This window comes from Paramisgurnus dabryanus, chromosome 24 (assembly GCF_030506205.2).
Source record: "Paramisgurnus dabryanus chromosome 24, PD_genome_1.1, whole genome shotgun sequence".
Classification (NCBI taxonomy): domain Eukaryota; kingdom Metazoa; phylum Chordata; class Actinopteri; order Cypriniformes; family Cobitidae; genus Paramisgurnus; species Paramisgurnus dabryanus.
Window position 1 is genome coordinate 17495077 of NC_133360.1, and position 72089 is coordinate 17567165.

Sequence of the window (72089 nt, forward strand, 5' to 3'; positions counted from 1 at the left end):
CGTTTGATAGTTTGATGTTGTTGAAATGTTCGTTTGATAGTTTGATGTTGTTGAATTTGTCAGGAAAGACTTCGGAGTCAAGTGCAAGTTAACAATATTTATTTAGAAAATAGAATGAGAGATCTGGAGAGCAAAGTCACTGGTAGATCCACACATGGCAAACACCCGTTGACTCACTCCGGATGATAACACTACTGTGGGAATGAAGCACTCCCACAGTAGGAGAGAGTGAGTCGGCGCTACACGATAGTCCAGTACAGATCCGAAGGGAGAGAGAGATCCACCCACGCACCCCGTCGAGAACACCAGCACAGTCACCACACGCAACAGAAGGATGAGACACGCCGCCCTGAAGGTGGATGACAGGCGGAGATGGAAGTTCTCAGACGGGTAATCCACTTTGAAATCCTGATGTAGATGAAGCCACCCGGAAGCCACTGGTCACCGCCTAAAAACGAAGCGAACCAGCGGTTCCGAGAAACAACAGTCATTAGAGTCAAAGTAATCCACAATGGTAAAAGGTGTACTCCACTCACGGGCGATGATGCAAACCGATGAAACAGAGACAGCTGGTATACCGCCTAAAAACAAAGCAACCAGCTGTTCCGAGAGACAAACAAAGTCAATGAGTTCCAGTAATCCACAAGCGAGCGGTCCGGGCGAAGACGAGTCCCCGAACGCCGAAAACCAAACCTGGGGTAACAAGAGGAAGAGACAGAGAGCGACTGACAAGACAAGGCAGGGCAGCAGGACTGTGATAAAACAATGAGCGCGCAACGAAGGACAGGACTACGTGCAATATGAAGGAAAAGGTAAACGAGACACCACCGGTGAACAATTACCGAAACAAGGGGGCGGAGTTAGTGAACACACGAGGAACCGGCACCACAGGTAAACAATGTTCGTTCGATACCGCTAAAATGTTCGTTTGATATCGTTAAAATGTTCGTTTGATATTGTTGAAATGTTCGTTTGATATTGTTAAAATGTTCGTTTGATATCGTTAAAATGTTCGTTTGATATTGTTGAAATGTTCGTTTGATATTGTTGAAATGTTTTTAACGTTATTGAACGTATGGCATTTCAGACTGAAACTGCGCCTGATGCTGCTTTGCTATCGTCGTCGTCGGAAGATGATGAACAACCTGTTACAACATCAACACCAGTCAAGCAACCTACCCCTGTCCAAGCAGCACAGTTTGTAAGTTTTGTACACCATATTTGCTCTAATGGAATTCTCAAACAAATGTATGGTTGAAATTAAAGAAATTTAACACTGAAAATAAACCTCTTTTTGATTGTACAGTTGCCAAGTACACCTGGTGCCCTCGACACAAGTGCCAGCAGCATCGAAGTTGGTTTCATCGAAGAAAGCTATCAGCTTGAGTCGACCATTACCCCCACATCAACATCTTCGTCATCAGAAGATGAAGGTGGAAAAGACTGGCATGAGAAGAAGGTTATTGTCAATGAATCTAGCCTAATGTCACTATTTAAATTCTGCCAGATGTGTGGGAAACCTATTTCTTCGAAGGACATCTTTGATAATGGGGCACAGAGAAAAGTAAAATGGACTTGTCTTGGGGGCCATTCGGGGACTTGGACATCTTCAACTGATGTTAGAGCAATGGCACAGGTGAATCTCCTTTCTGCAGCAGCTGTTTTGTTCAAGGGTGGAACATACACGGAACTGTCAGACTGGTGCACAACCATGAGCATCCAAATGATTTCACAAACGACATTTTACACCATTCAGAACGCATACTTGCATCCCGCTATTGAGAACTTGTATGAGGAGAGAAGAAATGAAGTTTTGGCAAGAATTTATTTGGAAGAGGAAGACGGGAAGCGCCCACACTTGGCGGGCGATGGCCGATGTGACTCGCCAGGTTTCAACGCAAAATATTGTCACTACACATTTATGCAAGACGATACAAAGGAGATAATCCACACGGAGCTGCTGCAGGTAAAATGCATATAAATGTATACAGAATCACAATAATTCAAAATCTTTTGAAAACTTTGATAACATCAAACTTGAATCTTTAGTGTACAGAGGCCACCAGCTCTGGAGCCATGGAACCATTAGGTTTTAGAAGGGGAATGACAGAGCTTCTATTCAATTCAATTCAATTTTATTTATATAGCGCTTTTCACAATTTGGTAATTGTATCAAAGCAGCTTTACATAATAGATGTAGTGAAAAGCACAGAAAATCGACAGATAGCATAACATAATACACGATAGCACAAGCTGCTAAATTTGCTGCGGCTATAAATCAACATTATAAGCAAACGTATTACTAATGTAACGTATAGAAGTTAAGCCCAAAAAGGCTGCCTCCCTGGGTTGAAAAACCCCCTAGGAGAAAAAAACCCCCGGAATTTTAGCTGGGGAAGTAAAAAAAAGTCCTAGGAGGAAAAAACCCTTGGGAGATATATATATATATATACATTGAAACGGAAGGGGATTAAGCGGAGATTAAGCGGGTTCTGCCGGTGGTCTTTGGTCAGGCATCAGCTGGACATCACGTTGAAGAACAGCCAGTAGATCAGAGGTGTGCTGACTTTCACATTTACCGGAACTGGATCTGGATCTGTTTGCCTTATTGTCCTCGTGATCGAGGACGAGACAGGGAGAGAGAAACAAAATCTTATTAGCGTAGGGGCCGTTCACATAAAAAGCAGGTGTCACACAGTAATGTGGTTTTAGTCAGCTCGGTTCCGGGCAGGCTTAACTATTGCTGGTTAAGTGTATTACATATAGTTGATGATTTTAGAAACAGAAACAGAACTCGTTTGACTAAGGCCAGAGGCCCCACTGCCGTCGTTAATACTAACGTACAGTGGCAAGCTGTTCTGTATACTATTTTTAAGGCCATGGGAAAAGGCCAATATTGCAAACCGACCATATCTGGCAATTAAGACTCAATCGACAACCAATGCAAAGTTTCAGCATATTACTAAAGCGTATTAATGACATTTACCATGTTTTGGGATGTTGACGAAAAAAAAGGTTTTAGTTTATTCATTAATTTATTTATTTATTAGGTTGTACAAGCTAGCTATTGGGAGATAAGTGTATTACATATAGTTGATGATTTTAGAAACAGAACTCGTTTGACTAAGGCCATAGGCCCCACTGCCGTCGTTAATACTAACGTACAGTGGCAAACGGTTCTGTATGACATACTATTTTTTAAGGCCATGGGAAAAGGCCAAAATTGCAAACCGACCATATTTTGCAATTAAGACTCAATCGACAACCAATTCAAAGTTTAATAACATTTTAAATATGGATATTTCTACAACAACATCGCACGGATTACCCTCAGAAGACCTTTGTTTATCATCCTGGAGCCGTTTGGATTTAATTTGTGAAGGATGGACGCACTTTTTTTGGACTTGAAGGTCGTGGACTATTGCTGGACCCCGTAACATTACATTTAATCAACAGAAAGATCTAAAATATTTTCTAAAATATCCGAAAATGTGTTTGTCTGAAAAACGATGGACATATGCTACTCGGACAGCTTGGGGGTGCGTAAATCATGGGTTTAATATCGTTTTTGGCCGAACTATCCCTTTAACTGGTAGCCAGTGTAAAGATGCCAGAATTGGGCTTAAGCGGTCATACTTCTTAGATTGAGTAAGAACTCTTGCAGAAGCGTTTTGAACTAGCTGAAGCTTGTTTACCTGATTTGCATGGCATCCTCCGAGTAACGAGTTACAATAGTCTATTCTAGAGGTCATAAAAGCGTGGATAAGCTTCTCTGCATCTGATGCAGACAACATATGGCGTATTTTTGAGATATTTCTAAGGTGGAAGAACGCTGTGCGGTAGACATTGGAGATATGGCTGTCGAAAGACAAATTTCTGTCGAACATCACACCTAAATTCTTAACCGTGGAGGTTGGCACCACAGTGCAGCCATATATGGGCAACTTGTAGTCTGTCATATTATATTTGTAGCGATTCGGTTCAATAACAAGTATCTCTGTCTTATTGGAGTTTAGCATAAGAAAGTTATGTGCCATCCAATCACTTATATCGCTGATGCAGTCTGATAGCTTAGAAAAATTGTGTGTTTCGCTAGGATGTGAGGAGATGTAAAGCTGTGTGTCATCTGCGTAGCAGTGAAACTGTATGTTATGATTCCTGATAATATCTCCCAGAGGTAACATATATAACGAGAACAGGATAGGACCTAAAACTGATCCCTGCGGTACGCCGTATTTAACCAGGGAGTGATGTGACTCCTCCTCATTTACATAAACAAAGTGATAGCGATTGGTTAGATACGATCTGAACCAGGCTAGCGCCTGACCACTGATGCCAACATAGTTTTCTAGCCTATTAAGTAAGATTGTGTGATCTATTGTGTCAAAGGCTGCACTAAGGTCTAATAATATAAGGAGTGATATTTCGCCACGATCGGATGTTAGGAGAAGGTCATTTGTAACTCTAAGCAGCGCTGTCTCTGTGCTATGGTGGGGCCTGAATCCTGATTGGAACTTTTCATACGTACTATTATTTGCTAAGAATGTACGTAGCTGGCTTGCCACTACTTTTTCTAATATTTTGGAAAGAAAAGGGAGATTTGAGATTGGTCTAAAGTTATTTAGATCTCCCTGGTCAAGGTTTGTTTTTTTAATGAGCGGTCTAATAACTGCTAGTTTGAAAGCTGTTGGAACGTAGCCTAATTCTAGTGATGAGTTAAATACATTTAGTACTGGGTTAGACACTATAGGGATTACCTCTTTGAGTAATTTTGTGGAAACAGGGTCCAATATACAGGATGATGATTTGGATGACGATACTAATTTAGATAGCTCTTCTATTGTAGTAGGTTTAAATGACTCAAGATGTTCGTATGGTAAGCTAGCGTTAAATATATTACTGGGTAGAGTGGTGGCTGCTTGGGTACCTACAATGTTTTCCCTAATAATCATAATTTTCTTAGTAAAGAAGTTCATGAAGTCGTTACTATTGTGTGGGAGTTTATTAGTGGGTTCTGTTTGTTCTTTATTTCTAGTCAGTTTCGCAACTTTGCTAAAGAGGAAGCGAGGGTTATTATGATTTTCTTTAATAAGATTGCTGAGATACGTAGATCTGGCAATTTTTATAGCCTGTCTGTAGTGTTTAACACTCTCTTTCCATGCTGCACGCCATACCTCTAACTTTGTGCTTCTATAGTTTCTTTCCATTTTTCTAGCAGCCTTTTTAAGGGCTGCGGTATGATGGTCGTACCATGGAGCTGGCGTTTTTTCTTTGATTCTCTTTTTTCGAATTGGAGCTACGGCATCCAATGTGTTAGAACAAATACTGTTCAGGTTTTCATTTGGGACAGGTCTGGAAGAGTGCTAATAAAGTTATCTTTAGTGGTAGAAATTATTGTTCTGGCTAGTCGGTAGCATATTGTGGATCGAGTGATCCTATCTAGAAGTACCGTGTATGAGACAAGGCAATGGTCTGAAACTGCATCGCTCTGAGGTGATATCTCGATTTCATTAAAGGAACAGTATGTAGGATTGTGGCCAAAACTGGTATTGCAATCACAAAACGTGTGGCTAAAACTGGTACTGCAATCACACAGCTGGTGGCCAATATACAAAACGACAACATAAACATTAGTTGAGGGCTGCAACTCCAGTTTTTAAATGACAATATCCTGGCCGGACCGCTGTTGTGAGTGATATAAGTATTTGAAATGAAAATGATTTCTTAATGTCTAGTGACATTTCAGGGCCATTTAATGATTAATTTATATAAATTTCTTACATACTGTTCCTTTAATATTGAGCCCGAGTGACATAATTAAGTCTAATGTGTGCATACGAGTATGCGTGGGCCCTGTCACGTTTTGTCTAATATCGAGAGAATTTAGAATATCTATAAACGCTAATCCTAATGTATCTGTTGGGTTATCAACGTGTATATTAAAGTCACCAACGATAAGAGCTTTATCTACAGTGACTACAAGGTCAGACAGGAAATTTGATATTTCTTTAAGAAAATCTGCATGATGGCCCGGAGGTCTATAGATTGTAGCAAGGACAAAAGAGAGCTGTTTATGGTTACGATCAGTTATTTCCATATTTAATAGCATTATTTCAAATGAATTAAATTTTAATTCAGATTTTTGGTTAACTTTAAAAATTTTGTTGTATATTGTAGCTACACCACCCCCTCTCCCCGTTAAACGAGGTTCATGTTTATAATAGTAGTCTTGTGGGGTGGATTCGTTTAAACTAATGTAATCGTCTGCTTTAAGCCAGGTTTCTGTTAAAGAGAGCGCATCTAAGTTTTGGTCAGTAATTATTTCATTGACAATGGGTTCCTTATTGGTAAGCGATCTAATGTTAAGAAGGCCGAATTTTAACATTCGAGGTTCATCTGTAAACGTATTGTTTTCTAATTTTATGTTAGTAAGATTTGTACGAGACGAGGTAAACGGTACTCTGTATTCGTTTGTTCGAGGAACGCACACAGTTGAAATGTGTTGATACTCTGGTAAGATAGACTCTAAGTTCTGGGATACATGTTATCTTGACATGTCAGAGCAGCTAACAGATGGACGGGTAGGCCGATCTATCTGTTTCCTGACCTGGGCCCTGGGTAGTCAGACTGTATTAGAATTAAGAGTATTGGTCAGATTTCTAGAGAGTATAGCATTTCCTTCCGATGACGGATGAAGGTCAGGTCTCCCCCTGAAGTGCTTCCAATTGTCTATAAACCCTACGTTATGCTGAGGGCACCATTTTTTGACATCCAGTGGTGAAGAGACACTAATCTGCTATAAGTTTCATCACCCCGGTAGGCGGGGAGGGGACCAGAGCATATTACATTATCTGACATTGTTTTTGCAATTTCACACACCTCTTTAATAGTATCTTTGGTGATCTACGACTGGCGGAGTCTGGTGTCATTAGCGCCGGCATGAATAACAATTTTTGAAAACTTACGCTTAGCATTAGCCAGCACTTTAAGTTTGGATCTAATGTCTGACGATCTGGCTCCCGGTATACAGTCAACTGTGGTGGCTGGTGCCTCAATGTTCACATTCTTAAGTATCGAGTCTCCAATAACAAGGGCACCTTTAACAGATGTCTCAGCCGGTGTATTGCTTAGGATGTCGAATCTGTTAGAAATTACTAGGGGGGACTTCGATGGGCATCGAATATGACTACGCCGCCTGATAGTCACCCAGTTAGTCGGCCGTGTTAACTCAGTTGCCGAAACCGAGCTATGTGTACTACGCGTTACCGTAGGCGCACCCGAAACAGTGTTTGAAACATTAACATTAGCGGTTTTACTGTCCTCAACAAGCGTTCGGATGTGCGCTTCTAGTTCTGCAACCTTCTCCGTTAGCCTTACTACTTCAATACATTTAACACATGTAAACCCCTCTGTGCTGACAGAAGAAGCTAAACTGTACATGTGGCAAGTAGTGCAGGTTACAATGACAAGCGGAGTCTTACCGTTTTCATGCTGGGCGATAGCGTCTCCGTTCGCCCGAACACGGTCCGTGAAGCTGCATCGAGATGGGTTATCGCTCGTTGCATGCCTCGGTCGTCTCCGGGTGCCTGGAGCCAGGGTGGTGTGGGGCACACTGTACCGCCTGGTGCGAATGCCGGGCAACAACTCCTCCACAGCTTCCCGCTCTGGTGAGGAAAGGTCTGAAAAACATACATCGGATGTGTCCGCCATTAGATCGAAAAGGAAGGCAGATTTACAGTAAACAGACAGTGAGCAAGTGCTAGCGGGCTATATGCTAACACTAGGTGTTTACTAGTGATAGATCGTTTTACTTATTAATACTGTTCAATAATCGTCAAGGTAAAGTATTCCTAAGATAAATTTGTACGTTATATTATATAGATAGTAAGAAAAAAGGATTTAGATGATGAACTCGACGGAGCTCCAATGCACGGAGCAGCGTTTCCCCGTTTGTTTACGCTAGCGGGCTATATGCTAATACTGGGTGTTTACCAGCGATAAATCGTTTCAGTTATTGATACTGTTGAATAATCGTCACGGAAAGGTATTCCTAAGATGAACTAGTGAGTTATATTATATAGATAGGAACAAGATAGTAGAAAAATAGGATTTAGATGATGAACTCGACGGAGCTCCGACAACAGTGTTGCCACTCTCTTGCGTCTCTCTCTCTTGCGTCTCTCTCTCTTGCGTCTCTCTTCTAGACTTGGGCCTTGACGTGGAGGTGATGACAATGGACCACTTGTCATCAATAAGGAAGATAATGAGGGAACAATATCCTAATATCCAGCACGAATTCGACATCTGGCACACAGCCAAAGGTATGTTTTTTTTTTGCCACTCTTGTAAACACACACGCTACTGTCCACATTTTTCATTTTATTTTTCATCTCATTGTGTTACTCCCCACCCCACTCACAAATCTGTGCAGCCTTGCTGAACTTATTGTAGAGGTAAATCCCAGTGACAAGCCACACACTGTGCAATAGACAACATGTTCTCACAAAGTTCCGTGGGATAGTCACAGAATTTTTTGCTAATTTTTCCGTGGCATTCTCACGGATCTCCGCATATTTCCGTGGCCCTGCCACGGACTTTCTTTTCCGTGGCATTCTCACGGATTGGTTACTCAACTGCTTTTTCCTATTTTCAAACCATTGTCGCTTCGGTTTAGGGTTAGATTTGGTGTTTGCATAAGTTTGTCACTTTAAGTATTGGTTTATACTATTTTTTCTGATGTATTCTTTTATATTTTCTAAACTTTAATCAATTGTTGCCTGGCGTTGGGGTTCGAGTTGGGTTTGGGTAGGGATGTAATTTATGTAAATCTAACCCTAAACCGAAGCAACAATGGTAAGAAAATAGGACAAAACAGTTGAGTTACCAATCCGTGAGAATGCCACGGAAAAGAAAGTCCGTGGCAGGGCCACGGAAATATGCGGAGATCCGTGAGAATGCCACGGAAAAATGAGCAAAAAATTCTGTGACTATGCCACGGAAATTCGTGAGATCAGGTTGGCAATAGAGCACCATGTGGGTAAAATAAGTAATAGCTAAATAAACCTAAAATAAACAGTGAATATAAATGTCTTGGACAGGGTTAATAGGGACAATACAAAAATAAATGAACAATGTTGTTTTTTTTATCAAAATTATTCTGCATTTACGGCCACAGGTTTCCGGAATAAAATACTGACGAAAGGGGAAAAAAAGGACACTGCAATCCTTCTCGCATGGACCAGGTCAGTGTTGGTTTGTAGTCTTGGAAAATTTACATTACTTTACAAGGTTGGAAAATACTAATTTCAATATCATTCACAGGTCTATCATAAACCACATGTGGTATACCTGTGCCACAAGTAAGGGGAACATAGAGGTAAGGAATCAAAAGCTGCAATGGCACAATGTCTGTCTGATTTGTGTATTTTATAGCATTAGTATTATTGAAAACCTTTTCTTTCACAAAGGCACTGCAAAACCGTTGGAAATCAATTATACATCATGTTTGCAATGAACACGAGTGGAGAGATGATGACAAAACACTGCATCAGTGTGATCATCCTCCTCTTACTCCCCAGGACCAGAGGGTGCGAATGTGGATTGGCAAGGACTCGGTGGCATTGCAGGCCCTGTCGTCACTGGTCCTAGACAAAAAACTGTTGAAAGACCTCAACCAGATGGCACTCTTCAAACATACTGGTGAGAATATATGCACTTTTACTATTGCATTTTTTTTATATCCTAAATGAACATGTTTCAATTAATCCTATCCATCCTCTTTTCCTCTATTTAATTGTACACAGGGCCACTGGAGAACTTTCATAGTGCCATGCTGAAATACCTCCCCAAGCGGCAGGCCTTCTCATACCATGGGATGAGGGAGAGGTGCCACCTTGCCATCTTGGACCACAATGAAAACATTGTGAAAAGGAGGCAAGCCACCACAGTGACAGGTTTGTTACCATGTGCTCTTTTGATAGTTTAATCAAAATAAGAATAACAGCTAACTGAATTGGCATACTTTGCTGAAAGGTGTAATGTATTCATTGTGGAGAAATGTCTAGTGCAATCAAATCTACATTTATAATTTATTATATTATATTCCTTGTCATTTACAGGAGAAGAACGATTCAAGCAGGTGTACTGCAAGAAATCCAAGCAGTGGATACTAAAAAAGTCTACACACCACATACCACAGACTTTGTCACAGATTTAATAGAGAAGGTCCTGGAAAATAGACGGAATCCAAACATCCCATTCAAAATGGCGACCTCGTCACTTGCCCTGCCACAACCTGCGTTACCACCCAACATAGCCCCAATCCCGAAACCTTCAAAGGAGACTGCCAAAGAATCATTCCAAAGCCGCTTCTGATACATCACATCGCACCCAACTCTATCTCTCACTGCTCTGCCTGACCAGCTGTGCCTTTTTATATTCTGCCACCACTGTGTGTGTCTGTGTGTGTATATATTTACATTTTATTTTTATCTTGTTTAGTTTCTATAACTACGTTCATGCCCTTGCTACTTAACTTTCTGAATATTTTCATTATTGAATTTGTGAATAAAACAAAACTTCTTAAAAACTTGTTTTTATTTCAAGTTGTAAATGGTGCAATTTAGATATACCACATCTAAGAAACCTTTATTATTTGCAGTTTTAAAATGTTTTTTTTTATATTTACACAAAATATTTCTGTAGGAAACACCCTAAAATGTAAACTTCACTTTTATAACCTACACAGAATGATAATTACCAGATTACAAGTGTTTGCCCTGGTCATGCCAGTCATTGTTACAGGAGCATTATTTAGATAAGTGATAAGTGATAAATGGCAAACCATTATTTTGATAGGTGATAAATGACGTACCTTTTATCACCTATCAAAATAATGGTTTGCCATTTATCACTTATCTAAATAATGGTTTGCCATTTATCACTTATCTAAATAATGGTTAGCCATTTATCACTTATCTAAATAAGGGTTAGCCATTTATCACTTATTTAAATAATGGTTAGCCATACAGCACTGGCTGAACGATATTATCAGTAATGTGAATGAATGAATCAATGAATGAATAGATGAATAAATATACTTTATTCGAATTATTGCTACAGTGCAAGAATATATAAAAATATAATACAGATGAAAAGATTTACACAGTTATCATATTTTACAACATATTAACAATGGAAGTTACAGTTCCTCCTGAGCGTCCTCAACTTTTTGGTGCCCGCTGTAATGGCCATCTGGAGCAGGGTATTTCTTACGGATTGCCTGCACAACACAGGCGGGTAAAACGACACGATTGCCTCGACCCAATCTCTCGCCTTGCAGGACCCATTCAAGAAAGTGTCGGTAGGCGATATTGTCTACAAAACATTGACCACACAGTTAGCGATGCATGGTATTTGTGTTTAGCGTGCCACAGTAACGTTAGTTTGCAATGCAACATCAAGCTGTGTAGTAAATAAGCCAAGCTCAGCCGGCTGACGTTACGTATTAAACTGTAATAACTTTGTGCTAATGCTTGAACAAATTGTGTACATACATGTCACGTTGGTATGGGAAAGAAAATAGAAACACTTACTTTATACTCAGACGTCCGTTTGTCCCTGCAGGCTTTGGCTGTCGCTTCCAGTTGACCTTCGGTATTCTGAAATATGTATCCAAAACGCCGCTGTCCATATGCGGTGCGAAGCTTGGGTGGTTCACCACACAAACGTCATCATCTGATGTAGCGATTTCATCCAGAAGAAACTGGCATCTGTCAAATTCTCTGCAGCAGACGGACTCAATTTCTGTGTCCGTAGGCGCACATAGAGAGCACAGGCACCACCAGTTACTCCCAGCTCGAGTCCGTCCGAGCTCCTCGCCTGCGACAGGCAGGGCTACTGCCTCGGCCGCCGCAGCCACCTCCTGTTCCTCCATCTGCCTCAGCTGCTCTTCGCTATATTGTGGCTCAAAAAGATAGCCACGAACATCCGATTCGAGCACCACGGTTTCGAAATCACCCTCTTCCATATCATTCTGATTACCTTCTGCCATTTTTGTGAAATATCAAGCCTGGCTCCACAGCGTCGTTTAGCTTAGCTTAGCATAAAGATGGCGGTTGATCGTTTTTTTTCCGTATGCCTTCGTATGTTTTCGTAAGTCCCACCCACTGATATGTTATAGGTCTGTAGCGTGAGTGGGTCCCACCCATAGCCCCCACCTTGGAAAAATGAGGAATGAGTGTCTGTAGTCTTTCACCCTCGACAAAGACACAGGACTTCCTTCTTTCAATGATGCAAAATGACGATTTTTACATCATTGAAAGAAGGAAGTGCCTGACTGAAATCTGTATTTCTCCCCTCTCAGGGGAAACTGAGGGAATAATGCACAACCATTCAAAAACATGACTGGGGTTCTAACTATACAAAGCTTAATTCAAATTGGTGAAGTTGCCCTTTAAGGGTATAGCCCAGGGGTGGCGAACATTGGTCCTGGAGAGCCGCAGCCCTGCAGTTTTTAAGCTCCAACTCTGATTAAACCTCACCTGTCTGAATGTTTCTAGTAACTCTTTAGACCTTGATTACCTGTTCAGGTGTGTTTGATTAGAGCTGGAGCTAAACTCTGCAGGACTGCGGCTCTCCAGGACCGACGTTCGCCACCCCTGGTATAGCCCTTAAATGGTTTCAATCTTATTTGACAGACAGAAGTTTTTCTGTTCACCTTGGTGAATTTTCATCATCTGTTGCCTCTCTTTCCTGTTGTGTTCCTCAGGGCTCAGTACTGGGTCCTATGTTGTTTTCTTTGTATATGCTGCCCTTGGGGAATATTTTTAGGAAGCACAATATCACTTTACACTGCTATGTGGATGATATACAAATATACTTACCTCTTAAAACAAATGACAAAGCTTCATCTCAGTCATTATTAAACTGCATGAGAGATTTAAAAATTTGGCTGGATAAGAACTTTCTTTGTTTAAATAAAAAAATAAGACAAATTGTTGTGTTTGGTTGTCCTGGAGATTTAAGTGCCTGTGTAGATGCACACTGTAAAAAACATATTGTGAAATTCACAGTAATTAACTGGCAGCAATTGACAAGTAACTTACTTTAGAAAAAGCACAGTAAGTTACTTGTCAATTGCTGCCAGTTAACTACTGTGTTTTTTTTCTATAGTAAGTTACTTGTCAATTGCTGCCAGTTAAATACTGTGATTTTGCCGTACTGTTAGTTACTTGTCAATTGCTGCCAGTTAACTACTGTGATTTTTCCGTACAGTAAGTTACTTGTCAATTGCTGCCAGTTAACTACTGTGATTTTTCCGTACAGTAAGTTACTTGTCAATTGCTGCCAGTTAACTACTGTGATTTTTCAGTACAGTAAGTTACTTGTAAATTGCTGCCAGTTAACTACTGTGATTTTTCCGTACAGTAAGTTACTTGTCAATGGCTGCCAGTTAAATACTGTGATTTCTTTTCCACAGTAAGTTACTTGTCAATGGCTGCCAGTTAACTACTGTGATTTCTTTTCTACAGTAAATTACTATTGTCAATGGCTGCCAGGTAACTACTGTGATTTTTTTCCACAGTAATTTACTGGCAGTCATTGACAAGTAACTAAGCAGAGATTATATGTTTTTAATATATAGTTCATTGTGGTTTTCCCTACAGCATTTGATTGGTTAGTTATTTTCTGTAAACATTCATCAATGTTAAAATAAAGTTGTAACGGCCAGCCTTAAAGGTTGAGTTACAATTATTTAAAAACTCAAGACTGTCAAAAGGTGGAAATACAAAAAACAAATCTAAAACAATATAAAAGTCCAAGCGTGTTAAAAGTACAAATGTGCACAGTTTCCACTGTGTATATAAAATCCAAGAAAGTGATATCCAAAGTCCATAAAACGTAACTGGACAGGTAAGCCCAAATACACAAACTCCACAACCCAGCAACCGCTTGTTTGAGCTATAGCGTCAGCTAACCATGTGCTCCTGCTCCTTCCTTTTATACAAAGTTCCATGTCATGTGACCCCTCACATGACAGGCAGACGAAGCAAAATAAAAGACATACACACATAAAATAGCAAAAGGATAAAATGGCTAAGAAAACACGTAAAACTAATTTAAACTCAAATATACATAAGTCACAATATAATGAGTGGTAAAACATGTATCTTGTGTGATCATGTCACAACGTTAATTATCTAATTTAAATATGCTAAATTACAAAACAATACAATAAGTTTTCTGATTTGAGGGAAAATGCTACTATTTCACAGATATGTACTAAATTAAAAAAAATTTTTTACAGTCAAATACATTCAATAAATGCATGCTAACATTTGTAAAATAACATTTTAATTTGGATGAAAAAGTATGAATTCCCAAGAAATGTATCTTAAAACATCTTAAACTTTTGTTACAATCTAAAAATATCTAAATATAATTCAGTACAATCTGTAAATAAAACAAAATCATTAATTATAAATCAAAAGTACACTTCAAGTAAACTGTTAAAGTTTCCTCCAATTTTTATTAAACACAATATTACTGTGAAGTATAATAACTGAAATGCAAAACAAATTTATGTCTACAATATTTTCACTCTAAAATAAATAGTTCTAGTGCACAACACAACCATTCATTCTAAAAATGATTCTAAATTCAGAATCCTAATTTTACAGTGTATAAGTAACATTAAAATATGCCCAAAAAGGTCAGTGAAACCATACCACAACAGACAATGTTAAGAGATTGAAAAGCTGTTTTCATTTAAATTGCTAGTAATCTACTGGATCCTACAGTATGAATAAACATATTTATTTTAAACATATTTAGCCACTGGTAAAACTCTAATGGGACTGCTCTCCATTCAGATGGCTTATGTGTTTTCATGTCTCACCAGCATATGGCCAAGATGATTTCAGTGTAATACTGTTTAAAGTATCTATTAGCCTACCATGTGTATTTTCTCTAAAATTAAATATTTTAGCCAGTGGCGGTTCTAGACAAATTTCACTAGGGGGGCCAAGGAGGGGCCAGTGTTTTACCAGAGGGGCACATAAAAAATGGAAAGAAATTATATTTAGAGATTATAAGGGTGGTTACAATAATTAGTTTAAGATAGGACTAGGCCTTAGTTTAATTAGGAAATATAACTAGTTTTAACATACATTATACATTACTTGTGTACATTTTGAAGCAAAACAAAGCTGTATTTTAAGATATGGCATTGCAAGTTGTTTTCAGTTTGGACAGCTCTTACATTTATTTTAGTCTAGGACTAGTCCCTTTCCGGGAAACTACCCTGTAAACTTTATTTTACTTTACAATCATATACTTTTTTATTTAATACAAGAGTGAGTGCAGGTGCAAAAGGGGAGCTGGGCTCTTTTCTAAAGCCCCCCAACCGAAAAGCATGCAAGCCTACTCAATAAAAAAAACTTTATGAAATGCAAACTTTTATAAAGACAAACGTTTGTTTTAGTTTACATATAAACACACATTGCTAGACAGTTAGGGACCACAATCTAATCAGTATTTAAAATAATATTTATTTTAAATTGTAAACATTTTTATATGTAACATTTAATTATATTCCTCCAATTTTATGCACGTATATGTAAGAGCATAATTACAGCGCTTTTTACAATGTGTAAACTTTAAAAGTAAGCGAGATGTTGGTTTTGCCGGTTGTTGATGAGTAACAGCTGTGAATGATCACAACGCGCTTAAGCAGCCACGTCACAGGAGAACAAGTGTCCCAATGTGAAGTGAGCTAGAGTCCTTACCAGTGCCCAAACCTGCATACACATTCACTACATCGGGAGGTTGGGAACGAATTGAGACACTCGCCGAGCAGCACCACACACGGCTACAGTGATTGGGTGCGCCGCTCTAATTTGCCCGTGTTGAACGTTGCGTCGCATTAGTTCCGCTTTTGGCGCTCGCGTGTAAAATAAAAATAAATATATACTTTTTTATTTGGTCAGCACGGGGTGGCCACAGGGGTGGCCAGGGACATGTCTACAGAGGCACGGGCCACCCTTGGCCTCCGTGTAGAACCGCCACTGATTTTAGCAGCAAAAGAAGTCACAGAAGAAGAAGCTAAGCAAGTTAACCCACAAACGAAGAAGAGACAGCAACTTGTTGTGTATAATTTGAGAAGACCAGTAATGATGGAAGTAAATAAACATCGACTTTTGATGCAATTTGAGTTAAATCACTCCTCAACTTGGCTCATTTTTGTTTTCACCGTCACAAACGGAAATACCTATGACACAGTTTTTTTTACCTGACGGGAGGGGTTCTGGTGGACCAATCTGACGCGCTGTAGATAGACGCGCGTCAGAAGATCTGATGCGCTTTTAAAAATTTTGTGAGGTGCGCATCAGGCTACGCAGAGCTATGCACAGGCTACGGACCTATGCACGACTATAAATCGCCCTTTAAACTGACATACTGGGTGCATCCCAATTCAGGGGCTGTGGCCTTCCAAGGCCGTATCTGAAGGCAAATGACATCACCGGGCTGTGACGAAGGCTGTCACAATTCAAAGGCTCATTCATATAAAAGCCTCTTACTGTGGCCTTTTCCCCACTGATTCCGAGTTAGGGCTGTAACGCTATAGCTTGTCCCATTATAAAGACCTGCCTGATAATGCATCAAAAATCATAATCATTCAAAATAAAACAAAATCATTCAAAATATTCTTTATTATCATGAAAATACCTGAAACTATTTGAAGAACAGCAATATAAATATTCTTGTAGACATTTCCTGGAACAGCGTTTGCAATTCTAGCCTACTTCTTCTGTGGCACAAAGTTAGTTTCTGCACGAGAGCGCCCCCTGGCTTTTGGATGTGGCGACATTTCACCGTAATTCATGCAAATTCATTAATTGAGAAAACGCGCATTTGCACGATAAATCGTTACAGCCCTACCGAGGATCCAAAGATGTCTCCTTCACAGCCTTGGCTATCCCAAAATTCAATATGAAGTCTGGGTATTTTGAAATAAACATTCAAAACTGTAGTTAAATAAAATTGTATATTTTGCTAATTAAAGGTCCTTGTGTCTGTTTTACTATTATAAATGATGTTTTAGTGATGTAAATTAATATTATTGCTGCAATGTTGTGTGTTGCATTTTGCTTTTGTATATTTCTAAGGCTGGTGAATTTTACATACTGTTGGATAGTTTAATCTGCATCAATGTGTTATATTTTCTAAAGTATACAAAGAACAATTCCCGCACACTATCTGCTTGCTGAAAAAATGTATTTAATGAAAGTTGCGTTGCAACGTTTCGATCAACTGATCTTCATCAGGCAACTGATGAAGATCATGTTGCTCTTCATGTTGCCTGATGAAGATCAGTTGATCGAAACGTTGCAACGCAACTTTCATTAAATACATTTTTTCAGCAAGCAGATAGTGTGCGGGAATTGTTCTTTGTATATTTTGAGACTTTTTGTCGTCTTATCCTACGCACCCATCTATTGACTTCAGGTGTGCGACGCTAATTTGTTTGAATATTTTCTAAAGTAAAATAAAAAAATCTGCCACCATATTTATTTTTAAAAGTCTGATAGGTCTCAGCTTTTGTGTCCCAGTGACAAGCGTAGTGGGCGGGAAAAGCAAGTGATGCCCCCGTAGGCTAGACCGTCTCATTTCATTTCACTCCATGGCGTTTAGAGGCTGCTGCCTTCAAATATTGAGCCTTGCCTTCAAAGTCCGCGGCCTTAAAAGGATCCAGACCCTGAATTGGGATGCACCCTTAGTTTGTTCAAACTAAACCAGTGCTCACAGAGCAGTCATTGGCCAGTTTACTGAATGACAGTCATATTAACCAATTATACTCAAAGCAACATGACGAGTCAGCCAATACAATTTGGTAACACTTTTTTTCGATAGTTCACTTTAGACATTTTACTAATTATAAGTAACTTTGAAACTATTTATCCTACCAATCTTTACCGTATTAGTAGACTGTCTGCTTAATATCTATTCACACTTTATTGTGATGATATTGTGATAAGTATCTTTGCAGGTGCATGTCAACTTATTCCACTAACCCTAACCTCTTCCCTAACCCTAACAGTCTACTAATACTCTAAGGACAGTTAGACAGTTAGTTGAGATATAGTTGCAAATTAGTGAAAGTTGGTTCACATAGTTGAAAACTTATTTATAGTTGTATAAGTATTAAGTGTAACCTACAATTTATTTCAGTATGGTAGCATATTTAATTGAATGTTGTGTGTACCATATTGTAGACAAAACAATAATCATAGTGACTTTCTCCTTTAAAGAAATAGAAAATAAATCTAATTTGTCATTACTAGCATAATACTCAAATATAATATAATAAATATACTTTAAAAAGGAATTCCCAACAAAGATTATTGAAGAAATAATTTTCTTCAGTTTATTTTGAGTATCCTGAATAAGATAGGACATCAGCATGTTGCTAACAAAAATTGTTGTTGAATGGACTTAAAAACATTTACTGTAAAATGTGCTGTAACACATCATGAAGTTTGATTTCTCAGAGTTTTTAAAAATAAAAGTCAATCGGGTTTAAATGTCAGGAGTTCCTGTCGGGATGAAAGTAACACTTGTTACTCTTCTCCTACTGCCAATACTGTTGCATTATGTTGAAAATGAATATTTTTTTTTTTGATTTAATTTTATTGTGTTCAAACTGTTAAAATGTTTTTTTTTTCAACAATTCAAGTTTGTACTGTCAGGTTGCTTTAGAAACATTTGATGAAACCAAAATTTAACCGAAAATACATATAAACAAGATCATAGTCATGTTTATTTACTAAAAACAAGTGTAACACAAAAATCTATCTTGTTCTGTTCTGCTTTTGAGCCACCTATGTGTTACTTTCGTCCCTGCTGACAGAGTCTAAGGCCATTTTGTTTCCAAAATTTCACCTGTAATTCATAGTCCACACTTGAGTTACTGATCACAGCAAAAATATATCTGTCTAAAACTTTATCTTTTAAAATTAAGTTTTTCTGAAAAATTGTACTTTCGCCCCTGCTCACCCCTACTGTGAGTCTCTACAGTACAATGTTGGTTACTGTGAGTCTCTACAGTACAATGTTGGTTACTGTGAGTATCTACAGTACATTGCTGGTTACTGTGAATCTTTGCAGGATATTTTATTTACTGTGATTTTCTACAGCACATACCTTTTTACTGTGATTTTTACAGTTTAAAAACACTACTGTGATTTCACACTGAATGCACTGTAATCCACTGTGAACTTTATTACAGTTATTTGCTGTGCATGAACACAGTTAATTACTGTAGATTTCACAAGCATTTTTTACAGTGCACTTGGTGATTTAGGTTTGTATATTCGTCTATTTAGCAGAAATCTTGGTGTAATTTTTGAAAGTGCTTTTAAGTTTGATAAACAGATTAGTTCTGTTGTAAAAGCCAGGTTTTTTTTCAATTGAGACTGTTGGCTAAAGTAAAACCCTATCTGCCGTGCAAGAAGTTTGAAAGTGTAATTCATGCTCTTCTAACATCTAGATTAGACTACTGTAACTCTTTGTATGTTGGTTTGGATCAGTCGTCTCTCCAACGTTTGCAGTTGGTCCAGAATGCACTAGCGCGGCTTTTAACTGGGACTAAAAAGTATGAGCACATAACCCCTGCCTTAGCTTCACTACTGTACATTGGCTTCCCATCCGCTGCAGGATTGATTTTAAGATTTTCTTGTTTGTTTGTTTGGTAACACTTTACGGTTATGGTACATGAATTATCATGAATTCATGCAGGGACGTGCACAGGAATTTTTAGGGGCAGTTGCTCTGACCAAAATAAAGGGCCCCCCCAAACATTTTTTTAAACTCACGGCCTATATGAAGGACTGAGAATAACAGGGTCTTTATTAAAATCAGCAAACATGTTTGCCTAATGCCTACCAAAAAAATTGTAGCCTATGCTGCTTGTCTGCAAGCTATGATAGCTAGCTGCTATCTGTCTGATTATTTAGGCTTAAACGTGGCAAACTCAGCCTAGATTCATGAAGATTTTTACAGAGGTGGAAAGAGTAGCCAAAAACTTTACTCAAGTAAAAGTACAAGTAACTAAATAAATAATTACTCAAGTAGAAGTAAAAAGTATGCAATGAAAATAATACTCAAGTAGCGAGTTACTAGTTACTCATGAAAAAATAAATCTAGATATACACGTGCAAACACACACACACACACACAATACAGTGCCCTCCATAAGTATCAGAACTGTAAAGACAAGATTTTTCTGTTTGCTGTGGAGACCAGAAATTGATAAGATAAATATCAGTATGTCAGAAGTTTAGAATGTCACATTTTATTAACCTTTGTTTATGTTTCAACACATACATGCTTTAACAACAAAGAACAACAGCATTTAATGCTGATTTATGTGTGTTGTACCCAAATGCACATAAGTGAATCAAACTGATCCTACACATTTTATACTTTTCATGTGGTAACAATCAGGACACAGCTCAGTGACCATTAAAAAAATAATAATGTGACAGATTCTGTACTTTTGTCTCATGTTCATCTTTTAATGTTTAGACATTTCTTGACTCCACAACAAACAGAAGAAAACTTATGAAGGGCACTTCTACAGTATGTGTAAAACTGCAACATACACAAACAGTACAGAAAAAAAGAATACAAACACAGAATAGACAAGCATTACAAATTAACAAATTAACTCTAGTGTCAATGTTGATGTAGCTTATAGCTGAAATATCAGACAAGTAAACTGACAACAGTTTTGCATTCGCTATGTATAAAGTTAAAATCTCCTAAGATGGTCTAAGGACAGTTTACACTTACATAAAAATTATTTTAGACAAAACTCATGTTTTCTTACGTTTGTCATGTCACGTGTGTTTTGTGAGAATCACTTACATCATACAGTACAGTTTACAGCGAATCAGATGTCAATCATCGATGTATTTTTTTCAATCTGTGCTACAATGCTTCTGGAGGTTGCACGTGTTTAACTGTGTCTGATGACGAACAGGTCGCGTGTATGTAATGGCGGGTACATGAGTGAAGTTTTGCTTTTTGTTAAAAGATTGGTAAATTCATTTCCACGTCACCCAACACTGGTTATATTCTGCGTGTTTCTACATAGGTTACGAGTAAAACAGCTTCGGACGATTCCGTTTTTGCAGCGATCTGAACAATTCATTCAAACTAATTTGTTAACCAATTAAAAACGTTTGGCCCATTCGCTTTGTAAAGAATCGACTCAAAAGACTCATTTATTTGCAACACTTTGTAAGGAATCGACTCAAACGAGTCATTAATTCGCGAATGCGCCAGAAACACAAGATAGCAATTTAAAAATAAAATACAAATTTCGTAATTAAAGCAACACTATGTAGTTTTTTTTACCTTTAAATTATGTCTCTAAAATTATTTCAGTGATAGAACAACTCTTAACTGGACAAATTGTCACAAGTTCAACGGTTTTCATTCATGACTTCATGGATGAACAACACCTTAAAGAAAACATTAACTAAGAGGAGTACATCATCATGAATTATGATTTATTACGCATGATCATGAGGTTTTCTTTGTTCACAAAAAATCGGTCTTTACCACCGATTGTGGATAAAGCTACAGTAGTGGTGGTACATAAATCATCATGAATTCCATTATTAACTAAATGTAGCCCAGCTAGGGTTATATTAAGTTTAATTTGGTATTTTTTTATGTGATTGTGCATTTATGATTGTTGGCTGTTCAAATAATATCATAATTGTGTCTGTGTATACTGTGAAAATAATTGTGTACTTCCCCTTTAAGAGTTTTTGCATGTATAAGGTTTGGTAGTAATGCACTGACTCAAAACGTGTCTGAGCCTAGCAAGTTTGTTCTTTTTTTTTTTGTAATTCGCCCTTTTACCACTTATACCCGCCTCTGTGCATATACAGAGAATTATGATTGGATAGAGGGGGAGTTGAGGACTGCCGATCGAAGAGAGAGGTCTGTTTTTTGTTTGCTCCTGTAAGTTTGAGTTGGATATAGATTAATAACCACTAGCAAAGTGTGTTAAATGTCTATATTTGGCGAAAAACGTGTTATCTACATCTGCTATCTACTTTATTTAGTTGTCTGCTCTGTTTAAGAGTAAAAGTTAAGTTTACTTCTTCTGAGTCTGCTGTACAGCGCAGCACGAAGCTACGCTATTTATAGCAATTTAGCACGAAAGAACATTCTATAGGACTGCTTTTCAACAGTACTGCAGTGCATTTAGTTTAATTAATTATCGTGGCGAAGAGAAATTCATGGACCCGTTGTGACGCTACGTTGGACATGGTTCGGAGTGTCGTTGCCATGGTAATAGAGGATCGCGCTGCTGTTCTGTAGAGGAGGCAGAGAAACTACAGACAGATCTACTGCTTTGTAAGAGAGGATTTCGTGTTTCAACCACCTTGGAAGCCATTCAGGTGATTTGTTTATTGTTTTTTGTTTATTTTTGCTCGTAAGAGTGAAGAGGCCATTTTCAAGTTTTAAAGGCCACCACGCTCCCCAGCAACTTTACAGGCCTGCTACAGGTTAGGGTTGGTGACTGGTGTGTGTGTGTGGGCCCACGCATATGATTTTGACTGAGTTACAATATTGTGTATTCTGTTTACCTGGAGTTTTTGGTTATCAATACTTTTGTTTATGTTCCTGAAGTGATCTAACTACATGTGTAACACATCTGATCACATTGTTTACTTGGGGTTTGATACTTTTAATGATTGATGCAATTTATTGTAACGAATCATACATCTTCTGTGAGTATTGTGAGATATAACCTGTGAACCTCTGAGCAGGTAGTTTAAAGGTTTATACAGAGAAAAAAAGAAACACACAACAGGTTTACTTTTATTTTTGCTTTATTGATTTTTTTTGGGGTACCTATATACAAACAATTATTTTTATATTTCATTCTGTACATAAATAAATGTAATTTAGTTTACTTACCTTTTGAGTTTGTTGAAGTCTGGTGATAACTTACTGCAGCTAGTGTGTACACTGAATAATTTAGATTATCAGTAGACAAAAAATACTTTAGGAAGGAGAGTAATATCCCATTAAAGAAACAAAAGAGAACCCGGTCCTCCACCTAATTATAGTTTACGGGTAGAGGGCGCTACATAAACATTATCTATCAATGACTTCATCATGTGTGTGGCCCCTCAACTAAAGTGGTGACTTGGTGCTTTGAAACACTTATTAACATTGTGGCATTACTGGGAACATACAAATTCTGTGGGCATTCAAATAAAGTGGTCATCATTAACTAAGCATTAACTATCAATGACTTCATCATGTTTGTGGCCCCTCAACTGAAGTGGTGACTTATTGCTTTGAAACACTTATGAACATTGTGGCATAACTGGGAAATGACATGAATATAAAAAGTGAAGGTTCAAGCCATTGCAAACAATGTACTGTGGACACAAATGGACTTTGATCTTAACTTTTACTGCTTTATTCAGCGTATATATAAACAGTATAAACCAGTTGAATCAACAGCTGGAAAGAGCTGAGAAGGAAATCAGTACATACACCATGAACTTTATTTTAAGTGCCTGTATATCTGAAAACTTTTCAACACCATAAAGCTGTTTTACAAAAAAGAAAATAGAAAAAAAAAATGTTTTACAAACAGCTTAACCTCTTTTAGGATAAGAAGTCACCTTTTAATGTATAAAATTTTATAAATTAATTACACTTATTGGCTAACAGGGAAACTGGTGCCGAATGTCCTTCAATAAACGACCAAGTAATCCTTTCTTATGCTTGTTTCCAAGCCAGTAGGTCCATTCTATTACTGCAAGATGCTCTTTCAAAAGCTTGGCAGTTCGGTTTCCCCTCAATCGTCAAATTGTCGATTTGTATCTTAACCAGTGGTGTCAAAAGTATTCATATTCATTACTCAAGTAGAAGTATAGATACTAGGTTTTAAAAAGACTTTTGTAGAAGTTGAAGTATCAACTCAAGCTTTTTACTCAAGTAAATGTGAAAAAGTACTGGTTTCAAAACTACTTAAAATATAAAAGTAAAAGTAGTGTAAGGTAAAAAACGTCATTACGGAAAAAAGCCTAGGCCGCACCACAGGGGCCTTTTGTGCACTACCTTATCTCCTCTAAAAAATGTTTCTAAAGGCCATAATAACTATAATGTTATATTAAAAATGTTAATGTTAAAAAATTTGGGATGCACTAGAGCCAGGGGTCAGTCCTGGAGTGTCAATGTCCTGCAGATTTTAGCTCCAACCCTTATAAAACCTTGGCTACATTAAGCATCGCGTTTGTTCAGGAATGCCACGTCAGTCAAGCATGAATCAGCTGATAATCAGCTGTTCATGACGCGCACCAATCCATTTACGACATCCGTAACAACCGACCTTTTAAATTCCAATTCATTGAGCCGCTTTCATCGCTCCTGCTGCTGCTATTTAAACTCCCTCCTACAACCCCGACTCCACCTAGCCGGAACCTGTTGTTCGTTTGTACCAGTATAACGTTATCTTCATCATGCATTCTTTTCTCTCTCTCTCTCTCTCCCTCTCTCTATCTTTATTTATTTATTATTGTTATTATTTTACTTTTTTATTTTATTTTTTATTTTGTCAAACTTGTAAGTTTGCATATTAATACTATGTATGATTAGCCAATTTTTGACCAGTCACGGAAAGTAGGGACACAAGTCGGATCTGGGGCATTTTGAGTTATTCATATATTCTGAAAGTGCAGTTTCTAAGCTTTCTAACGATGTGTAACACATGGAAATCTGATAAGATTTGGAGAAGTTGTGGCCATTTGAATGTAACACATTCAAGAAAGAGAATGCTGAGAAATTTGAGAAAGAAAAAAGTTAACACTTTCCCTTTTCCCTGGCTGGAGAGACAATAGGGCTCATTTACATCTCATTTAGCTAAGCCATACCCCCTGTAAAGCCGTTTTGACAGATATTCTAGCATCATATGTAGTATTTTATTACAGAAGTCCGAATGAACAACATGCAAAAATAAACAGGACTTTTACCTTTGTGGGGATCACAAGTCGAATCCAGTCTGTTTCAGATGTGTGAATCATCCAATGATTTTTGTCCACAAATGCGTATAATCCGTGAAATATATAGTCTATTGTTTACATCAGATTTCGCATGAACTTCTGGTAATACAATATAATATACAATTTGAGGACTATTTACATCGTAACATGTAAGGGTATATCAGATTACAGTCCGGTATTTGCGTTCCGTTAAACACATGAACCCGCCATCAAATTTTGTATTTAAAATAGGGTCTCTGTGTAACTTATGAGTTTGACTTCATGCTGCGCTGCAAGACGTCAAAGTACCGCGAGAGCGAGTCGAAATTAAACTACTCAGTAAGATTTCTTGAAGAGCTCTCGCGGTACTTTGACGTCATCCGACTGCGGCGCCCCATAAAGTCAGTGACGCGGCTGACGTGGGACGCAGCTGACTGTTATTTGTTCCGCCCCAGCTTCTTTATCTTTCTTTTGTTTTGTGCGCCCAAGCTTCATTTACAGTCTGGGGAGACGCACGCTATAAGTTTGAAAAAAATAAATAAAACTAAGCAAACATGTCTGAGGAACAGGACAGCCGCGTCACCGTCACGTGACTTCACGCTCGAGCCGGAAGAGAAGACAATGCTGAATAAAGTCGTAATTCTTGCTATTTTTGGACCAAACTGTATTTTCGATGCTTCACCACAATCTCACTGACCCACTGATGTCACATGGACTACTTTGATGATGTTTTTATTACCTTTCTGGACATGGAAACCGTACATAGATTTTCAATGGAGGAAACAGAAAGCTCTCGGACTAAATCTAAAGTTAAAACATCTTAAACTGTGTTCCGAATATGAACGGAGGTCTTCCTAGTTTAGAACGACATATGAGTAAGTCATTAATGACATTATTTTCAGTTTTGGGCGAACTATCCTTATTCAGTAGTCACGCTGTTCCCTGTGGGGGCGGAGGCGAAAACACAAGCTTATACAGTATGTAAATATACACACAGACAATTACGCCCCCCGCTGCACGCTAGAATCTCTGGAAAAACAAGCCTATTTCAACCGCAAAATGTACGCTTTTAAATATACATAAACTGCTATCTCAAACATGGCGAGGCTTCTTCGTGATCTCAACTAACAGATTCTGCAATAAAACGAAAATCACAAATTTTGAAAAAAAAAACTTTGATTCTCATTTTCTCGAAACTTGTGCTGCTGACTTGTGTCCCTGGTTTCCGTGACGGGTCACATATATTCCGTCAGGATCGATGCTCCCGAACCTGTGTCTACCATCATCTTAACAGTGCAGGTCTGTATATGAGATGTGGACGTAGCAATGGTAAAAGTACAGACTGGTGCTCCATCATCAGTATGGCAGTCATTCACGCAGAGTACTGTTACTTCAGGTAAGCATACTTCGTTAACTGACTTTGTTGCAGTCTTGCACACTTTTGAGAAATATCTAATTTCCCGCATGTTCTACATTTGCAGTCTTTAGCAGGGCAGGATTTATCATTAGCCAGGTGGTTAGCAGATCCACACCGGTAACAATGCTGCTGTTCTTTCACACGTTTATCCACTTTTGGTTTAAACCTTGGTTTATTTTTGTGCATCCGTGTCTTTTTATGCTATTGAATTACTGCTATTTGCTTTGAATCCCCTTCAGCAATGACTTTAGCGTCTGCAACTGCAGCTGCAATTTGTCTAGCAATAGTCAGTGTCTTTTCAATGGTTAAATCCAGCTCTAAAAGCAGTCTTTCGCGAATTCTGGGCATGCACGTTTTTCTACAATCTGATCTTGAATCATTTCATGTTCAAAATTTCCAAATGCACATGTTTTCACTAACTCACGAAGTGATGCGACATAATGATCAGTGGACTCGCCCACGGCTTGAGCACGTTGTCTGAAGCGATATCTCTCGGAGACAACATTCAGCTTCGGAGAAAATAATTGTTTCAGCTCTTGTAGAGACCTGTCGTAAGTATCAGCGGTAAGAGGCAGTGTATTGTAGATTCGTTGTCCTTGTATTCCTTAAGCAATGTATTAGCAGCGCTCTTTTCCTCTCGGTCGAAAACTCTTCGCCACCGATAGCAAGCAAGTAATTCGCAAACAACTGTTCCCATGCATCATAGGAAAGTTTCGGTTCACCTGGGCACTCCAAGCAAGATTTTCTCAGAGGTCCCCCTGTAAAACTAATCCCGTCCAAATAGGGCTCTAGATTCAAATGCAGAGCTCTCTCCTGGAATTATTCAAACATTTCTAAAGCATATACAGTACTTGTCAGCAAAGTTAATGTTGATGCACCCTCATCTGGACAGACATCTCTTTGGGAGTCCTGTGGAAATATAAAAAGTATATATAAGTATTTGGCATAATACACTATATAAACACACACACACACACACAACAAATCAAATGAAATACAATTAAAGTTGTACACTTTAGAAAGTTTACATTAAACTGTACAAAGATACAACAACAAATATGATCAAAGAAATGCATAATGTACAGAATATTACTTGATATTCGGTGTTGATGTCCTCAGAGTCTCTGTGTCGTTCTGCAGCTTCTTTACAGTAAATTACTTCATTATAGTTGTCTATCAAACACACTCTATCTTACACTCTGAGGCTATTTTGGGGATTTCCGCCTGGATTTGGCCTACCCTAATTTCAAAAGCTTCTCATACCCACAAGCAGAGGTGCATATACAAAAGTTTGGTATCATTTTACAGAAAACCCTTTGAAATTACATAAAACACTGTTAAAAGTGCTCAACATGGTTGTATGTGTTGTCAGTCCTCTAATAAACACAAAAATAAATAGGCGCTTTTTAGGAAGTCTGTATTTAAAAGTTTATAATGCTGGCCCTGAGTGGTAACGAAACCTGCAGACAGTTTTTGTTTGATTCCAGCTATTGCCAGCTTACAGAGGAAAAAGGAATTTTTTCTCTATCATAATAAATGCAAAAGTTACTTTACTCCAACTGATGGGGTGAATAATACCCTTTTTGTATACAATTTCTGCCTAAAAATATTTGAAGTGCTCCCATAATCACATACAGTGGAATAAATGCAATATCTTTATATCATTTTGCAGAAAACCCTTTGAAGTTACATAAAAAGCTGCTCTTTGTGACAAATATTGTTATTTATGTTGTTCTTCATATGATAAAACACCAAATTTTCTTTTTTTTATGTGGTAAATACTGTCTTTGATAGTGTATAACTCTGGTTCTGTGTGCTCTAGCAGACTGCAGACAGTTCTGGTTGTTACCAGCAGCAGACAGTAAACACCCAAAAAAAGAATGAACTTTAGCTTTAGCATGTCACATTCAAAAGTTATTCTCATTTTACTGAAGGGTGCGAAAATACATTTTTCATATATTAATTTTTAGTTTTGCACATATAATAAATAGCAAGGGAATAATTATGCACACAAACAAAGAAAATGCTGTGAATGGACTCATTGTTTAGAGTACCTAAGATAAAAGATGGTGTATCATTTGTGGCTATCTGTGCTATCTGAGGCAGTCAACCCAACCTCACCCCATTTCGTCAATATTTGACGACACTTGACCATTCGTCATATGTTGACGTGAAGGGTATACCTTTCGCGTCATTTTTTGACGAACTGGGGACTTCAATACTATTACGTCCGTTGCATTCTCTTTCCTATTTTATTACCATTTGCGCGTCGGTTTAGGGTTAGATTTACATAATGACATCCCTACCCAAACCTAACTCTAACCCCAACGCCAGGTGACAACTGTTTCTAACCCCAACGCCAGGTGACAACTGTTTAATTTCGCGTACACTGTTTAATTTCGCGTACACTGTTTAATTTCGCGTAATCTAACCCTAAACCGACGCGCAAATGGTAATAAAATAGGAAAGAGAATGCAACGGACGTAATAGTATCGAAGTCCCCAGTTCGTCAAAAAATGACGCGAAAGGTATACCCTTCACGTCAACATATGACGAATGGTCAAGTGTCGTCAAATATTGACGAAATGGGGTGAGGATGTGTTGCGGCAGTTCACACTCAAGTTTCCCATATGTTTGCAAAAGACCATTTTTACCTCATTATTCATTCGAGGATTGTTGGATATGTGATAATAATAGAACAAAAATAACGCTGTAGCCTTATTACTGAGAGTGAGAGCTTTCATTTGATATAAGACTTGCCCATGTTTGTCATACTTGAAAAATATAAAATATGTGAATATTAAATCATATAAAAAAATTGTGGGGGGTGATAGTGTAAATTAAGTGTAAATAACTTTCTTACAGTAAAAAATATCTCAAAGTGATGCATATCTGCAGAAAGTAGAGAGTTTAAGCTTTCAAACAGTATCTCATATGTGGTACTGGGTCCATGACAGACCATTAAAAATTAAAGGAATATTTTATATTAAGTCAAAATAAGATAATTCTGGACCCGGTACAGGGTCCACAGAGTCAAACAAGTTAAATATTTAATATAATATAAGTAATTATATTTACAAAGATTGTGTGTGGTGTTACATAAATCTTTTTATCAGTCTGGTAACAACATGCTCATGCTGCCGGTCGGCATTGGAATGTTAGCCGTTTAGCATCGCGTATCACGGGTCAAAGTAATTATATTTACAAAGATTGTGTGTGGTGTTACATAAATCTTTTTATCAGTCTGGTAACAACATGCTCATGCTGCCGGTCGGCATTGGAATGTTAGCCGTTAGGCATCGCGTATCATGGGTCAAAGTAATTATATTTACAAAGTCATTTCTTGAAGATCAGGAGGGGAAACGTATGCCAAACGTTTTTGTGAATGTAAATAACGTCAATTGCAATCATAATTGTAATTGTTCATTCCTTCAAGGCTTTATGTGTTTACTGCTCGGTAAATCTCTGTTCTGATGTTTACTACCAGTGATCAAAGCTTGAATGAGTGACGTTGTTCAGTTCGTTTCCCGGTGGGAGGGATCAGGTAGCACAGAGGGGCGGGATGAGTTTTTTAAAACTTACTAACCGTCTCAGGCTTTCTCAACCGATTTTCAACATCGTAGACTACAGCTTTAACAAAAAAAATCCAGTAGGGTGAATCTGGGGGGAGGACCGAGGGCTTGGAGACCATGGCGAACACCGGGACGAAGCCGGCAGGGCAGGGAGCCAGGGTGAAACCGGCAGGGAGCCGGGGCGGAGCCGGGAGAACCGGAGCGGCCATCTCAGGAACCGACTCTTGAAGACTCGACCCTCTTGGGAACCTTTGGGGATCCGATTGTCCCGGGAGTCGACTCCCACCATCTCGGGGAAACGGGCTCATCCACGGTGGCGACCATCCCGGGGAAAAATTGAGCATGGCGGCCGTTCTGAGCCCCAATTTGAGCATGGCGGTGGACCTCCTAGTAACTGACCCAGATGACTCAACCAACAGGGGAACCAACAGAAACGATTCGACCCTCACAGGAGTCGCCTCGAGTGTCGCGGCAGCCACCCCGGGGAATGAATCGGGCGTGGCGACGGGTAACTTGAGCTCAGCCTGGAGTTTTGAGCACTCCCTCTCGGTAAGTTCCAAGGCAGGGCCGGCGCCACGAGGGGGCGTGAGGGGGCGTTGCCCCCTCACTGGCACTATCCCGCCCCCTCAGATCACCATTAATGTTGAATGGGATTTTAATGATAAAATGCGCTATTTAAAAATCACGTTTGCCTTGTGTATTGTCTTCCAAAAGTGAATTTTAAAGTCTAATTATTTAACAAAACAAAAAAACAAGTGTGCATGTATTCTACCGTGACACACGCCCACTCATGTATAGCCTATAGGCTTGTTCGAATTCATCAGGCGAAAACGTCAAAATGCCGCGAGAGTGAGACGAAACGACACTTAGTATGATTTCTCGAATCGTTCTCGCAGTACTTTGACGTCATGTGGTTGTTGGTTCTTGCAGCCGCGCCTGAAGTTGAACAAGTTTGTATTGACGGCTTGAGGCACGCCGACAATGAGCCCGCGTTCTGAGTCTCAGAGGGAAATCAAGATGTCGAAGTGGGAAATTATATAAAAATTAACAGACAGGAGTGTGAGAGTGACCTGGGCCTGCCCTGTAGCAATGGATATATGGAAAATAGCATTGGAAGTTCTACAAACCGGACTCCGGATTGTCACACATCAATTAATGCCGTGGCGTGGATGAATTATCGGAGCATTTCAGGTGCAAAGATCCAAATGTTCGGCTGTCATTAAGTCAATTCGGGCACCATGAACTTCAGCCAGACTGTACATAGTTTTGAAAAGTTCAGATGTTCATGTTCTTCAGCATCCTTGCAAGTCAACGTACAACCAACAGCCTATTATTGTTCTGCATTTAACGTTAAAGGTAAGCCTGTACGATCTCTCTCTCTCTCTCACACACCTGTTTATCAGGAGTAAATAGATAAAAAACAGACATTGTTAAATTTATAATTAACGAATTTGAATTAGCCTATCCTACAGCATAGCTGTATATGTAAACGAGTTATTGTCATTTTGGTATTGTGGTTCTCTAGCTGCTTAATCGCTAGCTTGGTGCATTACTTGTGGCAGTTAAAGTAACTACGTTATATGATCAAATTGAACCAAAATGTTGATAAAATGTTGCGTTTGGACCGTTTTTGGGCTGAAAACCATCAACTCTATTTGCCAACACTGCCCCCCACCATTACGTAAAATTTATTTCTACCTCTGGGTCTGAACTTCTAATGAGTAGTGTTGTGCTAATATGTGACGTTAGGTATGCGTTTTTTTGTTGTTGTTGTATTGTTCAGAGCTCTGTACGTTGCTCACTATAGCTGTAGTTTTTGTGGTTGTATTACAGAGATGTTTGTTTATAACACTTTAAAACTTAATGTACCAAACCTATGTATTTTCTAGCTGGGGGAATTATATGCATTCATGTGATCGCCCCCTCTGGTATTTTAGACGCCCCCTCATCAGCGCTCGGCTGGCGCCGGCACTGTTCCAAGGGACACCGGGACTTCGAAGCTCGCAGATCCCGGTGCCCGCTACTCCCCCTCAAACAAATATTAGGGGAAGCTCTCCTCCTCGAACCCGCTGCGTCCTTGAAGGGCCGGATCATTCTGTCATTACTGATAACAGGAATCAGGACGCACACGCAGGGTTCACATGAAATAAATAACATTTAATATAAAACAAGAAACAAAACACGAGTAACATACAACGGCGGGTAAAACAGGAACATCCAATACAGAAACATCCAACACAAGAACAGACAGGGAAGTAATGACGATGATCCGGCAAGTGCACATACAACAGGCAGGGGTATATATACAAACAGTCTAATGATACACAGGTGTGATGAGGCAGGTAATTAATCAATGACAGTCCAGGTGACAACAATCGGAACAGAGACGAGACATGAAACTGATTAATCGTGACAGTTGATATTGAGGAGATTGATAAAAAATTTAAAAAGGCATTGCTTGAAGCTGCTAATGAAACAATTCCTAAAAGTAATGGACAAATTAAGAGGAAATTGGTCCCTTTGTGGACAGATGGATGTAGTACAGCACTTAAAGAAAGAAATAAGGCATTAAGAAAGTTAAGAAGAACTCATAATTATCAAAACTTAATTCAATACAAGCAAAGGCAAGCAAAGGTTAGGCAAGTTATACGGAGTGCAAAAAGAAAAAGTTGGCAGACATTTTGTAATAAAATTGGTAGATTTTGGTGCTTTCGTGTGTCTTGTGAATAGTATGCCATACAGACCCGTTTGCCACTGAACCTGCATTAACGACGACAGTGGGGCCTCCAGCCTTAGTCAAACGGGTTGGTATGTATGGTCGGGTTGCGTTTTTCGCGCTTTCGTGTGTCTTGTGAATAGTATGCCATACATACCCGTTTGCCACTGAACCGGCATTAACAACGACAGTGGGGCCTCCAGCCTTAGTCAAACGGGGTTGGCACGTATGGTCGGGTTGCGATTTTGGCGCTATCGTAAGTCTTATGAATAGTATGCCATACAGACCCGTTTGCCACTGAACCTGCATTAACGACGACAGTGGGGCCTCCAGCCTTAGTCAAACGGGTTGGTATGTATGGTCGGGTTGCGTTTTTCGCGCTTTCGTGTGTCTTGTGAATAGTATGCCATACAGACCCGTTTGCCACTGAACCTGCATTAACGACGACAGTGGGGCTTCCGGCCTTAGTCAAACGGGTTAGCACGTATGGTCGGGTTGCGATGTTTTTGGCGTTTTCTCCTGGTCCTGTAAATGGTATACAATATAGACCCGTTTGCCACTGAACCTGCATTAACGACGACAGTGGGGCTTTAGGCCTTAGTCAAACGGGTCGTCAGGTTTCATTTTCTCTTAAAGATCGGAAGGTGACCCTTATTTACCATATATACCCTCGCATTGGGCCCCCAATTTGCTAAATCCTCAACTGTGGATAACATAATTATGCCGCAATATTTAGTCTGTCTGGAACTAAGCTGAGTTAAACCACATCACTGTGTGACACTTCAATACATATGAACGGCCGCTACGCTAATACGATTTTGTTTTTCTCTCCCTGTCTCGTCCTCGACCCGAGGACAACGAGACAAACAGACCCAGTCCCGGTAGATGTGAAAGTCGGCACACCTCTGATCTACTGGCTGTCCTTCAACGTTATGCCCAGCTGATACCTGACCAACGATCACCGGCAGAACCGCTTAATCTCCGCTAAATCTCCATTTCCGTTCTCCCAAGGGTTTTTCCCTCCTAGGACTTATTTTTCCTCGGATAAAAGCCCGGGGTTTTTTTTCTCCTAGGAGGTTTTTCACCCCGGGGAGGCAGCCTTTTTGGGCTTTACCTAGCTTCCTCTTCTATACGTTGCTTTAGTAATACGTGCAATTATAATATTGAGTCATAGCCGCAGCAAATTTAACTGCTCATGCTATCATGTATTTTGTTGTGCTATCTGTCGTTTTTCTGTGCTTTTCACTGCTTCTATTTATGTAAAGCTGCTTTGAAACAATTGACTTTTGTGAAAAGCGCTATATAAATAAAATTGAATTGAATTGAATTGAATAGATCAACACCTGTCGGTGAAGTATGGGACATGATTAAAAGCATGAGAGGAATCAGAAGAGAATGGAAGTATCCTATTTTAAAAGGTGGGGGAAAAGACAGCAGGATCTGATTAAGAAAAGGCAGAAATTATAGCAAAAGCACTTGTTGAAATTCATAGTTCAAATAATTTAACTGAGGAGGGAAAGAGAGGAAGAGAATTAACTAAATAATTTTTCTCTAAAAGGCTTGAAAGGCGGAACGAAACTTGTGGCACAATGGATGCTCCTTTCACTATGGAAGAAATGAAGAGAGCAATTGAAAGGGCTGGATTAACATCTCCTGGAAAGGATGAAATCTGTTATATAATGCTAAAACATTTGGGTATTTTGGCATCTTTTAGATTGTTGGGTTTTTATAATAAAATTTGGGAGAGAGGAAAGTTACCTACTGGATGGAAAGAGTCAGTCATTATTCCTATTAAGAAACCAGGAAAGGATCCATCAAATCCAAAGAATTATCGACCAATAGCATTGACATCGCACATGGGAAAGATAATGGAAAAAATGATTACGGAGAGAATAGAATTTTATGTGGAAAGTAGAGGAATTCTATCACCTCATCAGAGTGGTTTTAGAAGAGGAAGAGGAACTATGGATCCCATTATATGTCTAGAAACAGATATTAAGAAAGCCCAGATAAATAAAGAATCAGTAATGGCAGTCTTTTTCGATGTTGAAAAAGCTTATGACATGGTTTGGAAAGAAGGATTAATGATTAAACTTGATATGATAGGAATAACAGGTAGAATTTATAATTGGATTAAAGATTTTTTATTTGATAGATCTATTCAAGTTAGAATTGGGAAAGCCTTATCTGGAAGATATATGGTGGAAAATGGTACCCCCCAGGGCAGCATCATTAGCCCAATACTCTTTACAATTATGATAAATGATGTATTTTCTCAAGTCCAAGGAGACATTGGTAGATCATTATTTGCTGACGATGGAGCACTGTGGAAAAGGGGAAAGAATATAAAGCATATCACAAGGAAAATACAAAAAGGAGATGAAATAGTAGAGAAATGGTCATATTCATGGGGATTCAGGTTTTCAGTAGATAAAACAAAAGCAATAGTGTTTACTAGGAAAAGAGGCATTGATACACAGATAAAGATGTACGGACAAACGATTGAAAGAGTTAAAATGTTTAAGTTTTTGGGTATGTGGTTTGATATTAAATTAACATGGAAGGAACATATTCAAAGGATAGAAACTAAATGTAAAATAATTTTAAATGTGATGAGATGTCTAAGAGGATTAGAATGGGGAGCAAGTAGAACTGCAATGAAAAATATCTATATAACATTGATAAGATCAGTAATAGATTATGGATGTATTCTTTATGGTTCAGCAGCAAAAACTTTATTAAAAAAGCTGGATGTGATACAAGCTCAGCCTTTGAGACTTTGTTGTGGTGCTTTTAAAACGACTCCTGTAGCTGCTCTTCAAGTTGAAGTGGGTGAAATGCCATTACAAATCAGGCGTAAGCAGCTAATTATGAATTACTGGGTAAATCTTCAAGGTCATTTAGAGCAGAGGTCCCCAACCACCGGGTCGCGACCCAGTACTGGGTTGTGGACAAGTTGCCACCGGGTCGCAAGAACGTCCCGAAAAATGTGTATAATAGCCACGTAATAGCTTAATCGGGTATTTTGTACTGTAAGAGCCGACTTCAAATAACATCAATCATTTCCACTTTTGAACAGAGCCGCGGTCTCTTTTTTTTTCTCCGCCTCTCTCTCTCTACCAGCGCATCAGCGATCACATTGCTGTCAGAGTTTGAGCATACAGTACTTCTAAAACACAATCGATCAAAGCATTGCGGAGGTATGACTTTATGAATCATTTGCAAATGTACGTCGCAATGATGTACATATGCGGAGACGTTCAAATGTGTGACAGCGCAAATGACTGAAAAGTAATTATTTTATTCTTCTTTAAAACAACTTCAGAATTATCCATCGATCGTAGCACCATGATCAAAATAAACTATTAGGCTAATAACATTTTAACGGCTACACTTTTAACATAGGTTTGAAAGGAACCTATAAACTTGTCAATCATCATTAATCATGGTAAATGTGAGTCTCCGTTACTCTGCGCCCAGCCGCAATTCTTCTGGCATCTCTCCTCCTTCACTGCATTTTTCTTCTCTTCTGTTACTTGGAATTGGGTCTCGAGCCCGACCAAGATTCGAGTTGCCTTCGAGAACAGCAAGCCAAGTTCGTTTAGGTCCCATTAATTATTAAGACTAAATGGGCAGGCAAACTAGTAAAAACAATGAAAGTAAAAAACAATCCGCCAAAATATGGTTTTACACGTCTATAGAAAATATACTACAGCCTAAATAAAGCAATTATTAATTTTCCTAATGCATGGTTGTTATCTTTACTTCCGTTTAAAACGTAAATTTCAAAAAGGAGGATTTTCAGCACGTTTGAACAGCAACTCAGCGACCCCCCCCCCCCCCAATCTCACCCCCGGTCCGCGAATTTTTTTTAAAGCTGAAACCGGTCCGTGGTGAAAAAAAGGTTGGGGACCCCTGATTTAGAGGATCGCCATCCTACAGTAAAGGTACTCCTCCCATGTTGGGAAAAGGAAATATCCAAACAGATGTGTTTTGCATGGAAAAGTGACAAAGTAGCAAGAGAAATGGTTTTAAGTGGAAAAAGATTCATCCCTACTATAGCGTTACCAATAACTCCTCCCTGGATGTTTTCTGCAATTCTCTTGGACTTTTCTACGGTGGCCGGGAAGTGCGAAACAAAACAGCAAAACCGAAATTAAAACAACAAATTAAAAACACAAAGGCAAATCTAAAAACAAAATAACAATTCAGAAAACACAACGCATAATCAGAAATCAAAACAACAAGTCAGAAACTTCAACGACAAATCTGAAAACAAAATAACAAACCAGAAAACAAAATAACAAACCAGAAAGCAAAATAAAAAGTCAGAAATCACAACAGCAAATCAGAACAACCGGAAAAGGTAGGTACAATGTGTAAGTGGATTGTTTACTGCTGATTGGACGACACGTCGTGGATTGGTTACTGCTGATTGCACGACACGTCATGGATTGGTTACTGCTGATTCGACGACACGTCTGTCAATCAAGATATACAGGAAGTAAGACTTTTTGAATCAACAAACTTGAAGGTAGAAGAATGGAATACATTCAATGCTATTTTGAGGACGGACATTCATATGCCGTGATTTTGGACATGCTTTCAACTTACCATGGCATTAAGATTAGCATGCGCTCTCTTAAAACACATCTAAAGAAAGCAAATATGTTTAGAAGAAAAAACTATTCCCCATTACACGATGTTAGGAATGCCATAAGAGCGGAACTACATGGACCAGGACAGTTATTCGGCTACCGGACAATGTGGTTGGCACTTCAGCAGAAACACAAGTTGCATGTAAAACGGGATGATGTTATGCGATTGATGCAGGAGCTAAACCCACAAGGGACATTTCAGAGAACACGTCGTAGATTTGTCCGGCGTACATATCATTCCATGGGACCGAACTATCTATGGCATGTAGATGGTTACGATAAACTGAAACCATTTGGTATCGCTATATCGGGTTGCATTGATGGTTTTTCGAGGCGTGTTATGTGGCTTACTTGTGGACATACAAACAACGACCCTGCTGTCATTGCACACAACTTCATTTCCTGTGTACAACGCATGGGTGTTGTTCCTATGAGATTACGAACGGACTGTGGAACAGAAAACGGTACATTAGCAGCAATACAGTGCACTCTCCGCCATCACCATACAGATTACTATTCTGGTTTAAGAAGTCACATGTATGGTTCATCAATGAGTAATCAGCACATCGAATCTTGGTGGTCCATCTTAAGGAAAGCAAGGTTAGTCTTGAGCATAGTATTAACTTAATGCTATAAATGTAATTGTTTGTTTGATTGATGCTATACTATTACAATTTGTACATTCATATACTTCTTTCAACTAGTCATAATATGCAAATCTGTGACCCTGTCTGTAAACCAGACAAACGAGTATAAAAGTTTGATTTTTGAAAGCTATTAATTTCATATTTGATTCGGAATATTTTCACAGAATGTTCTTTAAATTATGCAGAATGATTTAATGTGAAAAACAGAAAATCACAATAAATGACTTTAGCTGGAAGGGTTACAATTAAGAGTACAGTATTGTATGTGACTGATTTATGTGGACTTTTTTTTGTAGGGCACAGTTCTGGATAAACCTTTTGGGGATCTCAGAAACGATGGACACTTCAATGGCAGCAATGAACACCAGTGCCTGCTTCAATTTTGCTTTCAACATATCCTGCAGGCAGACTTGGATGAATGTGTAGAGCTGTGGAATAAGCACAGGATTAGGCCTTCTAGACTTGCCATGTGCCCTGGTGGAGTACCAAATGAGCTGTATCTTCTACCACACAGGTTCACAAATCATACATGTGTAAAATGCATTTAACCAATGTAATTAAGATAAGCATACATAAATGCAGTGGGGAACCTTCAGGGCCTTCTACGCCTTCAGAGAAGGCCTAAAAAATTAATAAAAAGATTTTTTTATAATAATACAAATAAATAATATTCAATAAAAATATGTTTTTACATTTTTACATTTCTATTTAATTCAATTTAATACAATACATGTAATATATTTTCTCTAATCTATGTTCTAACGTTAAGCTTACTGTCAGGTTCATGTCATGAAAACATCTAATCCAATCAGAATCGTCTGTCTCTATTAAGGCCCGGTTATCTGGCTCATTCATTGGTTAGGACTTCATGAATCCCAGGGAAGGCCAAGCTATGTGTTTTGGTGTGGAGAGTGACGGGCAAATCGACCAATCACGTTTTGATTTCAAGTGGGCGGGCAAAAAACAAAACATTGTAAGCCTTCATGAAGTCCTAAGCATGCAACGAACTGGATGCGAGCTGCCGTAAAACACCAAAGACGAAGATCATAGACCGTTAATATTAATACAGTCTAATGGCCCGAATTTCTGCGGTGAGAGTGGTTGAGGTAAATGGCGGAAAACGTGATTGACGTTGTGGCTAGTTTGATAGGGCTGAGGTAAAAACGAAATTACTTAAGCGCGTACTCGTGAAGCGCACAGATGGGAGAAGCGCGTGCAGAGGAGCCTAGCTGTGCATATGACGCGAACACGAGAAAAATAATGGGTTTAATAATACTTTTACTTCCTGACAGTTTCACTTGTTACGTGAGGATAGTAATGACTGACAGACGACGCCGAATTACATACAATATAATTTCCTAACTAAATCTGAGAGAATGCGAAAACATTCAAATATTTTTTACCTCGCTATACCCGATGGGCAGGGCAGAGATACATTTTGGTAGCCCGACAAGAATTCCCAATAGCCCCGGGACCTCGGGCTAGAGATTTTGCGAGCCCTGGATATATTATAACAACAGTTATAGCCAAGGAGGTGCACTGAGAACGCAGGGTGCTATATTTCCCCTTATGAAAAAGATTAACAAGGTATCCTACAGCTAAATATATATATCCAAAAAATAAATTAAAGAACATAATTTAAGCTTGTTAAATGCAAATTTACAGAGCCCCTGTCATTACAGAGCAGCCGAATCTGTATTTCTGTTTATCAGTTAGATTAAAGTTAAAGTAATTTTAAACTTTAAAACTGCATTTAAAGGCAGACAATGCCCATTCTGTAATTTAACTTTGCGTGCTCAGAATTTTTACACGTTCACTGTATGATTTAACGAAATACGAATAGCCTAGTATTATGGATGGAGAGGCATTTGCACTTCATTGCATATTTTGAAGGCCCAGCTGAAGTACCCACGGTTCGCCACTGCATAAATGTATATGCTATATTCATATAATGTTACTTTTTGCAGATCTGGATCGAGGGATTGTGGCTTTCCAGTTGATGATGTGGACTTAGGAGCTTTTCCTGAGTCAAGGCTGGCCTACACAGTTATGTGGGGATATAAAAATTCAGGAATATCTAGAATTTGCAGTGGAACATAATCAATTACAGAGGCCACAGAATTGGGAGGAAGCATTACATCTTTATTTTACAATGAAGGAAACAGCAGGTCTCTGAGCACGAGAATGTTTAAAGATGACACTAGAAACCACGGGGTACATCATGTTTAGAACTTAATGCCATGCATAAACTGAAAACTGTGACATTTCAAAAACTGTGAACACTGATACTGACTAGTACATTTGAGGTTAATTAAAAGCATCCGAAGCCTGGAGAATTCTGGATTCCGAAATCCATGTGAGATTTAAAACTACTGTATGTATCTGAAAGGGGTAACTTGAGGGTGTTTGCACATGTGTTTGCCATTGGAAAGGGTGAAGTGGCAAGAAAAACAATGCATGGTTGTGGTGTTATTCCAGCTGGTGGAAGTGATGCGAGACCAGTGGCGAACATCAGCAGATTCTCCAGTGACACTTCAGTCTGGTGTTCTACAAACACAAAAATTATTATTTCTCTTATAGATTTTTTCAAGTTAAGTAAAAACATCTGTTTGTTAAATTTCGAATAACACATCTTCACAGTCGAGGAGATAGTCTGACCAAAAGGAAAGGGTGTTGGATTCGTTTTGCCTCTGGTTACTACCTGCTGGGCTAAGTTCGTGTTTGAAGAGGTTTTCCAAATCGATGGCTGTTAGTTTCTTTTCATTGTGGCACAGGAAAGATGCTAAAACACGGGGATGCTGCTGAAATGCAGTCAGAAACTGCAGGGTGGCAAGTCCATCTTTAAATCTAGTAAAGCAGTCAGAGTATAGTCTGTTTTACATAGAGGCTTGTAGTTGTGACATTTATGCAATAAACGTAACTTTTTTGGTAAAAAATTGTTTGAACATTGAATTACAGCTATTTTTTACATCTTATAATAAACATTTGCCCAGGATGTAATGTTTATGTGACTTATTTTTTAATAATTTACCTTTTGATTACACTCTGGTTTCTGTCAATCACATACCACCTGAGATATTCTTCCACAACTTTATGTTTCTCCTCAACATTCTTCACCAGTCGAAAACACCCAGCAGTTTGGAGCAGAGAGCTGTTCTTTAAAATTAGATCTTGTAGTGACTCCAGAGAAGTTGCATTCTGAATCTGAGAAAACTGACAAGAGTAAGTTGGTATGTGGTAGACATGTTAACAAGTCATCCATTTTAAAAAATTCTCTCAAAATGAAAATAAAATATTTAGGATTTTATTGTAATAAATACAGCAATCCCTTAAACTTCTGAAATGTCTAGGGTCATCAATTAATTCAATTATATGAATTGAAACCTTCCAACTAATCACCGGTCTATTACCATACCTCTTGCAATGCTTTCACTATACCCTCATCTGTCACATCTTTAACAGTGGCGCTGAAAGAGGGCTGGTCTATAATGTGGTTTACCAGGTCTTTTGAGAGAAAATGGGGCCCTGGTCCTCCATGTACTATTGACACCGTGTACACAGACTGTAATTGTTACACAGATGGTATGTGTCAATAACAGGTAATGCTTTTAAAACAAATTTTTCAAAATAAATGCATACCAACTGAATTGTATACCACGTAGCGGCGATAAGGAGGTCCATCAAAAATGGGTCGATTCTGCAGGGAGCTCATCAGTAAAGTGAGAAGTTCCCTTCTTGATCCTCCTGTATCAAGTCCCTCTTCAAATGTGCCAGCATCATCCGAGAACTTCACAAACATATCATTGAATTCCGAGTATGATACCCGTTTAAATCCTCTGACTGCTCCATCCCACACATTGGATCTCATTATGTTGAATCTGCTGACACTCTTTCGATCAATGGCAAGAGCCAGATTCGAAATAATGTCAGGAGCTGTTAAACTGCTTTCACCCCTAAAGATATTAAGCACAATTTTTATCATTTTGTCACTTTTAATGAGTGAATCAGTATTTGTGTATATCTATGTATGTATGTACGTATATATGTGTGTGTGCGTGTATGTATATGTATATATATATATATATATATATATATATATATATATATATATATATATATATATACACACACTAGTGATGCAACAATACACTTAGTTCACGGTTCAATACATATTTCGGTTCTTGTTCACGGTTTACGGTTCGGTTTCGGTTCTGATGCCTTGGCCTATTAAAGTGTTTTTAATTATTCTATGCTTAGGTAACAGGAACATTGAGATGTTAAGAAGAAAAAAATACTGGTTTTAATTGCAGTCCTCTTTATTTTATGTAAATGAAAAAATCATCTTACATCTAGTGTATTGATACAATAATATAAGATATAATTAAATAAAGACACATAAAAATGATATCCTGTTCAAACTGGGGAACATGTGAATTCATTACATTACATAAATTGGCCATTTTATATACCTGACCTTAGTAAATTAAACATTGTAAATGAAGGCTATACCTTACTGCACTACTGTTAAGTCCAACATCATGCTGTCTGTGTAGAAACCAAAAATGCGTTCCTCAAACAACATTACTGGCGGGATTTATTTTAGCATCATGCGCATTCTCTTCTTGAGTTAAACTTTTTCAACTTGCGCAGAAGACGTGTTTGAGGCAAATAACGCGCGTTTGCATCAATAACAAGCCCAATTTGCGTCATTCGCATTGCCCCACGCGAATTTGCATCTTTACATTGATGTTGTATGTAATCTACACGCGCAAATAATTAATCCACACCTCAGATTTAAAAGTCAGTCGTTCTGCTGCTTTTTGTTGTCGTATTTCTGTTGGGTGTGTGTGCACGCAAATGAAATCTGACACCAGCATTGCAAGCAGAGTTCAAGCAGAGTTAACGCAGGTAGCGCACAGTGACTGGATATCAACTCGCTGTGGCGTTTATAAGAGTGCAGATCACGCGCATGCGCACATTAACAAAAGTGCAGGGAATATAAAACTGACAGATTTGGATGGATAAAACCGAAAAACCGCAATTCACCTGCGCGTATTGGACCGTGGGGGTCGAACCGAACGGTTCAATAATGTATTGAGAATTGTGGCATCCCTAACACACACACACACACACACACACACACACACACACACACACACACACACACACCACACACACACACACACACATCGTGTGCACAATTATTAGGCAAGTGGTTTTTTTGAGGATTACTTTTGTTATTGTACAGCTACAGTAATCTTGGTCAATTCAAAATGTAACAAACCCTCAAACCTGAACATTTAAGTAGTAAAAGTGAAATTTTGGCTTTCTTAAGAGAATATTTCTATGTACACCATTATTAGGCAACTATTAGTGTGAATAATTATTAGGCAACTAAATAAAAAACAAAGATTTTCCCATCTCACTTGTTTTTTTTCACCTGTTAAAGTCAGAATAATAAACTCTACATTTACAAATAAACATTTCTGAAAAAAAAAAAATATATATATATATATATTTAAAAAAAACTCTGTGACCAATATAGCCACCCTTCTTCACAAGCCTTCCATTCAGTTCCCTTTCAATACGGTTCACTTCGCATTGCGTCAGTTAGCTGACGCTATGGGGGGGAAACTCCTGTTTACTCCGTGACTGAAGCCTATTGGTTAACGTCTGTACAAAGTACAGACCAATGACGTTTGAACCCGCGCGCGGGAGGAACACGTCCCTATATAAGCGCGGTTCAATCGTCAGGAGCTCATATTATTTTCTCCTTCAGCGCGAACCTCTCGCTGCTCCGAAGAAAAAGAAGAAGCCTTACCTCGCCGTTGACAAAAGCCCTGCAGCGGAGTCCAGGCCTAGCGTCTTCCCCTGCCGTTTTCCGGCTGAGAACCGAAGATAGCAGAGTCCAGGTCTAGCGTCTTCCCCTGCCGCTTTCCGGCCGAGAACCGAAGATAGCCTTCGCTTGCCGTGGTACGAGCCCTGTGCAGCGGACACACGCCTGACGAGGTCTCCCCTGCGGCCGCCCGGTAAGATCAATATTTTTAATATAAAGCTATAAGCTAAAAGAGCAGGCGCTGTTGTAATAGCGTCCAGCACAGCGGCTCGGTGAGCCTCTCTGCTATGAATTTCCTCCGAGCGCGTTACCGGTCTGGCACCTCCCACGCCGGGACCGCGCTTATGCTTTGGTTGTCTTATCCATGTTTCGTGCTCCCCCTGCTGTTCCTCTCTCGCCGGGATGAACACACGGCGAGCCATGAGACTAGATGGATGCATAGACAAGCACACACGGACTAACCCCCCCTGTGTTCTGTCACACCGCAACTGTTGATGCTTACAGAGTCCCTTCGCTCCTCTCACATTCAGTGGCGAGATCTCTGGCACATATATTAATCCCCCGAGTGCATCGGGTGATACCGTCACGACGCATGGCTGTTCTGTCTGTGTTGCTGCTCCCCTCTGCCGTTCCTCTCTTGTTGAGATGAACAAGCGGGGAACCGTAGACCTGGATAGATGCATACGACAAGCAAACACGGGCGGTCTGCCCCTGTCTCTGTCATAGCACAGCCACTCGTGCTCCACGCTCGCGGAGTCCCTCGCTCCTTTCCCCACAGTGGTGAGGTCTCTTAACGGCTTAGCTAGCACGCGGTATTACGGCTCGCTGCCTCTAAATGCAGCTGTCCAGTGTTCAACGATTACAGAGCTTCATGCCCCTCCCCTCCTGGAGCGGCGCGATCTCATTCGTCTGCTCGATAGTGCGATTCGCCGCTATTGGACACCAAGAACACTCATTATAAGAGAGCTTCATGCCCCTCCCCTCCTGGAGCGGCACGATCTCATTCGTCTGCTCGATAAGGCGGACACGCCTCTATTGGAGCGCTAAAACACTTATTATAGAGCTTTACTGGCCTGAGCCGATCTCACTTCAGATAGCTCATTCTTTGTCTGCCTGGTAATTTCTCTCTGGTTTAGACGGAATCAGAGGCAGAACGAATTTGTTTATAATATACTGAGGCCCGAATACCTCCCTTTATTCAGTCCCGTCCTATATCAGTGCGCTGAATATTGGTACATTATACCCGGTTTTTCTGCCCTTTTAATAAACGGCAAAACCACGGGCATCACGGCAGACTTCCTCTCTGCGATGGGTTCAGTCTGACATTAAACCACCTAGACATACTACCCTGCTCCGTGAGCCGTTCGGTCACCGTCACTACTGAGGCTTGTGCACCTGAACGGCTGAGCTCTGGTCTCCGCAGCACAGCTGCATCAACAGAGAACGAAACTGTCTGGGAGAAAAGGGGTTATGTCGCGCCTCGGCTGGACTGCCCTGAAATGTTTTCTGTGTGCTGTTTATCCAAACATACTGTGTAATACTGTCGGCTATGCGACCTCACTATAGTGGCGAACGGTATTTAATTCCTCTAAAAAGAGTAATTTCCGTGCTTACTATACTGTGTTTTGACACCCACGGTTGTACGGTGTCTCTAAACACTTTATCGCCTTACTGACAAGCAATCAGTAATACGCACACACGGCCCGCTGTCCATAATTCTATCGACGCTAGCCGAAAAAACCCCGGTTTGGCCATATACTGTGTATTGACACCCCACGACTGTACGGTGTCTCTAACACCTTTCTGCCAAATTCGCTCGCAGCCCACCTCAGTTTCTCCACTACGATGCTGATGGCGCAAACGAGCACGGTCTTACGGCTGTTATTCTCTCTTCCTAGAGGAAGGACAGCCTCAGACTTTTGAATGGCTCCAAGCGTTTGAATCGCGCCCTCTCCGGACGGCCACTCAAGGCTTACAGCCAAGCGGTTTATGACGTTTTTCGGCCATATAGCTGATTTATATTAGCGGATCCGAAGACGCTCACACCTCCGCTCCAATACTCGGAGATATTAAGGGTAATATCAACCTCAAGTGAGCTTGCTACCCGCCACAATAAGTTTCAAAGCTTAAAGCGCGCGCACAGTCAGACGCGCGCGGCATCTCGTTTAAGACGGGCACACGTACCCCTCTAACGAGCCTCAGAAAGCTGAATATCGTGGCATTCTATTCATAAGTCCACTTCAGTTTGACTAAGCAAAGGTCCCGCCCCGAGCTGACGGCCGGGAAGCTTGCTTAAGTTACACACGGCTGCATGAAGTGCTGTCATTACGAGCTAGCCCAGCATTTGCTGTGGGTTGAACACGCTTTACGACGGCAATCAGCCTTCGGCGCGTGGAACGCCGTTTGTCTCATATAAATCACCTTGTACTGTGAATACGGTACAGTAATAGGATGATTTAGCACTGCAGCACTCTCGACCGTGTTATTGTGATAATGCGGTCGGGCAATCTACGGTGGTTTCATTATTTACCGAACCAGACTGAGATCTCGCCCCCTGAACAAGCTGACGAGTCATCTCCTTTATAAACTCATTGCATCGCTTTATAAGCTATGTTCAATCAGAGTGATACGCATCTCATGCTTAACTACCAATATTAACCCATTACGATGGGCGTGCGGAGATGGCATCCGTGGGACACGACCTACATTACGTGCCTTATGACACATTGACACAAGCTGCTAGGACCCCTTTCACGAGGCGTCCTTATGCAAAGTCTGATCCATTCTGTCTAGTGACATTTGAAAGTCAAAAACCCCCCGCGAATCGCCGGTGGAACACTTTTCTCCTCACTACAGAGGCACGGCGGCTCTCTCCCCTACCTATATCTATGTGGCCGTGATAACAGCGAACCACGCTTTTACGACCGACCATTCATTTAATTCACAAGCCTGTCATCTCTCAGATGCGGACGGCGGCGGTAACAGCGAACCATGCTTTTACGGCTGGCCATTCACTTTATTCATAAGCCTGTCATTTCTCAGATGCGGACGGTGCCCGAGGCACAGCGCTCTGGAACTGTCCAAGGTCCTGTATGACACATACGTCTGACGTACATCAGACGATCAGCTGTTCATCTGCGTCACAGATCACTCACTAGAGCACCTGTCAATACAGGCTATTTATGGATCGTTGACGTTATCACCTCCCGTGACAATTATGCTCACTTGTCTTAGAGCATGGGCATGGTCTTAGAGGTTTCTCATTTGACAATTGTGACACGGCCGGCTGGTCCCCGCCGTCCACGTTGTCAGTTTACAGCTTCGACATCCCTGCTTCGCGCACTACTGAGGTTTGTTGCATTAAAGGTGCGCCCATTAGCTCACCTGTATGCACGATATGGTTTTTAATTATATGCGTCCACCGTGCGCTTAGAGAAGCTCACATGTACACGCTATAACATTTTGGTATACAATAAGATGCGCTTGGGAAAGCTCACCTGTATACACAGCTGTGTTATGCTTTGTGACACATACATTGTTGTTCATCTGTGTACGTTCACGGTGCGTTGGGTGCCCACCGTTACGTTCATCAATCATATCTGTACACATTCACGGCGCGTTCTGTGCACTGATTTATCTATACGCATTCACGGTGCACTGAAGAGTTCACCCGTGTGCGCACAATTTATTATCAGAACACATGACGGCGCGCTCGAGAATCTTGCCGGCCTGTGCATTATAACACTCTGATTCATCTATATGCATTCACGATGTATTCAAGTGTTCACCTGTGCCCGTGCAATTTATAGTCAATACACATTTACGGCGCGCTTGGAAAGCTCACCGATCTGTGCACTATAATACTACCTATATGCATCCCGATGCGCTCGAGGGTGCACCTGGGTTCACACTATTGTGGTATCTGTATAATCCCACGCTACGAACCGTTCTGCCGCATATTATAGTCAGATCGGCCGTTCGTGAGCTGCGCAGATCACTCACTACGTATGTCTGTTGCTAACAGTGGTTATTTAGATGGATCGTTGAAACCATCGCACTGGCTCACGCCCCTCTATGAGCTATGTTCTATATAGAGCCCACTCTGTGCGAGTTTGGCTTCTTCATGAACTTGGTCTACAGGGGTATCTATATCTATATTTGATATCTGCTACGCGGCCGGCTGGTCTTCGCCGTCTACGTTGTCAGATTGTACAGCTTAGACGTCCCTGCCCTACGAGCGCAGGTTCTCTCGGCTCAATCATGCACGCTCATGCGTTTTATGTGTACACCACGGTGCGCTCAGCGAGCTCACCAAAGTGACTCTGAATTTACTTATCTCGCACAGCCGCGGCGCGCTCGGTACCTCGCCGTCTTGTGCTATGTTATGTGCCCCCGGTGCGTTTAAAACCCCACCGTGTGCGCGTCAACAATTTATATGGTGCTTACACATTTGCTTTTAAAGCTGTGAATATGCCGGGTATAGGGCCACACGCAGTGTCTCTCCGGTAAGGCACTTCAGTACGTTGTGTATGCACGGCGTGATGGGATTACGTTCCCCCATAGCGTCAGCTAACTGACGCAATGCGAAGTGAACCGTATTGAAAGGGAACGCTTAGGTTACTCACGTAACCCCGGTTCCCTGAAATAACGGGAACGAAGCATTGCGTCTCTTGCCGTGCTACAAACGTCTACGCAGCGAGTGTTATTCGGCTGCGCGCTTCAGTCGAATAATATGAGCTCCTGACGATTGAACCGCGCTTATATAGGGACGTGTTCCTCCCGCGCGCGGGTTCAAACGTCATTGGTCTGTACTTTGTACAGACGTTAACCAATAGGCTTCAGTCACGGAGTAAACAGGAGTTTCCCCCCCATAGCGTCAGCTAACTGACGCAATGCTTCGTTCCCGTTATTTCAGGGAACCGGGGTTACGTGAGTAACCTAAGCGTTTCTTGATCTGGTCTGAACCAAGATTTTGTGCAGCCACAGCCTCCCAGACACTGTTCAGGGAGGTGTACTGTTTACCTTCACTGTAAATGTCCTGCTTAAGAAGGGCTCAAAAGTTCTCAATAGGGTTTAAGTCAGGTGAAGAAGGGCCCATGTCATTAGTTTTTCATCTCTAAGGCCTTTACTGGCCAGCCATGCAGTGGAGTACTTTGATGTATATGTTGGAGCGTTGTCTTGCATAAAAAAGTCTTCTTGAAAGATGCTGACTTTTTCCTGTACCACTGCTTGAAGAAAGTGTCTTCTACACTACAGGCAGGCAGGCACAGACAGGTATTATTAAAGATGAGCTAGTTGGACCTTTTTGGGTTGAAAATAGAAATAAAAAACAACTCTCAGACCTACTGCCAATTTTTAGAAGACACTTTCTTCAAGCAGTGGTACAGGAAAAAGTCGGCATCTTTCAAGAAGACTTTTTTATGCAAGACAATGCTCCATCACATGCATCAAAGTACTCCACTGCATGGCTGGCCAGAAAAGGCCTTAAAGATGAAAAACTAATGACATGGCCCCTTCTTCACCTGACTTAAACCCTATTGAGACCTTTTCATCCCTTCTTAAGCAGGACATTTACAGTGAAGGTAAACAGCACACCTCTCTGAACAGTGTCTGGGAGGCTGTGGCTGCACAAAATCTTGGTTCAGACCAGATCAAGAAACTGACTGAATCCTTGAAAGGAAGGCTTGTGACTGTTATCGAAAAGAAGGGTGGCTATATTGGTCACTGAGTTTTTTTTTTTCAGAAATGTTTATTTGTAAATGTAGAGTTTGTTTATTATTTTCACTTTAACAGGTGAAAAAAAAGAAGTGAGATGGGAAAATCTTTGTTTTTCATTCAGTTGCCTAATAATTCTACACACTAATAGTTGCCTAATAATGATGTACATAGAAATATTCCCTTAAGAAAGCCAAAATTTCAATTTTACTACTTAAATGTTCAGGTTTGAGGGTTTGTTAACATTTTGAATTGACCAAGAGTACTGTAGTTGTACAATAACAAAAGTAATCCTCAAAAATACCACTTGCCTAATAATTGTGCCCACGGTGTATATCTTCTATCTGCAGCTTACTCTGGCTGTTCTGGGAGGTCAAAACTTTGTGCTGTGGTTACAAGCTCATCATCCTCTTGAGTAGTCGGAGGCGCATACACATCCACATATTCTCTACATAAAAAGAGAGCAAGCAAAAAAATGTACACATTTCATAATCAAAGTACAAAAATATTTTTTTTCACTAACCCGACAAACCTGTAACACAGATTCTCTCTGGCAGCATGGTCTGAAGTACTTGGACGCTCATCCTCGGAATCAGAAAGCATTATCTAAACAAAAAACAGGTTTCATTGCCAGCTGTAATTTTATATAGAACTGTTACAGTGTCATTTTCAAAAGACAGATACTATTATTTAATTGTGGCTAGCAGTTTCTATTACTAGTTCTGTTCTATGCAGTACCTTATTAAAAATCACAACAATCGAAGCACAAGAGTAGGATCCAGGGATCAGACACAACTCAAGACACACTACTAGGTTAAAACCAATTACCACTAACCTCTACTACACCTCTGTGTTGTGGAACCACAGCAAGACCACTAAACAGCACAAAAACAATAAAAAAATAAAATTAGGTAATCAGATGATGTTTAGCACAGATTTGACCCACAACAAATGAAGCATTTACAATATTAAGAAGACCTTACGTTTTGTTAACTGTTGTTTTTTCCGGTGTGCTTGAATGCTGAGGTGTTATTGGCTGAAGAAAAAAAACATGTTTTTATATATATATATATATATATATATATATATATATATATATATATATATATATATATATATATCACACACACACACACACACACCAATCTAAACAAATATAACTGCTATACCATACAATACTTTTTTAAGGAATTTGTTTTCATCTTTGCTTTCATCAACAGTGTTGGAAAGGACTTTTCAAGAAAAAGAATTGACTTAATAATCTTACCATTGTGTCAGCCAGGTTGGATTCATCCGTATGCCTTGTTCTTATGAAAACTTCTGTGTCTGTGTCAGAGTCTGAACTGAGAATTTGGTTTGCTGCACACATAAGAAACTGTGTTATGTTATTGGGCTTAAATATATTCAATAAATAAATTGTGATAAACTAACCTTCAAAGTCATTCTTTTTGCAAATAAACAAATTTATCCTCTGATATGGTTTTCCAATCTCAGATTTGTAATCTTTAAGTGTAAAGGGTCTCTGTGTCCCGGGAACATTAATAACTTTAGATAAATCTGGATAGAGAAGTATGTAGGGTCTTTCCTCCATGTCTTTGTTAAAGTCTTTGAATTTTTTTCTGCCATCCTAAGGAGATCGTTTGCAGTTATTTGTGGGTCTGTGAACAGGGGGAGTGTTTTCCCCCGTAGTGGTTTTAAGGCACCACTCTGAAGACACATTATACCAATATTAATCTGTAAGAATTCAAACAATTTCACTGTAAGAAATGTGCAATTCAAAATTCATAGCTAAACACCCACTTGTAAAGTATACTGTAACTGTCATGATTTCGGTTTTATTGGCTGCTTTGTCTTTGTTTCACTTGTGTTGTGTTTTTGTTTTGACAGCTCCACACGTGCACGCCTTCCACCTGGTGATCTCATTATCTCTGACTCCTCTCACCGGCGTCCCACACCTGATCCTTGTTATTGCCCAATCCGGTTTGATTTAAATTCCCCTCATTTCCTCTGTTCTTTGCAAGTTCGTCTTTGTGTGTTCCTGCCCGCTAGCTCTGCCTAGTTCTTGTCGTGTCTAGTTTTATACTTAGGATATTCACCGTGCTCTCTGCTGCCTTTGCCCTGTTAGATTCCCCGTCCTGCTGTCTGCCTCTCCCTATTGGTGTGGCACCTGTCAAGGCTTTGAGAACTCTCAGTCAGTGGACTCTCCTAGCGATATTCTACACCTTGCGCTGTCCAGCCGCAGTGCGCACTAGCGCGTAATTCTGCCGAAGACGCTGACAGCCGCAGTGCGCTCTAGCGCGTAATTCTGCTCATCGCTCTGACTGCCGCAGTGCGCTGTCCAGCGCGCTTACTGCTGAAGACTCTGACCGCTTCTCTCTCTCTCTGTGCCCCACCAGGATTCTCTCACTGTGCCCCGCCAGGATTCTCCCTCCGTGCCGCCAGGACTTCGTCCCTGTGTTTACTGTGTCATCTCTTCTCCTTTTCTGCACACACGGACACTGAGAGTTCTCCATTATACATATCTGATTCATCTAGTGTTATTCTTCTATACATTTTGCATCTGACTACATTGAGTGTTTTCTATTATACATATTCTGTGAATAAACCTCTGCGCTGGGATTCCGGTCTTGTGTCATTCCTAACAGTAACGTTACCTGAACTTTCTTCTGCTCATGTTTGCTTGATCCTCCTTTCTTGGAAATTGAAAAATTAGTTCTTTCTTTAGACTTCAGTTGTCGGTACTCCAAAAACTGATTTAAGGTGGGCGTTGGTGTTGTGCCCACGTCTGCTTTAACTACTGTATACAAGAGACAAAAATCAACGCTGTTTATACCTCAACGTTACTTGCTTCACCAATGATATGTATTTAAGCTGAGCTATCAGTCACACACTACTTACTAAGCTATATATTACAATATTTTGTGTTCTTTTAAATACAAAACAATAGCTAAGCTAACGCTAGTTTATAATAATACCTGCACCGTCCGATGACATGGGGGCACACGTTTTCTGTTGTGTCTCTTTGAAAACCTTAAGATTTTTTCCACATGAGCTGCAATAAGTTGGCAAAGTGTCAAATCTGAAGCCACAGTAAGGGCAATACATTCTCTTGTGCAGGCTGTCACAACGCGATACCAGACTGCTCGTACAGGCAACACGATCATAACATGGTCGGTTCCTCGCACGTGTAAAATGACGTCACTTCCTGTTGTCCTGACCATCCGCAGTGTTTTGATTGACAGACTTGTCGTCCAATCAGCAGTAACCAATCCACTCACACATTGTACCTACCTTTTCCGGTTGTTCTGATTTGGTGTTGTGATTTCTGACTTGTAAATTAGCTTTCTGGCATGTTTTTGTGTTTTCTGGTTTGTTATTTTGTTTTCTGGTTTGTTATTTTGTTTTCAGATTTGTCGTTGAAGTTTCTGACTTGTTGTTTTGATTTCTGATTATGCGTTGTGTTTTCTGAATTGTTATTTTGTTTTTAGATTTGCCTTTGTGTTTTTAATTTGTTGTTTTAATTTCGGTTTTGCTGTTTTGTTTCGCACTTCTCGGCCACCGTACTTTTCTATGCCAGAATTATTAAAAGAATTCAAAGAATCTGAAATCATTGCAACTATTGTGGAAGATAAACTTCAAACAGTGTACCAAGAATATACCCCAGTGTATACTGATGGATCTAAAGATCCTAATACCGGGAGAACAGGTTTTGCTTTTAGTATTCCATCTTTGAACATTTTTGTTAATAGGAGAACATCAGATCATTTATCGGTATATACTGTAGAAATTATGGCAATAGCAACAGCATTACAGTGGATAGAAGACACTCAAGTGAAAAAGATTATACTTTGTACAGATTCATGTTCAGTATTACAGTCATTGAAATCATTTACATCTAGTAGACAGGATATACTAAATGAGATATATGAAAATCTGTATAGATTCAAACATAGGAACATCATGATAACATTTATGTGGATACCAGCTCATAAGGGAATAGAAGGTAATGAAAAGGTTGATAGATTAGCAAAACAGGCTTTGGAAGTTGAGGATATCATTAATATCTCACTTAGTAAATCTGAAGGGAAAGCAATAATTAAAGGTAGGGTAACAGATTTGATCCTGAAACATTTTTAGTTATGCTAGTTAAAAGTCTCCTCACATCCTGATAGCAATCACTGTGTTAAGTTGTTTAAATGTATTTGTAAAAATGTATGTCATCTGTGAAAGGCGTAGGACCAAAAAATGTTCAACAAATCAAAGATTTCGGTCCGAACGGACGTTTCCTTTTATGTCCCTCATACGTAAGCGTAATTTGAATTCCCACCGCACAGCGAGTCCACGCAGATACCATACGTTATGAGCGTGTTCACGTGCGCTCTGTCTGTAAACAGCGAGAACAGCAAACTTTTCTGCTGAATTGACAACCTACACAGGAGCAACAAAACTAAATGCATCTTTTATAACAACAACAGCAAAAACGGCCTGGATCAGCAAGAGCAAAAACCCAAATTAACATCGGTAACTTTACTGCTTTTCCACGAGATGCAACCAGCTACAGGAGGCAAAGGGTCTGAAAGAGTCGTTGCACTGTTTATTTTGGTAAGGTAGGTACGCGATATGTTTGTATTGAGATGGATTCAGATATTCTACTTTGATGAAACGTTGTGTTGCTTATGAAATTTGTGTTCGTTTTCCAGATTAGCATAACGATATAGTTACTACGTCTACACAATCGAACGTGTGCTTAAACTAATTCTGATGTAAACCAGTTGTTTATGTTGGTTATTTTGGAAGTGTTATTCACTTTGTACTGCAAAGTTTTCTCACTGGTGAATGAGACATGAGACGTGACCGTCTGATCTGTGCGTGGTCATGTGTTTGGAAAGAGGCGTGACTTTGGATGGCGATTTGACTTGAGGGTGGGATCGGGATTTCATTGCTAGGCGGCTACCATTAGCATTTTTCAAAATGTGTTACCCTACCTTTAAAGCCTACACTACTAGGGAATGGCAACAAAAGTGGAATACAGGAAATACAGGACGTCATCTTTATGAAATACAGCAAGAAGTAGCAGCAGTGAGGATAGTCAAAAGAGGCACAAAAGAGGAAACTATTTTAACAAGATAAAGATTGGGACATACTATGTTGAACAAAACTTTAAAATTAATAAATAAACATCCAACAGGAAAATGTGAGCACTGTGGATTAGAGGAATCAGTTGAGCATGTTATTTGTGTATGTCAAAAATATATTAATGAACGAGAAATAATGAAGAATGAGCTTAGAAAGATCGGAGTGGTGGAATTAAAGCTTAAAAATATAATAGATAATGGATTAGAAAGTTTATTTCTTTATCTTAAAACAACAGGGCTGATTGGGAGAATGTAGTGTTTTTTTTTTACATAATGTAATGCTGAAACTCTGGTCCATATTCCAATGCAGTAGGTGGCGATAATGCACCTTAAAGTTGGTGCCACCCGCCATTAAAAGAAAGAAGAAGAAGAAGAAGAAGAATCGTGACAGTTACAAATCAAAATAATGCAAAAAAGCAGCATCTACCAGAACTAACGCAATTAGCTTTTAAACAACAGAAGAATATAATTTAAAATAGCAGAGAAACTACCGTGGCCTGGAAAGGCAAAAATAAATTACAATGGTAAATTACTTATTTACAAGATAAAAAACAAATTTACAAGTTATTTTTAACAAATGTACAAGTTTTTTAACAAATTTACAAGTTTTTTTTAACAAATGTACAAGTTTTTTAACAAATTTACAAGTGTTTAATCAAATTTACAATGAGCGAACAAAATTACAAGTTTTAAAACAAATGTACGTTTTTTACGGAAAGGGAAGGTACAATACGCTGACGTCACGCATCTGAGCCTCCGGTGGGAAGAAACCCGGAAGTATAAAATCCTAATCTTTTAAAAATTATTCAAATCAAAAACTTGTACATTTGTTTAAAAAAACTTGTACATTTGTTCACTCATTGTAAATTTGTTAATAAAACTTGTACATTTATTCGCTCATTGTAAATTTGTTAAAAAACTTGTAAATTTGTTAAAAAAAACTTGTAAATTTGTTAAAAAAAACTTGGAAATAAGTAATTTACCAATTTATTTTTGCATCCCGAGGCCACCGTAAGAAACACTTGCTAGCTTCTAACATTTCCAACACACGAGTTACTGGTGTTTTGTTTTTAAGCAAATCACGTCTCATCTTGTTTTGTTTTAAAAAATGTAAACATCGGATTAATTCTTTTAACAGCCCGGTATGCATGTAATGTTTACTTTGCGTATTGTTAACCCTCGTGTTTACTGTTGTGTGAGTTTCCGCGTAAACTCTTAATGTTTTACTGTGTTAAATTCAAACACTTTAAAGACAAAAATGAATCACTGTAAATAACATAATATGAACAAATAAGTAACCGATCAGCGCGATGCAGACAAATGAATTAAATCAAACTTACCGTACTGTTCAGCAAGCAAACAAAAGGCCGAGTCCAGATTTTAATTTCGCTACGATCGGCGACGGTTGATCCTCCGGAAGGATGGATGCGTGGTGCGTTCTGGGAAATGGAGTCCTTTTCCATTGGCGTTGTTACTGCTGTAGATGTAAACTGACTACGATTTCCAAGATGCATTGAATGCACTACGTAATTCCCACAAGTTTGAATGTTTGTTTTCATCTAACACTTTTGTACTTTTAATAATCCGCGTTTTTACACTATGCTTTGTTCTTTATTCTTGATCATTAATAAACAGTGTTGGGCAAGTTACTTCCAAAGTGTAATACATTATATATTACAAATTACTGTCATTTGAAAGTAATTAGTTACATTACAATATTACTGACTCTGAACTGTAATGAGTTACACTACTTATGCGTTACTTTTGAGTTACTTTCATCAAAATAACAGAAGTATGACTAGGCATTATAAAATGTTAAAATGTAGTTTATTGATGCTTATAAATCTACAAGTTATGTGTTGGCCCTCGAGCTTTGAATAGGCACAGTGAAGACTTATGGCAAAAAAACAGTAACAATGACTGTCAGAGTCATAAACATGGACAAATGATCTGGTAAAAGTCTGGTAAATGATGGTAGACATACCAAACACAATAAAGCTAGAGCCCACTATAATGCAACCTATAGACTAATAACATGGCAAGACACGCAACCTCTTTTCATTTCTATTCTTTAATTCACTTTTAATTCAGATTCACAGCACAAACCTGGCATGCATTGGGTTGACACAACTTATCAAAAAGTGCTATTGGAGGATCAGGCCTCAAGGAATACAGCTCATTTCAGTACAATATAAGGATTACATGTAGGTTAACATATATTGCTTAATACAACACAGACAAACAGAGAAACACTGCTTTTTGCCAAACCATGAATATAGGCTCCCATACAAAGGCTGGTAAAAACTTTAAACAGTGATGTTTAAATGTACTATTTAAATAACCATGTTTAAGTCTACATTAATGTTATGTTGTAGTTTAGGTTGCTGTTTGTAGTAAAACTGTAGATAGCATAGGAATAGCCTAGCAATCTATTATGTATATGGACTGTAACCATAGCAACGTTAGCTTACCTTGTCAATGCTGGTGTGGTGAAATAGACTTTTAGAAATCTTGCCAGTAAAATCCCTTTACTTCTGAGGTTCAAGCAGCACAGGAGACCGATATAAACTTTCTGTTGCTTTTACTTAGTGCTCTCATTCGCAGAATTTTGCGTATGCGGCGCTACCGGACCTGATTGCGACCACTTTAGTCAATGCTTATACAGCCGCGGACTTCCCAGATTCGTCTCTTTCAGAAATCAAATACAAAATTAAAGTAAAAATGAACATGCTGCATACAGCACCTGGAAACAGACATACACTGCGTCCCAAACCGCCTACTTCCATACAATATAGTAGGCAAAGACTACGAGAAGTAGTGCTTTTCGCCTACTATATAGTATGGAAGTAGTCTGTTTGGGACGCAGCCATTACTATTTTACCCGCAGCTTTTTCCTGTGTGGATGCTGGTCGCGCGCATTGGTCAAAAATAAAAAAATAAAAATAACACGTCTATTTTTAAAATGCATTGTTGTAACGCGCTCGTTACTAAGACTGTAACGAGTAAAATATTACCAAAATTTTATTAGTAATGCGTTATATTACTGCGTTACAGCAAAAACTAATATATTACTGTAATATATTATATTTTGTAATGCGTTACTCCCAACACTGTTAATAAAAATATAAAATATTTGTATAAAGATTATAACGTTGACAAAACATTTTAGTTTACAAACATGTTGGCAGTTATTTTGAATGATGCTCAGATTTCCCTAAATATCGAATGTAATTATATAAATAATAAATGTATTTAGTAAACACACTTGTAGAGATTGTGTTTTTATCCAGTTTTTATTTAACAATGTGTTTTGTTACTGAATCATCATTTTCTTGATGAAATACAAAACTCTTTAACATGCCTCAGGAATTGTCCCTGGGTTTAGTGGATTAACTGCTCATTATTGGAAACATTATATCTATTATCTCAGAAACACTTTATAATTCATTAATAACAGTGTTGTGCTAGTTACTAAGAAAAAGTAACTAGTTACAGTTACTAGTTACTTCATTCAAAAAGTAACTCAATTACTTTGTTGATTACTTAAACCAAAAAGTAATGCATTACTGTTAAAAGTAACTTTTTAGTTACTTTTTTAAAGAACGTTCTTTAATGTCCCCATTAATGCCCTTTTATGTGTTATGGTCTATACAAACACAAAACAGACATAAACACAAAGTAATTTTTAAACACTATTTTATTTAAGTCAGACCAGCACAAACTGAATATATCACAAGGATTTCTAAAATAAATAACAAAACAAGCTGAATAATATATTCATAATCAAAAACTAAAGTGGCTTTTGCATCATAAAAGCAGTTCCGCCCTTAAAAATGTTCCTTTCACAGCTTATGTATGAAACAATGTACAACATAACACGAAACATTTTGAAATAAATAAATGAAATCAATCTGAATTATTCAGAATCAATTTGAAGAAACTCAGCATTAAAAAACTGCTATTATTGACAACCATAAATGATATGCATAAAAAACAACATATCAATTTTCAACATAACCACAAATTAAGAGTTGCATGACACCAACTTATGTAAAGTAAGCTGTGTGTATTCAAAGTGCAAAATCTGCTGTTGTATATGTCTATAACAATGTAAAAAACATAGAAACAAAACAGCATTTTTCCTAGCAATACAACATAATGCATTTTATAATGCATAAAATTAGTGTTCTCAGACATAACAGAAATTTCACTGTGCCTACTAAACTAACCATTATTTTTAACAACAAATATTTTTAATAACAAATGTGTGCTTATTTATTTGAATCAACAAAAGGTGCTTACTAGCAAGGACCTGAATGAATGTTTAAGTTGAGTTTTACCCTTCAAACCAGTGGTTGTATCACATAAGAAGTAGTCTCTCAAACCTTTGGTCAGACAGCTTGTTTCTCTTTGGAGACAGTACCAGACTTCCCAGGCTGAAAAGTCTTTCAACGGGTGCACTGGATGGAGTAGCTGCATTTTTCTTCAGAGAAATTTCCTTTATTGTGGGAAATTGTTAAAGAATCTCCATCCCTGTTTCGGCTGTTCTCAAGTAAGTCATTACTTCAGTTTCCACAGTGCTGAAGGTATCATCAGCCTCCTCAAAACAGAAAAAGTCCTGCACATTGAAGGAGCTTGAGTCTGGTGTTGTCGGAGACACTGGCATCTTGGCTGCTTGCTGAACAGGGCCAGGGCGAGGGATGAGCTTGTGACACTCTGCTGCCAGCATTCCTTTGACCATCTCTTTCTTCCTTTGGTCTCTCAACCATCGCAGTTTGAACATAGGAAGCGTAACAGCTGCCAGTATGGCATCGTTGCTTTCCAAGACAGATGCAAATCGTGTTTTGATTGCCTGCAAAAAACACACACACAGTGACACAGATATTAGAATGAGTGAAAGATTTCCTCTTTGTACATTCTATGAAAGCTGTACATCACATCACTATGTGATTTTTGACCTATAGATATAAATTATAAAATCATTTTATACATTTCAAAAACACACACTTTAAGAAACTGAAAATATATGTGCAATTTATTGGACAAAACTAAAAATTTGTTTGCAAAAAAGGAATTATGGTATTATTACTGTTTATTTTTAATCCAGTGGGTAGGTGCAGACGTGTGTGTGTGTGTGTGTGTGTGTGTGTGTGTGTGTGTGTGTGTGTGTGTGTGTGTGTGTGTGTGTGTGTGTGTGTGTGTGTGTGTGTGTGTGTGTGTGTGTGCGTGTAAGAGAGAATAGAATCAAAAATATTTTTTTGCACTTTACATTCTTTTCATTTCTTAGGCTAGATTGATGCTTGCTCAGCTTAAAATATTAATGTTTACATCTATAAACTTCTTTTAAATATTGATGAATGTTTCTTACCTGAACTATTGCATCAGGTAGGCCAGTTGCAATAATCAGGCCTTCTTTTACCTCCAGTAGCTTCGACATCAAAACTTCTATTGTGGGCAGGAGGGTGCCATAGTAACAGTTTTCTTCTCCTTGCAGGATATCCAGAGCAACTGTGAGAGGCTTCATGATGGCACAGTATTCCCTCAAAAACTGAAACTCCCTCTCACTTATACATTTTAGCTCTAAACGATTAGAGATGGTACTCAAGTCAGTCATGGGTATTTCAACTATTCTTGCCACAGCATCATAAAATGAATTCCACCTTGTGGAGCATGGCACAAGCAGTTTTTTGCCAACAAAATCACCCACTAACTCTGAAGCCAAAGTCGACCGGCTAGCCTTACTCCACAGTGCTGTGCACTTGGCTGTAGCACTTCTGTATATTCCTTTAGTCCCAGGATTGGAAAGCAGCCACTTGTCCACATCAGAGCATGAAATTAAATTAAGCGTGTGAGAGGCACACCTCAGGTGTGGTGGCAAAACAATCCCCTCCTCTGTGGATGTGTCAAGCACGTCTGCAACATTTGTGAAGGTAACCTCTTCATCCTCTTCATTATCGTCGTCAGAGAGCGATTCCGGCTGATAAATTTGGAAGGCTTTTACAAGGTTAGAACCGTTATCAGTAACCGTAGCTGTAACTTTCGTGGACAGTCCATATAATGAATGGATGTGATCGATCTCAGCAGCGATGACATCATACGTGTGTCTACCTTTCATCCTTTTACAGGCTAACGCAGCTTTCTGACGTTTAAAAGTAGCGGTGTTTATCCAGTGGGCTGTCATGCCTAGGAAGCTTTTGTTGTGGACAGACCAAATGTCTGCAGTGGTCGCGATGTAGTCTAGCCCCTCAAATGTTGTTTTCAGCTCATTTTCCATTTTTGAATATTCTTTATCCAAGTAGTTGGAAAAAGTTTTTCGTCCCATTTGCTGCTGTGTACCCCCTGAACATGTTATCATGCTAACGAGCTGCCTGAAAGCCGGTGACTCCACAGTAGAGACAGGCTGCATGTTTTCAACAACATAACGTGCGATAGCTTTGTTGATGTGTCCTTGGCTAACAGTGCGGTTAAAATCTAGTCGCTGTTGTTTGGCTGCAGGTGCTTCACTCACTTCTAATGTGTCCACCGGCACTGGGTTAGCTTCTAGCTTCGTCGAGGCATGTAGTTTATGGAGGTGCTTCAACAGATTGGAGTTGCTGTTTGTCGCAGTAGATAGGACCTTCGATCCAGAAAGACACAGCTTACACTTGACTAAAATGTTTTTGTCTTTCTGCTCAACTAAAGTGAAATAATGAGCATATTTTCACTTGGAGAAACTCGTCTTGCTCTCGCCTTGACTCGCCATGACCGCCGCACATACTTGAATAAACGAAAACACGCCCACAGTGCGTCTTCTTCGTGTTTACGTTGGTGGCATCCGCCAATCATACAATGCGTCGCTGCTGTAAACAGGTTAGGCTGTGGGCTACACTTCAGCCAAAATGTATTAATATGAATGAATTTAAAAAAAGTAACGGAACAACGCACCATTTGGTAACGGTAACGGAGTTAATTAATTTAAAAAGTAATGCGTTAGAGTATTAGTTACTGATAAAAGTAACTGCGTTACAGTAACGCGTTGTATTGCCCAACACTGATTAATAATAAGAGTCCATGAATCATGATGAACTTATACCTAAATTAATTCTTACTTAAATATAAACTAATGCTGATTTAAAAAAAAATGTAACTTACTGAACATAAACTAATGAAGAGTCATCAATAACTACAACATGAACTCAAATTATTTTGTTTCAGTTCAATTTATTTATATAGCACGTTTAAAAACAACCACGGTTGACCAAAGTGCTTAACAATGTCCTTCACAAATAAGACAAATACAGTAAAAACATCAAAATATAAAAACCTCATGAATGTCTCTGCTTAGCACGAAACAAAAGCCAAAGAATACAGGTGTGTCTTAAGTAATGATTTAAAAATTCCAACAGTCTCAGCAGTTCTTATGTGTACAGGTAAACTATTCTACAAATTAGGAGCCACCACTGAAAAGGCTCGGTCACCTTTATTTTCATCGAGGAGCAAATGATTGGACGACCTCAGTGCTTTAACAGGAGTGTGGACATGTAAAAGCTCTGATAAATAAACAGGTGCCAACCCATTTAAACTCTTAAAAACAAACTGTAACACTTTACAGTAATGGTACATGAATTATCATGAATTCATGTATAAATTCATGCATGAAATATGTGTAACCAGGTCAAAAAGAGAACATGTAAATCATAAAAGAACACTTGATATATCTTATTTAAGCCCTGTGTTATGTGTCCTGTGCATAAAATGTGTATAAATGCCTTTTTTTAATGTATTGCTGAAATGTCACGCAGGCCCTTTAAGAAACCGGACTGTAATGCTGCCAGGAAGTTTTGTTTACTTCCTGTGGACAGCGTGCTTCACAACGTGGTTTAGAGAGTGCACGTGCAGTGCGGAGTGTGGCCATCTAGCACAGAAAACAACTAAATAGTGAGCTATAGTGAAGCTAAAAGCTTTTGAGTTTTTGTTATTTGGATGGCTGTGTGTTTTGCTGATTGACAGTGATTTCTGTTGGGATATGTCATGTGATGGTGTAACACTGTTCCTTTAATGGAGAGTGACGGCAGCACGGAGGGGGGGGGGGTGTCTAAGGGGGACGGGAGTTCACTATACAGAGATTGTGGAGTTGTTGTGGCGTGTTGTTAATAAACGAATGTTCATCTGAAGAAATCGCATATTAATGGTCATTTTACATGGTGTCAGAAGTGACGGGATATGGCGAAGTTTAATCCACCATCGAGTTTTTCCTTCGACAAGCCGACGGAATGGATGGATTGGAGACAAAGATTTCAGCGCTTCCGAACAGCTACTAAGCTGGACAAAGAGGACGGAGAAGTGCAAGTGAGTTGTCTCATTTACGCCATGGGGAGTGAAGCAGAGAACATTTATAAATCGTTTGTGTTCGCGGAGGAGAGACAGAAAAATGACTTCGCGATTGTCTTGGAAAAGTTTAACGAGTACTTCTTTCCGAGGAGAAACGTCATACACGAACGAGCATGCTTTCACCAGCGCGTAAAACAACCCGGGGAAAGAGCAGAAGCATTTATCAGAGCGCTATACGAGCTGTCCGAGCATTGTGAGTTCGGCGCTATGAGAGACGAAACAATTCGCGACCGCATCGTTGTCGGCATCTTGGATAAAGATCTCTCTCGGAAGCTGCAATTGATTACCGATCTCACGCTAGCACAAACAATCCAGACTGTTCGTCAATCGGAGGAGGTGGCCACACAAGTTAGCATGCAAGGTGAGACGGTGAGCATGGTCAGAGCAGTTGTCAGCACAAGTAAAAAACCTGTGAGGGGACAGCGCAAACCTAAGGACAGTATTCGAGGCGACAGTCATGGAAAATGTGGACAGTGTGGAAATGCTGTGCATGCAGGCGATGAGCGCTGCCCCGCAAAGAAAGGTAAATGCCACAAATGCCACAAAATCGGACACTGGGATAGAGTATGCCACAGTAACAGGTCAGTCAGAGAGGTCACTGAATGTTTTGACCTGCAGTCCGAAGTCAGGTTCCTGGGTCATCAAGTCTCAGCACAAGGCGTGAGTACTGATCCTGACAAAATAAGTGCAGTTCGTGAGTGGCCAGTTCCCAGTACTCTCAAGGAGCTCAGATCGTTTTTGGGCTTTTGTAGGTATTACAGGAGGTTCATTAAGGGGTTCTATCAGGTAGCCGGCCCATTGCATGACGTAGTAAATGTGTGCCTAAAAGAGAAAAGCTCAGTCAAGGCAGCTCAGGTTTATAAAAGCTTGTGGACCTCCCAGTGTCAAAATGCTTTTAAACAGCTCAAAGACAAGCTTACCAGTGCACCAACCCTTGGGTATGCTGACTTTACCCTCCCTTTTGTTGTAGAAACAGATGCCAGCAACCTTGGGTTGGGAGCAGTTTTGCACCAGAACCAAAATGGTAGACAAACCATTATAGCATATGCGAGTAGGAGGTTGAGAGGGGCTGAGAAAAATGATCAAATCTACAGCAGTATGAAGTTGGAGTTGTTAGCACTTAAGTGGGCAGTTACTGAAAAGTTTCGAAGCTACCTACTTGGGTCCAAGTTCACTATCATAACAGACAATATTCCCCTATGTCACCTCACAACTGCCAAATTAGGTGCTGTTGAACAAAGATGGGCAGCTCAACTGGCAGTTTTCGACTTTGATGTCAAGTACCGCCCAGGACGGTGCAATACTGCAGCTGATGCCCTATCAAGGAGGCCAGGAGTGGATGGACTACAACCTGAAAGTGAGGATGCGGAGTATGATGGTTGTGTGGCAATCTGTAACTCGCTTAAGAAAGGAACAGCCCTGGGATTAGACTTGCTGGCAGCAGGAGTAGAGCAAGGTGCAGTCAGACAACAACAGGCTTCCTTGGCCATGGATGATGAGGATGACGGGTGTGAAAATACCCCCACCTTACCAGGATATTCAAAAGCCGAACTCCAACAATTTCAGGAGTCTGATCCTACACTCAATGAATTTAAAAAGTTCTGGAACCGGAAAAAGAAGCCTACCCGCCAAGAGAGAGTAGGGTTGTCCAAAAGTGTGCGTTCCCTGCTTAAACAATGGCAAAAGATCAGAGAGAAAGATGGCCTTTTGTACCGTGTAATTGATGATGTGCATGTTGGGGAATGTCACCAGTTGTTGCTACCGACTTGTTTAACTGATCAAGTTCTAAATAATGTTCACAATCAGATGGGGCATCAGGGTATTGAGAGGACCCTAGGGTTGTTGAGGCAGAGATGTTTCTGGGGAGGTATGTATGAAGATGTAGAACGGTGGGTGAAGAAATGTCAGCGATGTGTAATGTCAAAGATGCCGCAGCCCAAAATCAGAGCACCCTGAACACCGTTTGTGGCCTCCCGACCACTGGAAGTCGTAGCGGTAGACTTCACAACACTTGAACCAGCCACGGACGGGTGAGAAAATGTCCTTGTAGTAACTGATGTGTTCACAAAGTTTAGTCAAGCCTTTCCCACTCATGACCAGAAGGCAGAGACCACTTCCAAGATCCTTTTAAGAGAGTGGTTCTTGAAATATGGAGTGCCACAACGTTTGCACTCTGATCAAGGCAGAAATTTTGAAAGTGCTGTGATTTCTGAGCTCTGCAGGCTGTATGGAGTTAAAAAGACTCGACACCACACCACCCCCAAGGAAACCCTCAATGTGAGAGGTTTAATCGGACCCTTCATGACCTCCTAAAGTCTCTGCCACCCGAAAAGAAGCGCAGATGGCCTGAACATTTATCTGAGCTTGTGTATGCATATAACCAATGTTCCCTCTAATTTTTTTCAGCACTGAGCAAATTTTTTTTTTTCTGAGCGCACATTTCAGTACTGTGAGGAATTCGCAACGACACGACCTGCCGAAAATGAACACGAGCCTGCGTTAACCATAGGAGATTCAAAGAGATGAGGGTGTAGCGTGTAACGGGGTTTAGTGTATACACACGTATAATGTTCAATGTGGGACTGTGTATAAATCCCAATACATGTACAGTAATTAACACTCTCTTTGAATTTACCAGGTACCTGGGTTTAGCAGATTGAACCGTTCACCTCAAGCTGAAAATCAGTTCTCATATACTACAGTGCAAATAAATAAATAAATAAATAAATAAAATACTTGTAAAAGTGTAACACTGTTTTTAATTTTGTGTGTAATCCAAATTCATGATTCACTAAAATGACTCAGTTGGGTTGAATTCATGAATCAATTGATTCGGTTCAAAGGACCGTTTGTTCCTTTAAACAGTTCAAATAGTTCAGTTCAAAGTCAGTGTCCTTTAAAGAAAATCCAAGAAAATACGGAAAATTAAGTTTCAGCGAATTCACGTCCTAGTTGTCCGAAACAAAAAGGAAAGATATCCTCCTACCAGTTCTGATGAGTTCAAAGCACAGCTCTGGTTGGCTCGGCTTTTTGTATACACCTTCAGTATATACTTTGTCTCGCGTGTCCAAGATGGAGCAGGAGAACTTCACAGATGTTCGCAATTCTCACAAAAAAACCCAGCCTTGTAAAAACACAAGGCAGAACAGTAATTAATCTTCAGTTCAACAGATTTATCAATAAGCATCATGTAAACATTTCAAATAATAACCTAACTCAGGGTTTTAACACTTATTGAACATATTGACACTTAAAATTTTATTTTTTAATCACATTTACGTTACTTGACTGTTAACTTTCAAATGTAAATAGCTTCAGCTCGTTCGTTATATACCAACGGCCAATGTAAACAAACTAATAAAACTCATAGTTTGCTGCCAAATTTGCAACACTTATGCCACAATGTCAAGTTAATATTTAGAATATAACTCACCAAAGCATAAATTTTAACTTCTTATTTAAAAGAAGAAGTTAATTCGCAGTGTTTTGATACTCTGTGATTCTGCCTCCGTTCTAATTGTCTATTTTGCTCTCTCCTCACTCTAGCGAAAGCTTTTCCAAGTTATCGCATCACTTCAGGAATCAAATAATTTGTTTTAAATCACTGTTTTGAATCTGAACTTTTACCTCTTAATAAATATTTTAGTTTCTTGAGATCGACCCGTGCAGCTGCTCATCTGCCTCGCTCTCTCTCTGTGCTCGTGCGTGCTGGCAACGGCACCTGTGTGAATTGAATGCGCTGCTACCATTGGCTCATAAAAGTGTCTGTCACCGTAGCAAGATCAGCGATTGGTTGAAAGTTTCTTCTCCTTCTAGAACACTCGCCTTCTCTCTCTCTTAATTCTTTTACAACAGCAAATGCATCAATGTTTATGTGCGGTCTGAAAAATGTGCGCGGTCTGACAAATCTATTGCGCGGTGTGGGATTTTTATGTTGTTTTATTAATCAGTATGTCATGTTATAATTCATATGTGCTATTATGCTTTCTGTGCTGAGTACAAGAAAGTTGTCTGTGTGGTTTCGGTTGGGGGAGAAACAGCATATGCTGAGGAATGTACGTCTGGAGATTGTTAAGATAAGAGAGAGGCATGAGGGAGAAAAGCAAACAGGCAACCATGTTATTAACCAATGCTTTAATATTCACAGGATAAAATATGCAATGTATTTCTTACTTAATCAGTATTAATCATTGAATAATTGATGTAATAAATATAAGATGTTGTCTTTGATAAATTTGTATTAACCAATGAAATGAAGGTTGCATACAGAATAACTTAATGGGGGCATGGCAGCTCAATCTTGAAGAACAGAATCTCCTGTGCTTGTTCTTTGTCTGTGTGTGTGTGTGTGATAGGCAACCCCCACAGGAATGTGGTGATGGAATCTGATAAGGAGAATAGCCAGCTGGGGGAGGAGAATTCTGAAGAAAGAACGGCGATAAATACTTATGTTTTTGTTCTAAGCGGGGAGTTTTTTCGAATCCTGCTGTAGGATTTGAGACACTCCAGCATGCTGTAACTTTTTCATATCTGATCAATAAATATTCAATTTAGATATTTGTGTCTTTCTCCATTGATAAACACGCTTTGGACGCCATAAAGTCCAACAGCGGCCACTTTGGCTGGCTTGCGCGGCCGCGCGCGCGCAGCTTAGAGGGAACATTGCATATAACGTGACCCCACACTTATCTACAGGGTACTCCCCATACTATCTGCTTTTTGGAATCCATCCTCATTTGCCGATTGATGCTCTTCTGGGTCAGGAACATGAAACAAACAATGGACCAGATTGGTTAATAGTATAATATAAGGAATATGCAGAGAGAAAGGCTGTGGAGAGAGCAATGCACCAAGATGAGAAAGTATACTGCCCTGTTGTAGAGATTGGACAGTGTGTGTATTTGCGACATCGACCGCCTGGCAGAAATAAGATTCAGGATGCATGGTCATCCACCATGTACACAGTGGTAGAGATTCAGGGAACCACATACACAGTAGAGCCTGTTGGAGGGGGCCCAGTTAAAAGAGTGCACAGATGTAATCTCAGACCTTGTGAAAGTCCAGTCCCAGTGCCCATGCCCAGGAGTCGGAAACCCCCTATAAGAGAGGTATCTGCTTCAGTATCTGAGTCCGAAGTGCCATCATTGGAGGCAGAATGTGTCTTGGTGGAGGAAATCCATGGTCCCAGGGAAGTACAGACAGTGACTCAAGTATCTGATGGTCCAGAACTGCCAGTTCCGGAGCCTGAAGCCTGTTTCAGTAATGAGGGGCCTGAAGAAAATAATGTCTTTTCAGAAGGTTGTGAGGTACCTGATGATTCTTTGACGGCCAATCCAATATCGCTCGAGCCAGAGACTGAGAGTGACTACTTACCTGTCGAAAGTCCTGTGGCGAGTCCTGTGCCAACTCCTAGAAAGAAAAGGAAGAAAGGTGTTAAGTTAGAAGTGCCTTGTCCTGCACCTCGAAAAACTCACAGAGAAACGGCAGGGCAACACAGTAACCCTAACAGATTACCTAGATCAGCTTGCAATGCAGTTACCTTAAGTCCTGATGTGCTGTCCCAAGTGTTAGCTGGCATGGTTCTTTATACATCAGGAAAGTTGCAAGGTGGGCTAAATGATTAGTGTCTGTAGTCACCGAGGACATTGACTATCAGCAGGGGAGAGTGTAACCAGGTCAAAAAGAGAACATGTAAAACATAAAAGAACACCTGATTTATCTTATTTAAGCCCTGTGTTATGTGTCCTGTGCATAAAATGTGTATAAATGCCTTTTTTAATGTATTGCTGAAATGTAACGCTGGCCCTTTAAGAAACCGGACTGTAATGCTGCCGGGAAGTTTTGTTTACTTCCTGTGGACAGCGTGCTTCACAACATGGTTTAGAGAGTGCACGTGCAGTGCGGAGTGTGGCCATCTAGCACAGAAAAGAACTAAATAGTGAGCTATAGTGAAGCTAAAAGCTTTTGAGTGTTTTTGTTATTTGGATGGCTGTGTGTTTTGCTGATTGACAGTAATTTCTGTTGGGATACATCTTGTGTTGTGTGTAAATGGCACGAAATTGATTCTCTAAGAAGCGTAAGTGTTTATCTATAATCAGTATACAAAGAGTTTTGAGACAATTTTGTGTATAATGTTATGTGGACCAGTGATATTGAAACATAGTTATTCTGTTTAATTAAGAGGGGAGAAAGTGCTTCATAAGCCTTCTGTGTGTTTCCTGGGAGTGTGAAGCATCAGAGTAAGTGTTGTCTAACTTTAAATAATTTCACAAAAGGGGTTCATGTGTCATGTACATGCATGTGTTATTGAAATGAGTGCAATTATAATTTTGCTTTAATGTCATGTGTTCCAAATGTAAAAGGAAAGTTCTGTATTCTGTTTTTTTTGGTTACACTTTATTTTGATAGTCCACTTTAGACATTCTACTAACTATAAACAACTTTGCAACTACATGTGAACTAACTTTCAATAATTTGCAACTATACGTCAACTAACTGTCATTAGAGTATTAGTAGACTGTAAGGGTTGGGGTTAGGGAAGAGGTTTGGGTTAGTGGAATAAGTTGACATGCATCTGCAAAGATACTTATAGTCAGTTGAAAGTCTGTTGGGATATCATCACAATAAAGTGTTAGTAGATATTAAGCAGACAGTCTACTAATTATCTAAAGATTGGTAGTTGATAAGTAGTTGCAAAGTTACTTATAATTAGTAAAATGTCTAAAGTGGACTATCGAAATAAAGTGTTACCGTTTCTTTTATACATGCAGAGAAAGAACGAGTCTGTCATATGCTGTGATAGTGTGTGCATGTGTCAGAGGGGTGATAAAAAGTAAGTTTGAGACATTGTATTTTATTTCATTTTCTCTATCAGCTTATTTTGAAGTTATTCACTGTGATATAACACTCATGTTTAAGTGTAAGAGAAAGTGTTATGTTGTGTAATGATACTTTTAATGTTTGAGCTGTATTAATCACACAAAAAGATGTAACATGTTATGAATGACTGTGTTTTCATGTATTCTCATGTTACTTAAGCAGCCTTAATTAGTCTTCTGCGCATTCAGGTGTTATATTCATGTGTCTGTTTGTTTTCTAAAATCAAGGGCTGCTACCGTTGTCTATGTTAGCTAGTTAATCAAAGAGAATTTTGTCTTTTACTATTGTGAATGGGAAAAAAGGACATACACATTGTGATAAGAGAAGCAAACTTTATTTTTTTATTTTATTTCCACCAAACTTTATTTACAAGCTTTACCTTTCCATCTCTACAACTCCAAAGTTTGCATAATTAATGCTGCACTGCTTAACGTGCAGTCTGAAATAAAAGATCCCCGTTTAAATTTTATATCCTGTGTCCGGTGTCATCAATAATCCATTTCCCGGGCTACATATGCATTCATTCATGCATTTATATCTCATGAATCATCAGGAACTAACACAAGTTCAACGTTTTTCATTCATGACTTCATGGATGAACAACACCTTAAAGAAAACATTAACTAAGAGGAGTACATCATCATGAATTATGATTTATTACGCATGATCATGAGGTTTTCTTTGTTCACAAAAAATCGGTCTTTACCACCCATTGTGGATAAAGCTACAGTAGTGGTGGTACATAAATCATCATGAATTCCATTATTAACTAAGCATTATCTATCAATGACTTCATCATGTTTGTGGCCCCTCACTAAAGTGGTGACTTGGTGCTTTGAAACACTTATGAACAATGTGGCATAACTGGGAACATACAAATTCTGTGGGTATTCAAATAAAGTGGTCATCATTAATAAGCATTAACTATCAATGATTTCATCATGTTTGTGGCCCCTCAACTAAAGTGGTGACTTGGTGCTTTGAAACACTTATGAACAATGTGGCATAACTGGGAAATGACATGAATATGAAAGTAAAGGTTCAAGCCATTGCAAACAATGTACTGTGGACACAAATGGACTTTGATCTTAACTTTTACTGCTTTATTCAGTATATATATATATAAACAGTATAAACCAGTTGAATCAACAGCTGGAAAGAGCTGAGAAGGAAATCAGTACATACACCATGAACTTTATTTTAAGTGCCTGTATATCTGAAAACTGTTCAAAAAAAGAAAAAAAAAGAAAAGAAAAAATGTTTTACAAACAGCTTGACTTCTTTTTTGGTAAAGAGTCGCCTTTTCATGTACAGTATAAAGCTACTGATGTGGACTCCTCCATATCATGACATATTAAACGCTGAACAAAACTAAACTAAACAAATTCATGGCACAAACACATGGCAGTACAACTACTTGTAAAACTTCTTTACAACTACTTCTTGTAAATATCCAGTAAGGATCCATCATCATTTTTCTTTAGGATAGCTGAAGCTGTAGGCTCTTGCTCACAAAAACCCCTGCAAGTTTCAGCAAACCTTTTCAGACTGTCCTTTCTTTTAAAAGATGACCTCAGTGTATTGAACAGATCTGGGTTAGTTGCTGCAAGTTCTGCAATCGGAGCCTGAAACACAATAGTATTTCGATCGACCCCAAGCCTTGTATATGCTTCGGCTTTGCTGATGCGTTCCTTTTTAATCTTTTCCAACACCATGTTGTAGTGGCGGATGGAGTCATCAGGGGTTTTGACTGTAAAACAAGAGAAAGCATTAATGATTGAATCCAATTTAATCAGACCAGCCTAGTAATAGTGCTGTACTACAGTTCACAGTTTTTACATTTGCTTATTCATAAAACAAAAATAAGAAAACATTACATTCCCGTTCACAAACAGAGCTAATAAAACTATTTGTCATATATTTTTCACATTTTTGACAGGTCTCTGTTCTAACTTGGTTTATACATAAACAGTGTAGATGAAAAGCTGTGAAATTCAGGTATAAAGGAATCATACATAACTACTTTCAGGAGAGTGATTACACCTGCAGTAATGGCGATTTAGTG

General features: G+C 39.3%; 1 protein-coding gene and 1 pseudogene across 1 annotated transcript; one reads left to right on the forward strand and one right to left on the reverse strand.

Annotated features, from left to right (window-relative positions):
- Positions 1-7953: 7953 nt before the first annotated feature.
- LOC141281628 (uncharacterized) lies at positions 7954-10521 on the forward strand. The gene is made up of 6 exons (XM_073813564.1): positions 7954-8321; positions 9176-9242; positions 9322-9376; positions 9468-9699; positions 9804-9953; positions 10119-10521. The coding sequence occupies exons 1-6, from the start codon at positions 8228-8230 to the stop codon at positions 10214-10216; spliced, it is 696 nt and encodes a 231-aa protein (XP_073669665.1). The 5' UTR covers positions 7954-8227; the 3' UTR covers positions 10217-10521.
- Positions 10522-40072: 29551 nt separating this feature from the next.
- On the reverse strand, positions 40073-52739 carry LOC135720964 (uncharacterized; annotated as a pseudogene).
- Positions 52740-72089: the final 19350 nt, after the last annotated feature.

Bases quoted from the DNA above. Each gene is read 5' to 3' on its own strand.
- LOC141281628 (XM_073813564.1), top strand. From the start codon at position 8,228: ATGACAATGGACCACTTGTCATCAATAAGGAAGATAATGAGGGAACAA. The intron at 9,243-9,321 runs GTCAGTGTTGGT...TATCATTCACAG, and splicing joins ATCCTTCTCGCATGGACCAG to GTCTATCATAAACCACATGT. The intron at 9,954-10,118 runs GTTTGTTACCAT...TGTCATTTACAG, and splicing joins GCAAGCCACCACAGTGACAG to GAGAAGAACGATTCAAGCAG.